Here is a 71,474-nt window from a genome sequence, read left to right on the forward strand (position 1 = left end):
ATCTGATAAATGGATTGCACAGGGATTTGAACTCGGGTCTTTCCAATCCAGCACAAAACCTCTCTCTGTTGGGCCACAGGGGCTCTTAGGCTGCTGTGTTTTTACCTGGGAGGAATCCTCATGGAACTCAGAGACTCAGTGCAATTTACTTCTGAGCAAATGTGCACAAGATTGCACTGAAAACTTATCACCACCATTGTGACTTGAGATTTCAAACAGTTGTGTGGGGTGTACTTTCTGTCAGAACCGGGGTGGGGGGTGGGGTGGGGGTGGAAAGCCAGCTGGCTCAGCCCCAGCCAGAGCGTATCCCCTCTCAGCCTTGCCACTGCGGAGAACCATCAGTCATCCTCCTCCGACGTGCAGCTGCAACTCAAGCTGCTGTGCATGCAAGAGCACACATTAGGCAGCAGAGTAATCACACAACAGATCAGGCTCGAGGCGTGGATACTGTACTATACTACGCATTTATTCTACGTAAATCAGGATAAAGAAAAACATGGCCTCTCTCCTTGTCGTTTGTTATGTATTGAGCTGAATCCTAGAACAATAGGATTCAGAATGCAGCAGTCTGGTTGGTCCTAGAACAATAGGATCCAGAATGCAGCAGTCTGATTGGTCCGCAGGAGCCACCCAATCCAGCTCCAGGTGGAAGTGAATCCGCGACCTGATTGGCCTACAGGAGTAGCCCGGAATTAGCCAATCACGTGGGGCACATTGTGTAAATAGTGTATATATAGCAGACGTTTTGGGGAAAGATTCATTCATTACTATTATGTGCTGAATAAAGAGCATGAAATGCACACTTGATCTTCTTGGAGAGAGAGAGAAAAAACAAAAGCAATACAGAGCGGAAGTTCCGCTCACTCCAGCAATCTGTGCTGGGATGTAAACAGACATGTGACATGCAACAATCCACATATCTGCAACAAAGGGTGGAATGGAATCCCCAACATTTCCCCCCTGCATTTATTTGTGCAGCTCCTCTGAAATAAAATTCCCGGGTCTTTATACAAGACGGCTTCACTTGTTGGCTATTAGTTAGTTCCTCCTCGCTATCAGGGCTGGATTAACTATTAAGCCAAATAAGCCCACAGAAAATTCCCATTGCCGGATTTTTAACATTCACGGCCGCAGATTGCTTGGCTGAGCATCCATTTTCTCAGTCGAAGTATATTTAAAAAATCCCAACGAAGCAGCTGTGCAAGAAGGCAGGCTGGGTGCCTCCTCTCTACTAAGTATAGAAGCAGAAGTGTTATGTAAATTTAGTGTTTAGGATCTGATCAAAGACTTGGCAATTAGAAAAAAAGTAGGAGAAAGCATTTTTCAAGTGGAAATATAGAAAAATAAACATTATTTTCCTTCTTACTTTTTTGTTTTTGTTTCATTTCGAAAAATAAAAGTTTATTCTACAGTTTATTGTTTATATTTTGAATTAGATATATATGGGGGCACCCAAAACTTTTAAGTGCACAGGGCCTGTAAAGGTCTTGATCCGTCCCTACTCACTATCTAGAATGCAAATTGGTGTTCGGTTCATGTTCCCCCTTTAATTAAATTTCATTTGCTTTGACCTGATTCCCTGCTTTTTTTTTTTTTTGCAGGTGCAAGACACCCCGCTGCAGATACCTTGTCCTTCCGAGCTCCATCACCTAGTACTCTCATATAATTTTCTCGCCCTCAATTTCCTCCGCAAGCACCGAAACCTGATTTCATTATTTACTGCTGTCTCTGTAGCCTAGGAGATAAATGAATGCCAATGTGATTTCTGAACTGGGCATTCGGGGTGCTTTTTTATTTTATTTTTTTGGTGAGGGTTGTCCAAGTTTGGCGTAAACAAACGGAAAGGAAATTTAGGAAACATAGGAAAATTCAGGAGCGGAAGTGGGAGGAATTAGATTGGGGGGCAGCTATTGTGTGGTTGGACCCAACTCCTACCAACCCCAGACTGTGTGTCCAAAGGTCAGCAATGACATACCCTCCAACATCTCTCAGATGAAAATAGGGACATCCCGTTCCATAATGATAATTTTACAATCTATACCCCACATATCTTACTGGGTTGCCCCAGCCACACTGGGCAGCTTCCAGCATATATGTTGTTGTTGTTGTTCAGTCGTTCAGTCGTGTCCGACTCTTCGTGACCCCATGGACCAGAGCACGCCAGGCACGCCTATCCTTCACTGCCTCCCACAGTTTGGCCAAACTCAAGCCAGTCGCTTCGAGAACACTGTCCAACCATCTCATCCTCTGTCGTCCCCCTCTCCTTGTGCCCTCCATCTTTCCCAACATCAGGGTCTTTTCTAGGGAGTCTTCTCTTCTCATGAGGTGGCCAAAGTACTGGAGCCTCAACTTCAGGATCTGTCCTTCTAGTGAGCACTCAGGGCTGATTTCTCCAGCATATATAAAAACATAATAAAACATTAAAATGTTTTTTTAAAAAACTTCCCTATACAGGATTGCCTTCAGATGGCTTGGGGTGTTGTTGTTTTTTTGCATAACTCCATCCCCTTCAACATTTCTCCAATGTCACGAAATTAGAAGATGCCTGCTTCTTGGGAGAAAAGCAATGAGAAACCTAGACAGCATCTTAAAAAGCAGAGACATCACCTTGCTGACAAAGGTCTGTATAGTTAAAGCTATGGTTTTCCCAGTAGTGATGTACGGAAGTGAGAGCTGGACCATAAACAAGGCTGATCGCAGAAGAATTGATGCTTTTGAATTATGGTGCTGGAGGAGACTCTTGAGAGTCCCATGGACTGCAAGAAGATCAAACCTATCCATTCTTCCATTCTGAAGGAACAGGTAGGTAGCCGTGTTGGTCTGCCATAGTCAAAGCAAAATAAAAAATAAAAAATTCCTTCCAGTAGCACCTTAGAGACCAACTAAGTTTGTTCTTGGTATGAGCTTTCGTGTGCATGCCTGAGTGCTCACTGGATGGACAGATCCTGAAGCTGAGGCTCCAATACTTTGACCACCTCATGAGAAGAGAAGACTCCCTGGAAAAGACCCTGATGTTGGCAAAGTCGGAGTGCACAAGGAGAAGGGGACAACAGAGGACAAGATGGTTGGACAGTGTTCTCGAAGCTCCCAACATGAGTCTGACCAAACTGCGGGAGGCAGTGGAAGACAGGAGGGCCTGGCGTGCTCTGGTCCATGGGGTCATGAAGAGTCGGACATGACTAAACGACTAAACAACAACAAATTCCATCCCCTCCAACATTTCTCCAGGGAAAATAGGGATGTCCTATCCTAAGGAAAAGTGGGACATTCCAGGATCAAATCAGAAACTGGGACGGCTTCTGTAAATCCGGGACTGTCCCTGGAAAATAGAGGCATTTGGAGGGCCTGCAGTTTGAGGACTTATTTTTGCCAGTCAAAAGTATCTGAGGAAGGTGCAGGCCTCAGTTCACAGTGTCTGGTTTAGATGATGATTCTTGTCTCTGAACCCATGTCTAAGAGTATGCTGGTGTGGCCGTAATCCTGTTTCTATATGGCTAATAATAATAATAATAATAATAATAATAATAATAATCCTTTTTCGCCTGATCTACTTTCATTCTCAGCACTCCCTTGCTCCAAACCCGTAAGCAGAGGAGAAATGAAGTTGCATTTTTTTACTTTTTGTGGAAGTGCCTATTTTTAATGTGACTGTCAGATTGAAAAGCTTGTCATGCAAATCGTCCGCAGAAGAGACTACGGCTAGATTAAAAGGACCAGAGCACACAGCGCATGCAGAGAGACACAGATGAAAGGAGGCACCGCAAAAAAAAGAGAGAGAGCTCCCATTCTGCTTTCTTCCCGTCTCTCGGAATTGTTCCCCCCCCCCCCCCCCGCTTTAAAAGCCTTCTGCATCGCGAGTCCTGCCCTTGAGATAGAAAAATACGTTTCAGTCTTGCCTGAAATAAAGCCTTGAACTTATGGTTGATCGCACTCGGGTGACAGTAACGGAGAGGGAAGGGAAGTTAAAAAGAAAAAGGGGGGGGAATTAAAGCAGAATTATTAGTTTGCAGGCACAGAAGATAAAGCACGGAATTGTGTTGTGACACTCTGGGCTTGTGTGCTGCTCAAAAAGATCACATTTACAGGGGGCGGAAAGGGTATTTTCAGTACAGTCCTAAAAGTGTCTACTCCGAAGTAAATCCCATTGAGTTATACTTATGCATTGGCCTACAGAGATAAACCATAGAAATAAATTTGGATTCACACACCTGTTCACAAAGGCTGCACTGGGGGTGGGGTCAAGCCATCGTCTCTCCCTACATTGGTACATTTCATATCTCTCCTGATAACTCGCAGGTGGTACTGAAATTGGTCACAGTCTTATTTTCGGAAAGCTAAGATACAATATGGAAGGACAGACCCTGAAGTTGAGGCTCCAGCACTTTGGCCACCTCAGGAGAAGAGAAGACTCCCTAGAAAAGACCTTGATGTTGGGAAAGATGGAGGGCATGAGGAGAAGGGGACGACAGAGGATGAGATGGTTGGACAGTGTTCTCGAAGCGACTAGCCGGAGTTTGGCCAAACTGCGGGAGGCAGTGAAAAATAGGTGTGCCTGGCGTGCTCTGGTCCATGGGGTCACGAAGAGTCGGACACGACTGAACGACTGAACAACAAGAAGAAGATACAATATTATGTGTTATATGTATAAAACAACTGACAGCTAGACCAAAACCATTTCAAAGGTGCCTGAGCCAAAAAACCATTAATGTGGGGTGGTGTTTTAAATTAGTTTTAATACGCTCTGCAAGGCATCCACTGGGGGCGCAGGGAATAAAGAAAGGACCTTCAGCATTGCCTCTTCGGATTTCCTGCATTAAAGAGGATTCAGATTTGAATTCATTGCCATGTGTGATAACTTGGAGGCCAGCCAGTCTTTCTATTAGGCTGCGCACCCACATCGTCAAAAAGACACCAGGAATGAGTAAAAGATTTACAGAGCAGAGTGCTCCTTCGAACCGAACCCTCGGAGGATTGCTGCTAGACTACACAGTTTATGGATTCCGGAGGTCCAACAAGACAAGGCTCCCCAGAGTTAGTTAATTATAGACTCTGGACTTCATACTTTTGAGGGAACTGCCATAACTCAGGGCAGAGCAGTTGCAGAAGGTCGCAGCTTCAACCCCCAGCATCTCTAGGTAGGTATGGGAGACAACCCTGCCTAAAATCCCGGAGAGACACTGCCAGTCAGAGAAGGCAATACTAAGCTAAATGGTTTGACTCAGCAGAAAGCAGCTTCTTGTGCAAAGGGTCCCTTTCTTTAGATGGCACTGTGCATTTCTATTTCGCTTCAAAACATGGTGAGCTGGGCGGAGCTGCTGTACAGATTATTTTTTTGGGGGGGCTGCCATGAGGCCTTGGAGGTGCTGGTCAGAGCAGGATGACAGGTGGGAGGGGCTTGAGGAGCTGCCAGCAAATGATCCAAAATGGTCAAAATGGGCAACCAAAATGGTCAAAGGCCTGGAAACAATGAGGAACGGCTTAGGGAGCTGGGTATGTTTAGCCTGGAGAAGAGAAGGTTAAGGGGTGATATGATAGCCATGTTCAAATATATAAAAGGATGTCATATAGAGGAGGGTGAAAGGTTGTTTTCTGCTGCTCCAGAGAAGCGGACACGGAGCAATGGATTCAAACTACAAGAAAGAAGATTCCACCTAAACATTAGGAAGAACTTCCTGACAGTGAGAGCTGTTCGGCAGTGGAATTTGCTACCAAGGAGTGTGGTGGAGTCTCCTTCTTTGGAGGTCTTTAAGCAGAGGCTTGACAGCCATCTGTCAGGAATGCTTTGATGGTGTTTCCTGCTTGGCAGGAGGTTGGACTGGATGGCCCTTGGGGTCTCTTCCAACTCTAGGATTCTATTATCCCAGGGTGGGTTCCAGCGGGTTGTCACTCTGCCCGTCTGCGCCGCCATCGCAGCAGTGAATAGTCCTGTGCCAGCCACAGACAGGCTCTGGCCTGCCCCCCCCCCATCATCTCCAGCTGCCCACAAAGGACACAGCAGATACCCAGTTGAATTCTGAGCTGGTGTTGTCACCTCCTCCACCAACTTGGACACAAAGATTCCAGCACTGGCTCAACCATAGAGTCATAGACTTGAAGAGTTGGAAGGGAGTCCAGCCCCCTGCAATCTCAGCTAGATCATCCATGACAGATGGCCACCCAACCTCTACTTGAAAGCCTCCAGTGAAGGAGAGTCTACCACCTCCCAAGGGAGACCGATCCACGGTTGAACAGCTCTTATCATCAAGAAGTTCTTCCTGATGTTTAGTCGGAATCTCCTTTCTTGTAAACTGAAGCCATCAGTTTGGGTCCTACCCTCTGGAGCAGGAGAAAAACTGCCCTTTAGATATTTGAAAATGGCTACCACATCACCTCCCAGTCTCCTCTTCTCCAGACTACACATACCCAGCTCCCTCAACTGTCCCTCCTAAGGCTTGGTTTCCAGGCCCTTGGTCATTTGGGTTGACCCCCTCAGCACATGTTCCAGCACAGACCCAGCCCACCAGGAGTTCCCGTTTGTTTCCACACATTTTTGGCCTCTGGCTCCACCTAGCAGGGCATGTGACCCTCAGCCAGAAAAAAAAAAACATTCTCCAGCTCTGTTCTCAATGGACAACTAAAGTACAGTGGTACCTCGGTTTAAGAACAGTCTGGTTTAAGAACGATTTGGTTTACCAACTCCGCAAAACTGGAAACAGTGTCTTGGTTTGAGAACTTTACCTTGGTCTAAGAACGGAATCCAAATGGTGGAAGGGCACCGGCGGCAGGAAGCCTCATTAGGGAAAGCGTGCCTTGGTTTAAGAATGGTTTTGGTTTAAGAACGGACTTCCAGAACAGGTTAAGTTCGTAAACCGAGGTACCACTGTATAGGGGAATGGCCAGAGGGACTTTAGACTTTATTCATGCCCTGAACACCACAGATTTCACAGAAGCAATTTTGGTGTTGCTATGCAAACATGGAAGTGGTTGGAGAGTGTATAGGAGCACTGAGAGCCACCAACTGGAACTGTAGAGGTTGTCTGGTTGGGCTGGGATTCATGCCATTAGGGTTGCAATTGAGTTGGAGGAATGTGGGTTCAGATCCGCTGCTGGTGACATCATTTGGGGGGGAAGTCTAGCTCACAGCAGAAGCCGAATCTGGATTTCATTTGGAAAATGGATTTGAGTTTTGATCTTCAGCGGACCAAAGCATTAGAACATAAATTACCAAGTTTTCATCAGATGTCCAGAACTTCTCACCGGGAGCTCGTTCTTACCATTAAAAGCAGCTGGTCGAGATTCAAAGCTTTAAGGTAGAGGCTGAACATTCCTCTGTTCCATAAGGCGAATGACCTTGGCGAAAAGCCCGGGGAGTCTGTTTGTGAGCCAACCCCTCCATTCTTGGCAAAGGCCTTCATTTCAGCGCAGGATAGTCCACTGCTGTGTGTAAGCATAACAGTTCGATTATGATTCTGCAGCCTGCCCTGTGGTTAGGCTTGATGGAAGTTGTAGTCTCATACATCTGGAGAGATGCAGTAGTCAAGACAGTGCAAGTATGATCTGGTCGGTCACAGGCAACTGTCAAGAGTAAATCCAGGAGTGATGCCAGATCTGATTATCTGATAATCAGAATGGGGAGAGTCAGAAGCAGAAGAAGAGCCTACTGCATGAGGCCAGTGGCCCATCCAGTCCAGCATCATGTTCTGAGAGAGGCCAAACCAGGAGTCAACACTGAGTGGCATGTGAGTCAGGAAGAGGATTGTCCCCAGTGTTCCAGCTCAAACAGGAAGCCAGTCTTAGTGGATGGAGCAAGGCTGAAGCCTAAGGAAACTACTCAAGGAACTGCACCCAACTACAGCCCTGGTGGGCAACCATGAGAAGAAGAAGAAGAAGAAGAAGAAGAAGAAGAAGAAGAAGAAGAAGAAGAAGAAGAAGAAGAGTTTGGATTTGATAGCCCACTTTATCACTACCCGAAGGAGTCTCAAAGCGGCTAACATTCTCCTTTCCCTTCCTCCCCCACAACAAACACTCTGTGAGGTGAGTGGGGCTGAGAGACTTCAAAGAAGTGTGACTAGCCCAAGGTCACCCAGCAGCTGCATGTGGAGGAGCGGAGATGCGAACCCAGTTCACCAGATTACAAGTCTACCACTCTTAAACACTACACCACACTGAGGGTTAGAGGATCCCCACATCTCTGGGCCCAATGACTCCTGACGTATGCTACAAGATAAAGAGAGTCAGTAAGACAACCCTCCTTCCCATAGTCACTCCCCCTGCGTGCTCTTGGCTTACTGCCTGACCCTGACTCCCGCACAAAATCATTTGATATCCAAAGGCAAGGCTTGACACCAAACAAATGACACATAGGGTGAGTATCTGCACGCCCAGAGGAAAACTGGAGAATTCTCATCCTCAAAACTGAGCGAGGGCATCCTGGGGTCAAATCAGTTCCTTCTTCCGGTCTACTGATTTCCTTCTCTTCGCCATACTTCGCCTTTCTTACTCTTAAAGCCATGGCCTGCCCAAGACATTTTGCTGCCCGAGGCAATAGTCAAGGTGGTGACTTCGCCAATGTACGCAGAAAAGCCAAGCAGACTGGCAACCGAATCGTACATCCTCCACTGCATTTGGCAGAGAGCTCTGTCTGCTCCCCACCCCCCTGAATCTGCCGCCTAAGGCAGCACCCTCACTCTCCCTAATGGCAGAGCCGGCCTTGTTGAAAGCTCTTCGACATCATGCTCCTTCCTGTCACTCCTCTTGTATTTTTCGCTCAAGTGCCCTCTTGTCCCCTTCTCTATGCTCCATCTAATATTCGGTTAGGCCTCCCATTTCTGCGTCTTTGACCTCTCCCTGCGAACGCTGCTCTCTGCCTCTTAATAAAAATCTTACCTCTACTTTTCGAAAGCTCCTTCAAGCCCTCTTCTTTGGTTCTGAGTTTCCTTCTACAAACCCTTAAGCAGTACAGAACATATTCTTCCCTTTGGTTCCTGCCTCCTCCCACTCCCTTACTTCCCCTATTGTGTTGTTGGTTGGCGACAAATCGCTGGCCTACAAGGAGGAAATAATCTTTTCCAAAAACCCGCATTGCCTGAAAATTCCAGCAAGATCCATTAATAGTGTTGGGCGCCTGAAATACCAACACATTCATTATGACATAAGCCGGGGGTTATATGGGGCTGATGACCCCACACAGCCCCCATCAGCAATGAAGCTCACTATGTGTTCTTGGGCTGGTCACTGCCTCTCAGCCTAACCTACCTTACAGGGTTCTTGTGAGGGGCTGAGTGAGGACGGGGGGAACCATGTGTGCTGCCTTGAGCGCCTTAAAGAAAGAAAGAAAAGGTGGGAGATAAATGCAATAGCTGAATAAAATTAAACGTTGCTGAGAGTTGCTAGGGGGACCCCATTCCCCACCGAGAGCTACAGTTCCCAGCATGGTTAAACAATCAAATCTCTCATCGCAGGGAACTCTGGGAATTGTAGCTCTGGGAGGAGGAATAACAAACCCATCAGCCGCCCCGGGAAAAACGGGGCATCCCATTTTTTTCCTGTGAGGGGACAGTGGCCAAAATGGCTGCAGCAATCTTGTGCAATTTCGGGTTGCACTTTTTTTCAGGCACAGCGCCCACAAAACACACGTTTTGGGGCACCGTGCAAAATCACTGTCCTGAAAAAAGCAATTGGGTGTGTGTGTGCTGTAATCTTGCATGGGTTACGTGTCTCACGCGGAAATGCAGCCCTGGAAGATGGTGTTGTGGTTTGGGGCTACTTCATATTAGAATAGGGGTCTCCTAGCAGCTCCAAGTACGCTTAGCAAACTACGGTTCCCAGAATCCTTGCAGGAGGGGGGAGCCATGACGGTTTAAAGTGGTATCGTAGTGCTTTTAAATGTATGGTGTTAGCATGGTCCCAATGCTATGTGTGTGCCAAACCACATGAATTCCCCACCCTTCCAAAAAGAGAAGAAGTGGAAATAGGGGGCGGTGAGGCATCCGAAGTACTTTCCAAGAACTGCTGCAATCCATTTTTGGATGCATATGGGGTGTTTTCTGTTGCAAGGGCCACTCCTGTGAGGCACCCCAGCATGGAAACTTTGGTATGTGCTGTAGATTCTGTGCAAAGTGGGGTGGGGAACAAAACCAAGCCAGCTGAAATTTCAAAACCCAAAGAGGCCTCGTTAAAGGGAGAGCGGAGTTTGTGTGTGTGGTTTGTTGGGGTGGTGGTGGAGAGGGGGAAGAATACATCCGAAAAAGAAAGAGGGAAGGAGGAGGCCTGCCATCTAGCGGCCTCGACTAGCCACTTCACATCAACAGTTACATAACCCCTCTTCGGCAAGGGATTATTTTTCATGCAAATCAAGCGAGGGAGTTGAAACACAAAGGAATTTTCCTACATTGTGCGGAACGACAAGTTCTTTCCATTTTTAATTTCCCCCCTCCCAGCTGTTTTAATGGTTAGGAAGCAGCACTCGCACAAGTGCTTCGAAGCAGGCCAAGCTGTGGTCTCGAAACCCTTAGAAAACAAACAGACTTCAGAGTTGCACAGTGTGGGAGAGTTATTTGGACAGGACGGCGGGGTGGGGGCTGGGGGCAGGTGCTGGTCCACAGGAAATTCAGGACTTCAGCATTGTTTTGGGATTCTCCTTACGGCGACAGTTTGTTGTGGACTGGGGACTCTGCCCATTGTGGAATGTGACCCTGTTATTGTCTACCATAGCAGTCAGCAACTAGGGGCCATGTGGCCAAATCCATCCCACCTGAAGTGTACCAGCTGGCCAACCAGTATCTCATGATCCAGTTCTCATGAACCTGGACATCGAAGGGGGAGATATTGGGGACTTCTAGAGGGTCCCAATATGGAGCAGGACTCCATAACTAGAACAGGGATGGACCTCCTGCAGACTACAATTCCCATCATCCCCGACCATCGGGCCATGCTGGCTGGGGATGATGGGAGTTGGGAGTCCAATGAGTTCTGGATGTCTGCAAGTCACCCATTCCTGAGCTAGGATTTGTTGTGCGGGCCCCAGACCAGGCTTCCTCATCCAGATCTTTTGAGACTACAATTCCCATCATCCCTGACCACTGGTCCTGCTAGCTAGGGACCATGGGAGTTGTAGGCCCAAAACATCTGGAGGGCTGAGGTTGAGGAAGCCTGCCCTAGACCTTCCCAAACCAGAAACCCTTGAGGAACTAACTGTGCGGTTCAGGCACACTTCGTAAAACAGGGGCGACATTCATGTCTCTGGAAAGAGCATTGCTGCTTTGCTGTGTAATAGTTGGTGTGTCTGATCTACAGGTGAAACTCAAAAAATTAGAATATCGTGGGAAAGTCCATTTATGTAAGAAATTGTTTACATTAGCTACTGGAGTTTAATATATGAGATAGACTCATGACATGCAAAGCGACATATGTCAAGCCTTTGCTTGTTATAATTGTGATGATTATGGCGCACAGCTGATGAAAACCCCAAAGTTGAAATTGTTAATTTGGGGTTCTCATCAGCTGTACGCCACGATCATCACAATTATAACAAATAAAGGCTTGACATATCTCGCTTTGCATGTCATGAGTCTATCTCATATATTAGTTTCACCTTTTAAGTTGAATTACTGAAAGAAATGAACCTTTCCACGATATTCTAATTTTTCAAGTTTCACCTGTAAACACTGTGCCAGGTAACCCGTGGGGGTAGCCCTAAAAGAGCACACCCTCCAACATTTCACAGGTGAAACACAGATCTTGTTGTATACAGAAACGGGGGGGGGGGGGAGGGAGGGGCATCACAAAAAAGTCCCTGCCATGGCTCAACACCAGCTGGGCAGCCACCAGTGGCAGCATTACCATTTATTTATTTGTTTATATAAATTGTAAATCTCAGGTTGTAAATTACAATATAAAAAACACAAAATACCTAATAATAATAATAATAATAATAATAATAATAATACCCCCTCCCGCAACACATTTAAAAGGGCAACCCAAAGCCTGGTTGGAGATGAATGCTTTTGTCTGGTGCCTAAAGTTGTATAATGAAGGCGCCAGGTGAACTTCCCTGGGGAGAGCATTTCACAGATGGGGAGCCACTGCAGAAAAGGCCCGTTCTCGTGTTGCCACCCTCCAGACCTCTCATGGAGGAGGCATATGAAGAAGGACCTCAGAGGATGATCTCAGGGTCCAGGTAGGTTCATATGTAGAGAGGCAGTCCTTGATGCTTCACCTGCCAATCATAGTTTCCAAGACGGTTGATTTTAGGAAAGACACTTTTAGGAGAAAAGCACCTCTTCAAATTGCAAAACAGGGACAGTGATTTATCAGGGCCGGGACCCAAAAAACAGACTGTGTCAGGTAAAATATAGGATGCAGCAAAGAGCAACAGCAAGTGTGATGGAGATTCCTGCTTTGCAACTAGCCGTGGGACTAAAGGCCACCATTTCCTGGAACAGCCTCCCCCACCCTGGTGCACTCTAGTTTTTGCACTTCAAATCCCATCAGCCCCAGCCAGCATAGCCAATGATAGGGGATGATGGGGGTTGGATTCCAGCACCATCTAGGATGCAGCAGATTGGAGGATGCCGTCCTGGAAAGACACTTAAAAGCCAAGAGTAGCCTAACCTCACCAAGATCATAATATCTGCTTGTTTCCTTTGCCACTTCAGGTTTGTAACGTACAGTGGGGATGATTTATGGCTTTGCAGCAAGGTGCCCTCAGGTCTTGCTGTGATGGATATGACAGATTGATCCTGCACCACAAAGTGGCATTCGCAATCAGGGATGCTGGAGAATATGCCAGCATTGCTGCTTGCATTAAGACAGCTGGTTTGTTTAACGCCACCTCTCTCTCCTGAACATCTCCCTAACAGCATGTGTCGATCAGTAGTATGTTTCCAGTCTGCAATGAGCAGATGGAGACAACAGTGTTCGCTTACAATGCAACACACCCTCTTCTTGTGTGTTTGTGAGGATTCAAAAAAACACCTGGTGGTGATTATGTATGTATGTTCCTCTTTCTCACAATTCATAGGGAGACTTTCCAGTGTGGACTCCAGCCCCACAGCGAAATTTTCCTTCAAATACATCTGTGGTTAAATATTGTACTCTTCAATTTTGCACAACAAATGTTGACGCTGCCTTAAATTTTGCATTTCCCAAAGAGCACTTATCTCTACTGTTGTACAAGCCAAGTAATCCATACCCTGTGGTTGCATATCCCAAATGAGGAAAACTCTACCTTGGGTAAATGCACCCCCCCCCCAATAAACGATATGTTCTCTACTGACTTTCTCAAACTGTTCTTACTTTTTGTTTTGGTCACTTATCTGTACATTGTCAGGGAAAGTGGGTCCCAGTGTTGAATTGCTTGAGCTACCATAGCAATATGCCAAAAGAGGAAAGTTACTTTTGAACCTCAGGAAGAGGCTGGATAGAAGCTTATAAAACTCTTTGTGATCAGAATGAAATTTATCTCTATCTCTCATAATTCAAGAACCCACTGGCAGCACAGTCAGGGGAGAAAAAAGGAAAGTACTTCTTTGTACAATGCATAATTTACTTATGTAATTTGCTGCAAGGCACAGCAAGTTTTGACAGCTCCTTGCTTAGAGGTATTCAAAAGAAGATTAGACAAATTCAAGGATAGTAAGTCTACCAGCTAGATTTGATTGTAACCAGGCAATCAGCACTGAACTGTATTCGTGTCACATGGAGATACCACATGGATGACTCCCTGGTGGCAAGCATGGTCCAACTCAGGCTAAGGAGGGCCCATAGCACAAAGGAGAAAGAGAGACCTCAAATCAACAGTGCCATCAACTCTCAGGCATGTGGGAAGGACCCAGGACAGGCCAAAATCCCAAGAGAAGTGCAGAAAGCTGGCTTCAATTCCTCCCTCGTGCCACACCTCCATGGCCTCCTCTTACGGCATTGAGAACAAGGATCTGTGCAACTATTTTTGGATTGGTTTGCCTAGGATCCAGGAAAAAGTGCTGCCTTTCAGAAATCCCCCCTGGACGTTAATTCTGCCTTTGAAATCCCACGAATGTCCGGGAGAATCCAGACGTATGACAGCCCTAGTACATCACTTTCATAGTCCTTTTGAAGGCCTTTGACCTTGTCAGCCGAAAAGGACTCTTCACACTGCTCAACAAGATAGGATGCCCACCTAAACCTCACAAGATGATTGTGTTCCTCCACAAGAACGTGCCCGGCACTCTCCAGTATAATGGCTCATCTTCAGACGCCTTTCCTACAAAGAGCTGTGTGAAACAGGGCTGTGTTCTTGCCCCAACTCTCTTTGGCACATTCTTCTTGATGGTGCTTTCAGATGCCTTCAGCTTGAAAGGTGGTCCATACTTCCATTCAAGGAGTGATGGGGGTCTGTTCAACCTGGCACGTCTCCACACCAAGACAAAAGTGTGGTGGGTCCTTACCCGAAAGATACTGTTTGCAAGATGACGCAGCTTTGACAACACACTCTGAGGAAGCTCTAGTCTACAGAGACTCATCAACTGTTTTGCTCAAGCCTGCAGTGGCACTCGGCCATGCCACCAGCCTCATGAAGACCAACAACCTGGGTCAGGATGGTGCTGGCACTCCACACATCAGCACTGGTGACCTCTCTGAAAGGATATGAGAGAATGAGATGTCCAAAAACAAGATGAAGGTCTTCCACTTTTGTGTGATGAGCACGCTGCTTTATGGAAGTGAGTCACGGGCAACTTAAAACTGCCAGGATTTGTGCCACCACATGGATCGGATGGTGGTTAAGAACGAGGGCAAACTTGTTGCATTGGGCAAAAGGCCCTTCTTCTGAGCTACGCCAATAAAACTCAGAGACTAGAGGAGCTAGGAGTCCATTTTGTACAGAGCCTAAGATAGAGTTGTAGGGTCGGCAGAGATCCAGTCCCATTAACTGATCCCCCACAGACCCCCACCACAGGTCCACTGCTACAAACTGAACCGTTTGTTGAGTACACACATTTGATTGCCTTTGCCCTGCAACATGGACTTTGTAGTGTTTAAGGAAACCAGCGGTGTTGGTAGCAGCCAGTGGCCATGCGCCAGACCTCCCAGGAGTGGAGTCTCTGCAGCTTTCCGAGAGGGAGACGGGGAGCGACGAAGCACCAAAGACTTCAGCATTGTGCGGCTGCCAGTTTTGCATAATCGTTTATTAACAAAGAATATTGGAGTGAGGCTGCACTGCAGCATGGGATCTGTAGTCTTCAAAATGTGTTTGATGAATTCTTAAATCTGGGACTCATTCAGACTAGAGTTTCTTGCATTGGGTGAACATATGCGGTACAAGGTCATGTATCTCCTCTGTGGTGTTTACTCCTGCAGTGTTTTTCACCAGTCATCAGTGTTTCTCAAACTTGGCTCCCCTGCTGTTCTTAAGACTACAACTCCCATCGTCCCTAGCTACCAGGGCCCGTGGTCAGGGATGCTGGGAGTTGTAGTCCAACAACCTCTGGGGACCCAAGTTTGAGAAAGGCTGAACGAGGCCTGGCTTAAAAAACAACAACAACAAAAAAACACCACCCCATAATATTTCCCTCTCCTCCCCAACATTTCCAGGTAGCAAATGATAATGCTTCCCCGCCACACCACCCGTTTATTTTTATTCTATTTTGTTTGCTCGGCCTCGCAGCGCCCCGATGCGGCCTCTCAAGAGGCGGCGGGAGGCCTGGCCGTTGCCTTAGCAACCAGCGCGGCCTACTCCGGCCCAGGGGAAAGGCGAGGCCTGCGTGGATTAGATCCCGCCCGCCCGTCCTCCTCCTCCTCCCCGCTGGCCCGTGTCGAATCTGCGCCTGCCGGGGCGGGGCAGAGAAGGAGCGAAAGTGCCGCCGCGGAGCGGGAGCCGCGTTCGCGTGGTTCGAGGCGGGGCGGGGCAAGCGGAGAGGGCGGCCTCGCCGGCCGGGGATTTCATCATGCTGGGGGCCGGGCCTCGCCGCCTCCGCCGCCGCCCTCCTGCGCTCCATGCCGTGGCCCCTTAGCGTCCTCCGCGCCGCCTCGCTCGGCCGCCTCAGAAGCAGCAGCAGCAGCATCCGCAGCCTCCTCCTCAGCCCCCTCGCCTCCCTCGGCCTCCAGCCCAGCCCCGCCGGCCGGACCCTGCTCACCAGGCGCCCCGCGTCCCCCTCCGCCGTCCCTTCCTCCTCCTCCTCCTCGCCCTCCCAGTGGACCAGCAACCCCGGCGCCGGCATGGACGGGCCCGCCGCCGAGGCGCTGCTCGCTCCCCTCAGGCAGGCGGTGCGGCAGCAGGTGAGGCTGGACCGGGGGCGGAGAGAGAGGGGCTTGTTTGGAGGTGGGGGGTCCTTTGTCCATCAGTGGGGGGGGGGTGTCTGCCTGTGTTAGAAAGAGGAGGGGGGCTTCCTTCTTTTTCATTCCAGGATGTTGCCCCCCCCCCAATTTGGATGAGGGCCTCTAGAATCTGCATTTCTCTGGATGTGTGTTTGTGTGTGTATGTATAGATATACCGTATATATGTATGTATATATGTGTATGTGTATGTATGTGAACGAACACACATATACACATAGTACACACACATATCCCTATGTGTTAGGGATATGTGTGTGTATTATGTATGCATGTACACACACATATATGTGCATATAGATAGATACAGATATATATATATATATATACACACACACACACACACACACACACATATATATATATAACACATAGGGATAGATAGATGCACATATAAATGAGGGATGCACACATATATCTGAATACACACACACAGAGAGAGACATATATAGTTACAGACACACAGGGATATGCCTACAGAGGATTTATCTTTCTCCCCTTTCAATAGGCTTCCCCTCTGTGTAGTCTGGATCGGTGTAGTGAGAAAGAGGTGAATAATCGCACCTGACAGCAATACTGTCAGGCTGCAAAGATGCTTTACACAGGTGTAAGTCCCCTCTGGGTGCATTGGGGCTCGATTCCGAACAACCACGCATATAGGATTGTCCTGGGAGCCTTCTATCTGAGGATAACCAGTGACAAGGTGCAGCTGCCCCTGGTTGTCCTTTATGCTTGGAACTCTGGGTGGGATTTGCTTGGGATCCTGGATCCTGGGTGTTTTCGGGGCATCCTAACCAACCCTTGATTTGCGTGTAGTGCTGTGGTGTCCTTTCAAAACTTGATTTAGGACAGGTGCTTCCTCTGGATCCTTCCTTTGTTTGAAGCTTTCTCATCCTAGTCATCTTTCTCTGTTCCGACTTGCATGTCACTCTGCCCGCATTCATGGTGTAGCTGTAGAATTAAGAGATACATACAAATGCTTTATTCCTGGTTATTCTCCAAGGCTTTCCACTGTAGCTTTGAGGTGTGTGGGACGTCACCATAACCCCCCCCCCCTTAGTTACAGATCTGTATCTATCTAAAGTTGGATTCATATAGACATTCCATAATTCTGTTTGAGGAAAGTCCTCATGTACATTTGAATTGAAGTGCTGTGTCTTTTTGCAGCATTCCTATTCTCATAGAGAGCCAGTTGTGTGTATGTATGGCAGTGGTTCCTTTCCCCAGGCTCCTGAGATTTGTCTGTGTTACAGCTAATTTTTCTGATGTACTTTCTTTCATATAACTAGGTTCCTGCATTCCATTTGGGTGGGTGAAATTTCCCTGAACGTAGATCTGGGTCTTTTGTGAGATGCCTGCCTTGCTCTTTATAAACTCTCATGCTTTGGGGGCTGCTTCTCTGCAGTTCCTCTCCCGCTGTGATAAACTGAGCTGAGAACAAGATAGGGTATGAACTCTTTCCCCCTGCTGTCCACATACCATGGATGGTCTTTCCTCTCATTTTCTTCAGCTGGATTGCTCCAGCTGTTTACTCTGTCGAGGGATGTGTTTAAGGCCCCCTTTCGCCCCTACAGTGTGAAATGATGATTCATTTTTTTGCAGCGTGGAGTCCATCCACATGGAGCATCATTTTCTTCTCCTGCATATCTTACACAGCACATTGCTCTATACCTGTCTATTGAGAAGTAAGCCCTATTGGGTTCAGTGGTCCTAGGTTAGTGGGAGATTGCAGCCTTAGCTTTCTACAGAGTTGTTTCACTTGGAATGCATTATTCCTAATGAAACTTTACTCTGCCCCTTACGACACTCCTTTCGTAGACAGATGTGATACCTTGCAGTAAAGAATTGAATCTCTGCGCTTTCTGATTTGAAGATTTGTAGCCACTTTTGTTCATTTGAAAAGAAGCAAATTAAGCATTTTCTCATGACCTTTTGGGTAAGATCAAGCATAACATATGTTCTTATCAGTATAATACACTGTTTGCTGCTTTGGGGGCCTTTGGGCTGAAAAGCAGATTGTATAAATAAATTGTAGTCGTAACAATACAATGCCTGTAAGGATTTGAGGATATATTTAGACTCCCACTAGGGATGAATGCCTATTGATATACAGTGCTGCTTTGAAGCATTGTACTGTTAAATTTCCTTAACTTTTTTTGTGGGGGATTTCACATGGTGGAGATGAGCTTTACACATACCATCTGACTCTCGGATCTGCTAGGTTCCTGCAATACTCTTTTATATCTTTGTATCCTGGAGGGTGTATGTCTGTATATTCCAATCTAATGCAAAATTGGATCTGTTTGGTTGTTTCACAACTGAGCAAAAAACCCTGCATACCCAGATTATTTATATACCCAATCTTTGATACAAGGTTCTTTCTGTGTAAATTCCCCATTATGCCACTAAGTTCACAGTGTATTCTTGCTTAGCTAGTCAAGTAAAATGGACTCAGATGGGTGTCTTTACATAACTGGATGGGTAGCATCTTAATTAGTGTATGCTTCAGCTTTGTTTTTCTTGTGAATCATCATACATCATCCCAAATTACCTGGTTATAAGGAGATCTTGCTGAATCAGGTTTGGGTGGCTCGATGCGAGAGTCGGAGGTTATCCTTTTAAAAGAAATCTCAATAGCTGATACACAAACACAGTACGTTTTCTTAAACAGGAATCTTCCTGCTTTCTCATTTTTGCAATAAGGAAATGCTAAAAGTAAAGCTTGGTGTGAGAAGGGACTTTTTCGAGGCACAGAGAGTGTGCTGTGTGCTGTGAAATTAGAGATTAAGATCTGGTGAATGAAGAGGAGGTTGTATGGACTGTTGGCTTGTCCCCGTCATTAGGGAAGGAAGAAACACTTTAATTACACCTCTGGATAGATCTCCTTGAGTGAGAAATCAGTCCTGGGCTGGGTTAATGTTTTGCTCCTGCAGCAGTGCCTGATGCAATAGACTTCTGTGTTAGAGGGGTGGATCCCTTTCCCTGCCATAAGGGACAAAGCTGCAGTGAAATCTGCCACATCAGTCTAGCTCTGTTGCACTTTCTTTGGGTTGGGCAGGTTCTCTCAAGTAAATTGTATCCTGTCGGCATTTCCTTCCTCCCCCCCCCCCCACCTCACTTTCTAACCTTTTCCCTGTGTGCTCCGGACTTTCTCTTTCTTGACATGTGAAACTGCAAATGCTGCTGGCTTTTTAAAAATGCATGCTCCCCCCCCCTTTTCACACCTGGTGACTGCAGATTTCAGATGTCTTTTTAATACTGCTTTCCTGAGGTTTTATCTCTCAGACGACCCCCTCTTAATCCCTTCTTCTCCCTCCCTTCATTTCTAGCTTAAAAAAAACAACAACCTTCAGTTCCCTCCCTTCTGCCACGTTAGCCTGCAACTGCAGTGACTTTGAGTCAAACTTTCACATTCAGAATCAAGCTCGTTGTTAGTCTGGCTGCAGCCATGGACGCTGTCGGGTTTCTCTTTCTTTTCTTCCCTGATGAGTTTGTGGTCTGTCATGCTTGGCGTGCCTGCTTCTTCTTTGATTAATCTCATAAGGATGGAGATTTCTTTCCACATCTGAAGCTCTCTCTCTCCTGCTCATATTTTCCTTTGCCCTCAACTTCTGCTCTTCCTGCCAGCTGCTTGTCGGTGGAGCAAATGGTTACCAGTGTAGAAATAACTTATTATTAAAAAATGCAGTCCCATTTGAGTCCTTCAATAAGGGAAATCTATTTAGGGGGAAGATTGATGCTAAACCGTGATGTGTGAAACTAGGAAGGTGATGGGAGTTTATAGCCTTTTTTATAATGAATCTAATCCTTAAGGCATTCTGCTAGTCCGGTGCCCTCCAGATGTTTTGGACAACAACTGCCACCATCTGGCTGGGGCTGATGGGAGTTATAGTCCAAAACATCTGGAGGGCACCAGGTTGGCAAAGAATGTCGTGGGATATATCCAGCTAAGCCCTTGTATTGGTTTGTCCAGCTCCATATAATCAAGACAGTGGACTTATTGAGTGTGGACTTTTGTGTATGCACCTCCCCATATATGCACTTGCTCACACCCCAAATAACTATGATTGTGACTCACCAGGGTTTGTAGCCTTTGTGTATATATTCACTGCAAGACTCCATGTGCATAATTTGTGACAAACTACTTGGGAATTCTGTGTAGGTGTTCCAAGGTTCTATGGATGGAACCTGGGACTTTTGGAATTGTATCCACCTAAGTTTCACAGTTATGTTGCCGTGCCCTGTTTTCCACTTAAGGAAAAACTAATACTGAATTTTGTGTGGAAATTGAAGTGTGGGGTATAAGACCTATGGTGTTTCTTAGCCATGGGACCCAGTAGATACAGTGTGGAAGGGAAATTCGTCATAGCCTATCCTCCCAGGACTGTTGTGAACGTGAGATAAGAAATCCTGGTAAGAATGACTTTTCTAACCTACATTCTTATCGGCCCACGGTGAAACCATCCTTAAGCCTTTATCAAGATGTCTGCAGTCAGTTCCATTGCTGTCTTTCAAAATCGTATGGCTTTTGTTGAAATGCCATAATAACTTGCTTCTGTCAATTTTTTGTTTTTGTTTTTGTTTACTGTCACATCTTTCAGAAAATCAATGAGACTGCAATGCTGGACACACTTCCTAGAAAGTAAATTGCATTCACACAGTGGGACTTGACTTCTTGGTAAACGTACATAGACTGTACGTAAACGTACATAGACTGTACGGTATCTGAAGAAGTGTGCATGCACACGAAAGCTCATACCAAGAACAAACTCAGTTGGTCTCTAAGGTGCTACTGGAAAGAATTTTCTATTTTGTTTCGACTATGGCAGACCAACACGGCTACCCACCTGTAACTGGTACATAGACTGTGACGCACCACACTCTGTGCATTTCTTTGTGAGAGTTCACCTCTCCCCCCCCCTTCAAAAGGCAATTGTACTGGTTTAAACATCATTGTGGGTCAGGTATTGCTTGTCCCTCAAATCCATGTGTACGTTGTGAGTTTAAGTGGCGGGAAAGTGCTGTCTCTGCTGGCAGTTGCTCCCCCCACCCCCGCTGTGTCCTTGGGATTTCTTCCAGAACTGAACCCTTATTGACTGTTTGCAATTCTTTTTCTAGGGCGAACTTGTTCGAAAGTTGAAGGAAGAGAAGGCTCCCCAGGTGGATGTAGACAAAGCAGTAGCTGAACTCAAGGCTCGCAAGAGAATCCTCGAAGCAAAGGTGAGCCTTGGGAGTCAATTTTTTTGTTGACTTTTGGTCCCCCCCCCCTTATGCCAGAGTAAATGACCAAGGTTTAGGGTTGCACTGACAAGTTACAATGAACTTCAGACTTCCGCGCTTCCCCTCCTCCTTTCTTCTCTCATTGTGGCTGCAAGGAGGTGGCTGGAAGTTTCAGTTTCCATTTCCAGATTAACCATAGTTCAGCATTGCCTGTCAACACCAAACTGTGCTTCTTCTTGATTATGGTTAGTGATAGCATGCCAGATTCAAAGTGTTGGTGCTGACCTTTAAAGTCCTAAATGGCCTCGGTCCAGTATACCTGAAGGAGCGTCTCCACCCCCATCGTTCAGCCCAGACACTGAGGTCCAGCTCCGAGGGCCTTCTGTCGGTTCCCTCCCTGTGAGAGAACCAGGGAACCAGGCAGAGGGCCTTCTCAGTAGTGGCGCCCGTCACATGGAACACCCTCCCATCAGATGTCAAGGGAATAAACAACTATTTGATTTTTAGAAGGCATCTGAAGGCAGCCATGTTTAGGGAATTTTTTAATGTTTGATGTTTTATTGTGTTTTTAATATTTTGTTGGAAGCCACCCGGATGGGCGGGGTATAAATAATAAATTGTTATTATTATTATTATTATTAAACTTAAAAGTTGTAAGTGGGGTTGCTTTCCTTATCTGTCGTCAAGGCTAACTTCATGCTTCTAAACTGCTCGCGGCTGCACTGGGTGGGGGCCCATCTTTGTAATGTTCAACCACGGTTTAGACCAGCCTTTGCCAATTCGCATCAGTCCAACTTGGATGTATAAACCTTGTATTTAGGCCAGGCATAGGCAAACTTGACCCTCCAGATGTTTTGGGACTACAGCTCCCATCATCCCTGACCACTGGTCCTGTTAGCTAGGGATGATGGGAGTTGTAGTCCCAAAACATCTGGAGGGCTGAGTTTGCCTATGCCTGATTTAGGCACTTGCTGGGTGGCCACTGGCAACAAGGAATTGCATGCCGATGAGTGAGCAGGTGGGCCAAGTGGGAAATGAGTTCTCTTCTGGGTCCAGCATAGAAAGCAAATGGGCTGCTGGAGAAGCCAGGAAATACCCCTTCCCTCCTTGGTTAGCCCCCAGAAGACTAGCAGAAATTTTGGCAGACTGGTAACTTCTATGGATTTATTCTGGGTCACATATAGCAAAAAGCATTGCCAACACTGCTGCTTCTCCTCTCTAGTTTATTTCAAAGTCTCATGGGCAGAGACTGTCATGTCTTGGGGGCCATATAAACGTTTATTTTCTTTTCAAACATTAAGTTTTTGAAGTTTGGCATCCCAGCTATGTTGGGCTTATTAAAACTTTGCATCATTTCCCAGTGTGCAACCACAGTAAAGTACAGAAATATAACCACACGGACATTATTAAAAACATATTTAGCAATGTTGCTGGTGCTATATTATCTTTTAGGAAAGCCTGAGCTGGTCAGTTTCCTTCTGGTGCTAAATAAATGCATGTTAGCAATAGGACTTAAATGGAGGTCCCTTTTTTCCAGTAGCACCCGTGTTATCAGGAAATTTCTTGAAGGGTGTCTATTGATTGCACCATGTCTATAGGCTGCTTTCTAAGCCACCTGTTTTTTTTTAAGCTATCCTCCCCCAAGCTGGTGCCCTCCAGATGTTTTGATCTGTAATTCTCACCAGTCCTGAGTAGTGCACCTGTGTTGGGTGGGACTGATGGTCTTGTAGTCCAAAACATCTGGGGGGCACCAGGTTGTAAGAAGCTTCCCTAAACACTTAACTGAGGACTTTAGCTACTTTTCTGGAGGTTTTTCCATCACTGGCTCCTTGTCATGTGCGCTTCAGAGTCCTGGATCCATTGCAGCTGAAAGCAGCATGCCTTAGACTGTGTTTAAAAATAGCTTTTACAGATGTTGGGCAGCTTCAGATACAAGCAGAAGACATCCAGCACTATTCCGCTTTATGCAGGGTAATGTATGCAGGTGTGTGTGCTACAGAGAGAGAGAGAGAGAGAGAATAATCAGTTCAGGGAAGATCTATTTTAGTTGAAATCTATCATTATTATTTTTTTACAGGAGTTGGCTTTGCAGCCAAAGGATGATATTGTGGACAGAGCTAAAATGGAAGACACTCTGAAGCGAAGGTTTTTCTATGACCAGGCTTTTTCTATTTATGGAGGTACACAATTTATAATAGTAATTGTCGACTCTTCAGAACATGATTTCCTGTGTTCTTCACCATTTATTTATTTTTGCAGTCTTGGGCCTTGATAAAAAAGCACGATACAGGATGTAATGGTCAGTTTTAAACATAAGGCGACCAGTAACATAGAAATCAGAATTAACAATAAAAATAATGAAGAATGCCGGAGATCTAGCTTATCATCTGCATTAAGCTGAATGGTGCTAAAAAATTTAGGTGGGTGTATGATACTGTCATTCAGTGCAATTTGTTGCTTGGGTCTAATTCTAACACTGCTCCATAGTACATCATGAGCAAATTATTTTTATAGGTTTAAATTTTATAGGAATTTTATAAAGGTAAAGGTAAAGGACCCCTGACAGTTAAGTCCAGCCGCGAACGACTCTAGGGTTGCGGTGCTCATCTCGCTTTCTGGCTGAGGGAGCTGATGTTTTTCCGGGTCATGTGGTGCTTGCCTCCTAGTAAAAATTGACAGGAGATGCTTCTCTCAACGTCAAAAGGAAGTTTCTTAACGGTTATTGGTAGGATGAGTGAATTGCCTTAATCTGCAAAAAATGGATTGTTTAATTGCCAGCAGTAGTAAGGAGATAACAGTTAATTATGTTCTATTTTATGGCACCAATAAAATGTTGCAAAACTTTTTATAATACGTTGTAGATTGCAGGCTGGAATTCTGTTGTTGTTGTTGTTTTACTTATTTATTTATTTGGAATGGTGTTTGTGTGTGTGTTCACAACTTGTCTCTCTTGCAGGTGTGAGTGGCCTGTATGATTTTGGTCCTGTGGGTTGTGCTTTGAAGAACAATGTAGTTCATGCCTGGAGGCAGCACTTCATCCAGGAAGAGCAGATTCTTGAGATAGACTGCACCATGCTCACGCCGGAGCCTGTTCTGAAGTAAGTGGCATGTCACCCTACTGTTTTATTATGGTATTATTGATATTTTATTTGAAGTTTTTTCAGTTCCACAAAATAAAGTGAAAAAAGAAAAAGAGAGTGCTATATATGGTACTTTGGTTTACAAACTTAATCCGTTCCTGAAGTCCGTTCTTAAACCGAATCTGTTCTTAAACCGAGGCGCGCTTTCCCTAATGAGGCCTCCTGCCGCCGGTGCCCTTCCACCATTCGGTTTCCGTTTGTAGACCGAGGTAAAGTTTGCAAACCGGAACACTACTTCCGGTTTTGCAGAGTTCATAAACAGAATTGTTCGTAAACAGGACTGTTAAACTGAGGTACCAGAGTGTGTTTGTGTTTGTTTGTGTGTATGCAAGCACTTGCGCTTCTATAGGTACCGCTGTGGCGAGAAGGTAGATGGCTGCTCAGGATGTTTCCTGAAGTATAACCCTGTCATTTTGTGGAATGTGAATTCTACCACAGTAGTATTGCTTTTGTTTTACTGAATAATAATAATAATCTGGCTAGGTTTCCCCAGCCACTCTGGGCGGCTTCCAAAAGAATATTAAAATACAGTAGTCTCTTAAACATTAAAAGCTTCCCTAAACAGGGCTGGCTTCAGATGTCTTCTAAAAATTAAGTCCGTGATCTATATATATATTTAATCACACACTGTTTGGGTAGCTTTGCATTGTGAATCTGTTTATAAATCCGCCAATGAATAAAATAAATCATGACACCATGCGCAGTGACGCTGCTCTTGACCATTGCAGGACCTCCGGCCACGTAGACAAATTTGCAGACTTCATGGTGAAGGATGTGAAAAACGGGGAGTGTTTCCGAGCTGATCATCTCCTGAAAGGTAGGCTGCGTTGCGAGAGCAGGACTGGTTTCGTGTGTTTTCCTCCCTTGCCTCAGCATTGATCTAACAAATGTTTTTAGATTAAAAGTTATAATCTCTCTCCTCTCCCAATCGAAAGCCAAGTTAGCATAAACCATGTATTATGCTGGGCTGGCATATCTTCAGCTAGAGATGTAAAATTTCCGGAAATTTTGAAGCTCGGAAAAAACCCCGGGTTTTTTTCGGGGGGGAAACGAAAATTTTCGGGAAAATTGAAAAAAATGCTACATTAGCACTTCTTTTTTCTTTTCCAGATTGAAAGTCATTCTGTTACTTTAGAAACATAAAATATAACTATGGACAATTTTAATGGGCATAAAATTATCACAACTAGCATATTAAAAATATTACAAACAATTTACTTTTTAAATAATATTTATTTATATTTGTAACAAATGGAGCAACAGTCTCCTGAAGAAGTGTGCATGCACACTAAAGCTCATACCAAGAACAAACTTAGTTGGTCTCTAAGGTGCTACTGGAAGGAATTTCTTATTTTATTTTGTTTTGACTATGGCAGACCAACACAGCTACCTATCTGTAATCTCCTGAACTGTTTACTAGTTTATGTGGAACAAAAAAAAACTCCACAAAACAATTTTTAAAAATCCAGAAATAACAATTATTCATATTTCCTCTCCACAGTATTTTTTTTAAAAAAAACATTCTCATAAAAAGAACTGAAGAAGGAAGTGGGACTAAATTTCAATGAATGGGCATGAAATTCAATCAGAATCATTTTCTGAGCTGTAATGATCAGTATCAGTTTCAGTCTCTGCTTCTGCATCTACTCTGTTGCGCCTGTCATTATCACAGTTATTCTGGACTTCTAAAAACTGAATGTTTGCTCGGATTGAAACAATTTTTCCAATTTTTCGGGATAAAACCAAAAAAAGGCTTCAGGAAAAAAACCCGTTTTTTTCCGATTTTTTCCGGTTTCCCCCCGGGCCTTCACATCTCTTATCTTCAGCACCCGTATTTTCAATATCCTCCCTCCTTTCTCTGCAGCTGTCAGGACTAGAAATTTGCCTGGAAACAGAATGCCGCCTTAAGAGTGACTCAGACAGTTTCTAATCCTTTTTTAAGCCACCCAGGTTGGTTGCCATCCCTGCCTCTTGTGGGAGTGAATGTCACAGTTTTAACTATGTGCTGTGAAAAGACGGTACTTCTTCACCCAGCACGTAAACTCTAGAATTCACTCCCACAAGAAAGAGTGACGGTCACCTTGATGGTCACCAACTTGGATGGCTATCAAAGAGGATTAGAGAAATTCACGGAGGAAGGCAGTCAGTGGCTACTATCCATGACAGCTACGCTCGTATGTTCACTGTATTCCTCACAATACCAGCTGCTGGGAACTGTGTGGTTTGGTGAATTTCTGTTGCATCTGGTTGGCTGGTGTGAGAACAGGATTCTGGACTACATGGGCCTTTGGCCCCAACTCAGAAGCTTCTATTTTTTTGTTCTTACTCTGTGAAAATGATACCAGAAACATTAAATTGTGCCAGCTCTGGGAGGGGCTGAGGATCTTCTCTCCCTGAACATGTTGAGAGCCAAATTGGTTTCCCTGATTCGGTTGCTTTCAGACATTTATCTTCAAGAACTCTTTTCTACATTGACACTCGAGTTGAGGAACCATTTATGCACTATAGAGAAGTCTGGAGGGTATTTGAGCACAAGTCAGACCAGTTGGGCCTCAGGCTCACCTTCTTGAACTGGGAACATGGCCCAGATGGAACTCTCTCCTACAGCTGTGCTTTGCAGAAGGAGGTCACTAATGATGGACACGATAGACATGTTTCTCTGAGAAACCTGTCATTACTGATCTCCGCTTTGGGGATCTTGGGGGCTCCTCGGAGACCTATTTTTGGAAACTGCCCATCTAGTTCTTAGAATCTGCATTCTGGTGGGCTTTGTGGTAGGCCACGAACGCTTCTTTCTGCCTTCTCTTGCAGCTCACTTACAGAAGCTGATGTCTGACAAGAAATGTACAGCTGAGAAGAAGGCTGAAATGGAGAATGTTCTGACGCAGGTCAGTATGTGGCTGTGCAAACGGAAACGGAGGCGCAAGCTTTCAATTATTTACTTTGGGTTCCCTGGGAAGAATTAAGACACCGGACGAACTCGGAAGTTAACATCTCACAAATGAGTTTTCTACAGGTGGCGAATTCGTTTGGTGGGGTGGCTGTTTGCTTTGCGTTGTGGAGTGTAGATTGTAAAGGTTTGTTCCACATACCTGCTGGGAATCTATTACAATTGCACAGTGGTGGGCAATTGGTTCCCTGGTTCCGTTACAGGCAAATTCAGAGCTCCACATGTAGCTTGAAGCCTATCAAGTAAGAAACTTCCTCCTCCCCTGTTTCTGGCCTTTGAATAATTTCTAGTCCTGCTTGTCCAAATCTGTGCAGCAAGAGGGGCTTGCTGACATTTGTGAAACTTGCTTCCCTGTAGATTGAACAAAGCTGGAAGGGAGCTCTTGGCTGATCCGTGGCTATATATCTGTTTTCTTTTGCTTTGGATAAAACAAGGTGGATGCTGGGATAGTAATAACCTGGTGGGGGAACTGAGATTTGGCAAGCTGTAGCTGTGACACCTGCCTGTGCTGAGGGTGGCCCAAGATGCAATTGGCTTATGGCACTTGGCCCTGGCTCACTTGGCGGGAGTTGGCCCAATGTGAGTAAGAAGGGGTAGCAGTGGAATTAAGCAGTTGGAGATCCCTGAAGAGAACTCCCCATTTGTCAAAGCAGATGCAAGAGGGGTGTGTGGTGGAAGCACACAGCGGGACTTGATAGCTGCAGTGTATAGGCAGTCGACGTTTGCACTGCTGTCGCCCATCCTCTCCCGACTGGGTCCTCCTGTAGAAGTAGCTGTTGGCCAGAGGAAGGGGAAGACAGACCACCCTCCTGCCTAGGAGGCATTTGCAGCAGTTCATAACCTCGCAAGGGAAGGAAAAGGGGTTGTTCCTTCTTGTACCCATTGTGCACTTATCACAGCGTCCTTTAACTTGCAGATTTGGTTTCCTGATCCTCACAAACAGCTGACATTGCGTTGGGGCATGAAAATATAGAAGTATTGTGGGCTTTTTAATTTACTTTCTGAGGCAGGGAGAGGGGGGAACCTGTGGTCCTCAAGATCTGGTTGGCTTTCACTCCCATCAGGCAACATGGTCAGCAGTGAAGGATGATGGGAGTTGTAGTCTGGCAGCATCAGAAGGGCCATCGGTTCCCCAGTCCTGCACTTTGCCTGCCAGCCCTCTTCATAGCACGCTTTGGGAAATGTGTGACAGTGTTTCTGTTCGGCTGTGTTGCTCTGGCCCCTTATCTCATCGCCAGAATGCCCTTGTAAGAGGCTGCACTGGCAAATCCATGCTTGTTGCTTCCCCCAATGAAATGCTAGGGTTAATCCTTTGCAGTTTCTCATAAGGGCCTGGTGTCTCTTTAAAGAGGAGACGGGGTGGATAGAGTTAAGTCTTTGCTGCAGTTTCCTGTGTTAAATGGATCTGCCTTTCATGTCTTACTCCTAGTTGGACAACTACGGCCAAGAAGAGCTTGCGGATCTGTTTGTGAACTATAACGTGAAGTCTCCCATTACTGGAAATGACCTCAGTCCTCCGGTGTCCTTCAATCTTATGTTCAAGACCTCTATCGGGCCTGGAGGAAACATGCCAGGGTATATTAAGCATGGGCGTTGACATATTTCTTGTGACCCACTGGGCTTGGCGAGGGTGACTGACTCGTACTACAGTTGAATACATTCCATTGTGTTCTGCTTGTAGTCAACTAACCCACACCGGGAAGGAGGTCTTGGGGAATCTTCAGTTTGTTTGGGGCGGTGTGTGTATGTATCATAGAATCATAGAATTGGAAGAGACCACAAGGGCCATCCAGTCCAACCCCCTGCCAAGCAGGAAACACCATCAAAGCATCCCTGACAGATGGCTGTCAAGCCTCCGCTTAAAGACCTCCAAAGAAGGAGACTCCACCACACTCCTTGGTAGTAAATTCCACTGCCGAACAGCTCTCACTGTCAGGAAGTTCTTCCTAATGTTTAGGTGGAATCTTCTTTCTTGTGGTTTGAATCCATTGCCCCGTGTCCGCTTCTCTGGAGCAGCAGAAAACAACCTTTCACCCTCCTCTATATGACATCCTTTGATATATTTGAACATGGCTATCATATCACCCCTTAACCTTCTCTTCTCCAGGCTAAACATACCCAGCTCCCTAAGCCGTTCCTCATGTGTTGCTGAACCTACCAGTGATGGAGGAGGGACTGGGGTAGTGATGTATAAAACAATTAAGACTGCTCCCCGCACCCCAAATCCGCAAATTCTCAAGAGTAGTGGTGTTTTCCCACATGTAATTTGATTATTGAGGCTCAGAACTTTCCCCCCTCACCCCAGCCAAGCAAGCCAGCAAAGGGAGTCTGAGCAGCCAGGAGGAGAGATGCTGGTTGTACTTTTTGATTGCAAGACAATTTTCTCCAGATAAAAAGTTGGGGGACCAGGCCCGTCTGCTCTCAGGAGAGTTATTTTCCTGCTTCTCAGTGCTTTCATTGTTGGATTTTATTTGTGTGCTTTTTTAAAAGTTACCTGAGACCGGAAACTGCGCAGGGGATCTTCCTGAACTTTAAACGCCTCTTGGAATTTAACCAAGGCAAACTTCCTTTTGCTGCTGCTCAGATTGGGAATTCCTTCAGGAATGAGATCTCTCCTCGCTCAGGCCTCATTAGAGTCAGGTACTGTAAGCATTCTTTTGTGACAGAGTTTGTGAACACCACACACAGACTTTCTCTTTCTCTCTCTCTCAACTTGTAAGGGAATCGAACCACGGGCGTGTCTTCCTAAATGATCTCCATGCATTCACCTCTCTACATGTTGATTTCTAAAAAGGCCCTGTTGCATAACCTTTGGAAGTATTGTCTGCGCTGTCTGTGTCATATCATATATTTGTGAATATTTGCCATTTTTACTTTGCTTTACCGCATTGACTTTAACTGGATCCCCAGAAATTCCACAATGCAGATATTTGGTGTGGGTTTTTTTGTGGGGAGGGGGGAATGGTTTTAGGTAGACTGGTTACTGTTTCAGTTGTCTTGAGATTTTTACCGTGCCTATTTGTTCTTTGGGTGGCTAAAAAGTGGCGGACCTTTTATATATTCTCTGTTCATTCTCTTTACAATTGAAATAAATATTATATACATATAAGGTGCCAAATGCTCGCAGCTTTAGCATGAACTTTGCCCTTGTGTTCCCTATCCCAGTGTCCACTGGGTGATTCCAGCTCTCTGAGTCTGGGATGCCATGAGACATTGAGATGGCTTGACCTGTGTACGTGGTGTTGTGCAGAGCTTGTGGGTTATCTCACCTTAATGGGAGGTGCTGTAGTGGCTCTCAAACAGAATAGCTACTAAACCAAGGGCGTGCCTTTGTCTTTTAGAGAATTCACAATGGCAGAAATTGAGCATTTTGTGGATCCCAGTGAGAAGCATCACCCTAAGTTCCAGAATGTAGCAGACCTTCACATCCTCTTGTACTCCTCCAAAGCCCAGACCAGTGGGCAGTCGGCTCATTCCATGCGCCTGGGGGATGCTGTTGAGCAGGTACTGAAAGTGTGTTTTGCAAGTAGAAGCATGTGAAAGAAACGTGGAAGAGAACATGAATTCTGCTAGTTACACACCTTTGTAGAGACCTAAGTGAGGTCTGAATATTGCAATTTCTGAACAAGAAGCAACACAGAGATTAATTCTGTATTCACTCTACAAGTTTAGCCTTAACTATGATGGAAAGTCTCCGTCCCTTTCCAGAGCTAAAATCCTCTGATTTTCCAGGGCATGCTGGGTTTGCTGTTGCTACACATAGGAATCTTCACCATGTTGACAAAAAAAATTGTGCTTCTGATAACCATTGTTGAGATTTGGTTGTGGGCCCTGCTGCCCAGCTGTGAACAAGCCCTTAAACACCTCCGCATTAAAATCCTGTGGAATTGATAAAAAGATTTGTCCTAACTTAACTTTCCTTATTTAATACATGGAGGATGCTGTTGAAATTTCATGGAAAAGGGCCCGGTATTTTGTACCACAACTCAAGCAGTGTTCGAAATTCCCCAGGCACCAGGCACAATTTGCGACTGGCGCAGGTCCAGTTGCGACCATGTGGAGATCTCTGGTTGGTGACTGTGGAAAGCAAAATGCCACTCAGAGGAGGATCAGAAATATTGTCCTTGAAGCTTGAATTTGTTTTATTCTGGATTGTTTAAAGTTTGAATGTGTTGTATACAGCTTTGAGACTTTTTAAAAAAATATAAAGCGGTATAGAAATGAAATGAATAACAGCAACAATAACAACAGCAATAGAAAAAAAAACTATTGTAAAAAAAGAGGCACCTAGACATTCCATTGTGGCAACCACAACCTAGGTTTAAGGTGCCATTTGGTGATTAGCTGTCAGGGGGTAATGGTGCTTCCCACGAGTAACGGCTCTCGACTCCAGATCTGTATATTTACATTGCTTTATTATACAAATTTGTACAAGTCAGAGCTAAGTGTGGTGTAGTGGTTAAGAGCGGTAGACTCGTAATCTGGAGAATCGGGTTCGCGTCTCCACTCCTCCACATGCAGCTGCTGGGTGACCTTGGGCTAGTCACACTTCTCTGAAGTCTCTCAGCCCCACTCACCTCACAGAGTGTTTGTTGTAGGGAAGGAAGGGAAAGGAGAATGTTAGCCGCTTTGAGACTCCTTCGGGTAGTGAAAAGTGGGATATCAAATCCAAACTCTTCTTCTCTTCTTCTTCTTCTAAAGCTCTAGCGTCCATTCAGTCACTTTCACATTCCGGAAGTGGCGCTCGGCGGGAACGCCTCCAACACAGTAGTTTGGGAACCCCAAATCTCCTCTCTTACTTCCGTTTAATTCCCCTACGTTGTTGAGGCGACGGGGCTGCCACCTTTCCCTATGTTCCCGAGCTGCTCAGTTGGCTGCTCAGGTCGCGTTCGGGCTCTCTGGAGTCTGACAGCCCCTCCACCATGCCGCCCTGTTCCTGCTCTCCGCTGTTGCATGAGGTGCTCGGACTCTCCAGCCGTTGCTCGGAAACCTCAGCATCCGAGACCCCTCTCACCCCCTCATCATGCTCTCTGCTGACCCCTGGTGGTCCCCTGACATTAGCTTATATATCTGAGCTTCTAACACTGAACCCAAGGCATGCAGCATAGTCTGCATATTTACTTGAGGAAGCAGTTTTTCGCTTTTGACACCCCGTCTCTTTCTCTCTCCTTCCAGGGTGTAATCAATAACTCTGTGCTCGGTTACTTCATTGGCCGCATCTACCTCTACCTTGTCAAAGTCGGCATCTCTCCAAACAAGCTGCGCTTCCGACAACACATGGAGAACGAAATGGCTCACTATGCCTGCGACTGCTGGGATGCGGAGTCCAAAACATCCTATGTAAGTGCTTTGGTAGCTGCAGAGGTTTCTGTATTAATCGAGGGGAGAGGAGAGAGTTTGGCTAACTCACCCGGTGGTGTGCTGAACAGAGGTGAATCCTCCCCCCCTTTTTTTGGTCTTCTTTCAGGGGTGGATTGAAATTGTTGGCTGTGCTGACCGCTCTTGCTACGACCTCTCTTGCCACGCCAGAGCCACCAAAGTTCCTCTTGTAGCTGAAAAGCCTCTGAAGGAACCCATATCCTTTCAAAAATACAACAGTTCTAACTGGCAGGGAATCGGGCTGGAAGGATGTGCAGGTTCACCTGATGGGTTTCCATTTGAGGCTGCTGGGAGTAAATTCAGGAAGCTCTCTTGAAGCCAGGGTGGGTAAAAATTGAATGATATTTTACACACACACACACACACACACACACACACGATTCTTTTTATTTAAAACAGATTTTTAAAATAAAATGCTTTTGGGGGAAACATCTTTGTAAAGATAGTTTTCTATTTCAGTTACATTAGAGTCCAAAGCCTATTCATCTGGAAATAAGGATTTGTTTTAAGTTTTTCATGTGGGCTAAAACTCAGTTGTTGTTGTTTTTTAATTGTTTAACCACATCAATTAACTATCATGGATACATATGCTATAATGTTACTGTTTTAGTTAAATAAATTGTTTAATTTTTTATTAAGGAAATGATTTTTCTCCTTCCAATAAAGTACAGCAGAAAAGTTGTTCAAATATAAACCGTTAACTTACTAAACCTCACAATAATTTCATAATCATTGGTCTATGCATTTCTAATAGTGTAACCAAATCAGTAATTTTTGATATAACTAAAAACTACTCTGAAAACTTGTTATTCCAAAAACGAATCTGGTTGTAAATATTAAGATTATACCAGCAAGAATGAGTCTTCCTGTAAAAAAATGATTTAAATCACATCTTATTGACTAGTGATTTAAATCGTGATTTAAATTGATTTGATTTAAACCAAATTCACCCTGCTTGAAGCCGACAACCGTGCGCCTCCAGGTATGCCAGTATAAACTTGGAACTTAGATAGCATATTGACCCTGTCCCAAGATAGCTTGTGAAGTACTTCCTGGTATTACAGTTTTTTACACCTGGAGCCATTTTTCTGAAGTACAGTTGTACCTTGGAAGTCGAACAAAATCCGTTCCAGAAGTCCGTTCGACTTCCAAAACATTCGAAAACCAAAACGAGGCTTCTGATGGACTGCAGGAAGCTGCTGCGGCCAATCGGAAGCCACGGAAGCCCCGTTTGATGTTCGGCTTCCAAAACAACATTCAAAAACCGGAACATTCACTTCCGGGTTTTGATCGTTCGGGAGCCAAAACATCTGAGAACTATGCTGTTCGAAAACCAACGTACGGCTGTAGTGAAATTATGCAAGGAAACTTTAGCAATTGTCCCCTGAAATATGGATTCAAACTGACCTGTGCATATAATGTTTGCTGGTGAGAAGTTTTGCTCGATCAGCTACTGCCCCTGATGCCATACTACCAAGAACTGCAGTTTTGGTTTCTTAGGGCAGCTGCATACACCAAAGTGACTCCCCCCCCCCCCCCGGTGCTATGTGTGGAATATGCTGTGCATGCCACTACGGCGCTAAAGAAACAATAAATAGCATCAGGGTAGCAAATGTGGTGTGAGCCTCCTGTTCCCTTGGGATTCCTTAACGTAACCTGCACAAAACAGCCAACGTCGTTCAGTTCGAAGCGAATAAGGGAGCCATTGGCAAAGCTTACAAGAAGGACGCCAAACTGGTGCTGGAATACCTTTCCATCTGCGATGAGTGCTACATCAATGAGATGGAGAAACTGTTGAACGAAAAAGGGTAAGCATTTGAGCCTGAGGGAAGTGAATCTGGCAGTTTCTGCCCACCAGCTTGTGCCGCGATGCTCAGATTGCAGCACAAATAACTTGCGAATAAAATGTCACCTAGAGAGGGCTTTGGTTCTGGGGCTTCGCTTTCTGATCTCAGACTATCTCGGGTTTTGTTGACGATGCGGCTGGCAAACTGTCATTTGTGTCAACTCTGTAGTATGTCTGCAGACATCTTTCTGTTTTTCATAGATGAAATTTGCTCTTTGATCACAAGAACCAGTAGTACATATGTTCTCTTCCAGCTAGGGGTCAGCAACCCTTTTCAGCCGTGGGCCGGTCCACCGTCCCTCAGACCATGTGGTGGGCCGGACTACATCTTGAAAAGAAAAAAAAGGAATGAATTCCTATGCCCCACAAATAACCTAGAGATGCATTTTAAATAGAAGCACACATTCTACTCATGTAGAAACATGCTGATTCCCGGACCGTTCGCGGGCCGGATTGGGAAGGCGATTGGGCCACATCTGGCCCATGGGCCTTAGGTTGCCTACCCCTGCAAGTTCCAGCACTCTCAAGAGCCTTTGGCAAGGGCGAAAGAGCATATGAAAGATCTGAAAAAGCCTGAGCAATTTTTACTTAAAAATTTGGATTAGAAGATGAAAGGAGACTGAATCAGCTGCCAATCAGTAAAGGCTCCCAGTTGACCCTCCTTTTCCTTCATTTTTTTAAAAAATCCACAGAAGTATCAGGAAACGCTCATTTGCCTAAATCCACATTAGAGCAATACCTTTATTAGGACAATCAGAATGTTGCAAAATTCATTTGACTGGGTCTTTCCCCCTCTATGTTCTCCATCTGCAATTTGTTGTTGTTTAGTCTTTTAGTTGTGTCCGACTCTTTGTGGCCCCATGGACCAGAGCACACCAGGCACTCCTGTCTTCCACTGCCTCCCGCAGTTTGGTCAGACTCATGTTGGTAGCTTCGAGAACACTGCCCAACCATCTTGTCCTCTGCCGTCCCCTTCTCCTTGTGCCCTCCATCTTTCCCAACATCAGGGTCTTTTCCAGGGACTCTTCTCTTCTCATGAGGTAGCCAAAGTATTGGAGCCTCAGCTTCAGGATCTGTCCTTCCAGTGAGCACTCGGGGCTGATTTCCTTCAGAATGGATAGGTTTGATCTTCTTGCAGTCCATGGGACTCTCAAGAGTCTCCTCCAGCACCATAATTCAAAAGCATCAATTCTTTGGCGATCCTCCAATTTCCATTTCATGGATTGCATTTCCCTGCTAGTGCCTTAAAAAGAAGAAGAAGAAAACAACAAATTTCTCCCCAAACACTCTCAAAACAGAAAGGGGGAATAAATAGATTTGGTGTTGGTTCTGTATTTTATGTGATGTTGATGATTTTATTGTACACCACCGTAATAATTTGAGTTGGAGGTTTATAATAATTCTTATAAATACATAACCACCATTTTTATTAGTGTTTGCTATATTTACCTAATTTCTATAATTGCTAATCTCAAGATGCAGTATTCTAAACTTCCTGAGCATAGTGATCGTATAGGTTAGGAGTTGGCAACCAAGCCTGAGGAGGTGATTTTGGACTGTCTAAATCCATTGAAAGAAGCTTGCAGAGAAGGATCACCTGCTTTTCCTCAGCTGTTTACTTTCAGGAAGTATATACGTAGTCAGGATGTTGTCGGGGATCCTTGAGCTGACCTGGTTGTTCATTCATAACTATTTTTTGGAGTGCTTTTGATGACCTTCCAACTTCTCCTGGCATCTGCTGGACCTGCTTTTTGGACTGGAATGTCACTGCTGCTGCTGTTTTCCTTTAACCCCACAGCATCCTCTGGAAGGAAAAGAGCCTAGTATTGATTCTGAGTCCCCTTTTCTTCTTTTCAGGGAATTTACCTTTGAGACAGAAGGGAAAACTTTTCAATTAACAAAGGACATGGTCGGCGTGAAGAGGTTCCAGAAAACCTTACATGGTAGGTCTCCCTGTACTTGCTGCTATAAAATACTGTAGTAAAGATCACAGCCAGAAGACTGTCCCCTGACCCAAGTCAGTGGGAGACTTCCTTTCCATTCATTGTAGCACAGGCATGTCCAACAGGTAGATCGTGATCTACTAGTAGATCACTGGCTCCTCCCAAAGAAGCTCAGCAACTTCGGCTCCCCTAAAAAAAGCTCTGCATCTTTGCCCTGAAGCCCCCCAAACAGGGCTTTCCTTCCTAAAAAAAAACCTCAACTTTGACCCGAACCCCCCAAAACATGGATGGCTTTCCTTTAAAAACAAACAAACTCAAAAACCTCTACCTGAACCCCACAAAAGGGGGTAGATCACTGCCAGTTTTTAACTCTGTGAGTAGATTGCAGTCTCTTGGAAGTTGGCCACCCTTGCTGTAGCACATCTAATTGCAGCCTTATCAGCATTGTTGTTGGACTACAACTCCCATCTTCCCTAGGTACCAGGACCCCAGTGGTCAGGGATGATGGGAGTTGTAGTCCAACAACAGCTGCGGACCCAAGTTTAAGAAACACTGCATAAGGCTGACAAGCACTGAAATGGCTTCCCTATGGTCAGGGGTAAAAACCACCATTATGAATGTGTTCAGATGCCGTTCACTTGGTTTGACTGAGATGCACGGTTCCCATGGTAGTGCCTTACCTCCGCTGGGGCCACTAGCATTGATGTAATTCAGGCTTCCTCAATCTCGGCCCTCCAGATGTTTTGAGACTACAGTTCCCATCATCCCTGACTACTGGTCCTGCTAGCGAGGGATCATGGGAGTTGTAGGCCAAAAACATCTGGAGGGCCAAGGTTGAGGAAGCCTGATATAATTGCTCCGTACAGTCAAACTGAGAGAGAGTGGTGTTTGTGGGCATTACAGTGGCAACCTTGGAGCCCTGTCACTGTTGGGCAGAACTGTTAGGAACGCGAAAAGCTTCCACGCCTTCCAACCTGAGTTGGCCTAGCAAAACATACCCTTTTTTTTCTTGCCTATCTGTTTTCTAGTGGAAGAGATTGTCCCCAATGTGATTGAGCCTTCGTTTGGTATCGGAAGAATCATGTACACGATATTTGAGCACACGTTCCGCATCCGGGAGGGAGATGAACAACGGACGGTAGGATTTCCCCCCCAGTGAATTTGGTTTGGTTTCAGAGTTGATGTACGTCGGTGGCTTCCTATGGGAGGCTCTGCGGATTTTGTAGCCGCAGCATTGTATGCTGGATTTGGGCATCGCAGACTTGGTTTAGAGCCCTGCTGAGCCCCCAGCGGCCTTGAGTCATAGCTCTTTCTCTCCGCTCCCTTTCTCCGCCTGTAAAATGGGAGTAATAATAACCTCATAGACAAGCAGCAATTGTGTCAGGCTACCTGCACGCAACTCATTTCCAGGTATGCAATTCATGTTTCTTGTAGTGTGTGGAGTGTGCAAACAAGTGTGACAACTGCAAGCACATGGGCAGCTGATGTATACACTGACTTACTTGATCATTTTACTTGGGGCACATGAAACACTTGCACCCCCAGTATAAAGAAGTGACAGATGAAATCTGGGAGGAGGACAAGTGGAAGTCGCGAGGGAGAAGGAGAGAATAGAAATTGAATGGAAGAATGGACAGAAGGAATAAAGAAAGATATATGTAAAAGGTTAGATAAAAAGTGATCGATATGATTAAGGTATACTGAACAGGATGTCATTAGGTGAGAGGTATATTATTATTATTTTTTGTAATGATGTAAAGGATTAGGTCATGGCATGTATAATGAGGTTTTTATTTAAGCAAAGAGCCATATGTTGGCTTTTTAATTCAAATTTTCTTTTTCTGTATATGTGTTTTTTTCTCTTATGAGTTGATGTTTTTATTTGAATTCATTCTTTCTGTATTAAATAATAAAGTTAATAATAATAAAAAAAGAAACACTTGCACCCCCACTCCACACGTCATGATAAGCATTTGCCTACTCAGAATATTTCTCTGTAGGAAATCTGAAATGTATGAAATAGCTCTGTAACTCCGGAGTGTGTTTGTGTGTGTGTTGTGAAAAAAATGATGTTAGGCTTCCAGCCTTGTTTTTGAAGGTAGAAAACATAATTCGTTTTCTGTTAAATGGTCATATGTTTCTATGCACATATCCAATATTTGTACAGGTGAAACTCGAAAAATTAGAATATTGTGGAAGAGTCCATTTATGTAAGCAATTGTTTTCATTAGCTACTGAAGTTTAATATATGAGATAGACTCATGACATTCACAAAGCGAGATATGTCAAGCCTTTATTTGTTATAATTGTGATGATTATAGCTCACAGCTGATGAAAACCCCAAAGTTAATTTGGGGTTCTCATCAGCTGCACGCCATAATCGTCACAATTATAACAAATAAAGGCTTGACATATCTCGCTTTGAATGTCATGAGTCTATCTCATATATTAGTTTCACCTTTTAAGTTGAATTACTGAAAGAAATGAACCTTTCCACAATACTCTTAATTTTTCGAGTTTCACCTGTATATATGGAAAGAACAATTTGGTCACCTGGAGTAGATCGTATGAACACAAACATAGGTTCTAGCTTTCTGTATTTAATCCGTCCCGATCCCCAGTAGCTTCCATTCTGCCTATTCTTCTGTGCCCTTTGCCCCTCTTAAGATTGAGGTTCAGCTTTTCCTTTCCCATTAATTTGAGTGGGTGGAGGAATCTGGACTTGGCAAGAAAAGAAAGAAAAGAAAAGCACCCGCAGCCGAAGGTCCAAATTGCAAGATCAAAATGAATGTTCTTTTCACAACTTAATCAGAGCACAAAATCAGAGTCTTCTAGTCACATAATTCATAGCAGACTTAGAGCAGAATTGATTTTTTTTGGGGGGGGCCTTCCAGTTTACCCCTCATTCCCATCACATTCAGATGAAGACTCTTCCACTCTGGATCTGTCAGTTTTCCCTGCCTGATCACCTGTGTCGCTTTTCTCTCTCCACCAGTACTTCAGTTTCCCTGCTGTGGTGGCGCCGTTCAAGTGCTCTGTCCTTCCCCTGAGCCAAAACCAGGAATTCATTCCGTTTGTGAAGGAACTATGTGAGTAGCTCCCGATGCTTCCGGGCTGCCTTGTGTTAACAAAGCTGCGATTGCATCGATGAATTGGGGGGTGTTCAGCAGGAAAGGGGATTGACCAGGGTTTTTTTTTTTTACACAATTTGTTTCACTGATGCGACTTCATTGTGCTAGAGCAGCGGTGGGGAACCTCAGGGGCGGGGTCTGAATGCAACCCTTTGGGACTCTTATCTGGCTCTCGGGACTCTTCATCCCAGACCTTGCCCCCCATTGGCCTTGCCTTGCCTTGCCCTATCCTGGAGTGCTTTCAGCTGACTAGCACGCATGCTTGAACTGTGATCATGCCTCTCGCTCGCTGGATGGAGAGATGTGTGGATGCAGATGTTGGCATATTTAAGCTGAGTAACTGCACAACAAAAGGCTGAGGAGACTGTAAAGCATAACTAGGAGTGGATTTAATTAAAGGAAAAATAACAGAAATTACATTAGCTATAAGAACATTACAGAAACATGACCCATCCAGTGACCCACCACCTAGGGTACTGAGAGAGGTACGCAGACCTCCTTATATACTATGTCTGGTTACTGATACGCCTTAAATCAATACAAACTTAACATCACTTGCTGTACTGCCCCACAGCTACAAAACTAGGTCAGTTCATTTCCTTCTTTCTTTTAAAGAGATATTTCTGTGGAACAGTAATGAACCTTAAACTGTAACATTCAACAGCAGAAACCACTGGCACATGTGTGGAATGTGGCCTGCAGTTGCACCTGTTGCTCTGCTTGCTTTTGCCTCTGGCTACACCCATCTGCTGGCATGTGGCCCTCAGGAGGTTAACCCAGAGGGAATGTGGCCCTCGGGCTGGAAAGGGTTCCCCACCCCTGTGGTCGAGCATTTCCCGACAGGAAAAAAAAAACCACAACTGGCCGTGGAAACTGGTTCATATTTAGGATACATGCTTCCCTTTTGGCTGCAGGTGCCCTTTGCTCAGTTATTAGAGCACGAGACGCCTAATCTCAGGGGTTGTGGGTTCGGGTCCCACATTGGGCAAACGATTCCTGCATTGCAGGACTAGATGAGCCTCGGAGTCCCTTGCAGCTCTACAATTCTATGATTTTTTCTCTTGGCATTAGGGAAGGCATAATGTATCCGGAGGGCTGCGTGGTCTCATATATTGTACGCTGCAGTACAGTGGTACCTTGGTTTGCAAACAGTATGGCTTGCATACGTTTTGGATAACAAACACGTCAAACCCGGAAGTGCGTGTTCCGGTTTGCAAACTTTTTTTGGATTACAACCCATTTTGGGGGGATTACGAACAAAAAAGTTTTGGAGGCCCCATTGGCAAAAGCGTGCCTTGGGTTACAACCTATTTTGGTTTACAAATGGACCTCCGGAACTGATTATGATTGTAAACCAAGGTACCACTGTATTCTAGTTCATGGCAACGTTGCTGAATTTAGTTTCCAGTTGCAGCTCTCTCTCTTTGTGTGTGTATATGTGGTTAAAATTAGGCATTCCACCTCATTCTCAAGGGCTGCACAAATATCCAACCCTTTAAATAAACCAAACTTGGGCTTGACTTTCATCAGCTGAGGTTGGGATGCCCATTTCTTCTCTGCTCCCATTTAAATTCTCTGTAAAGCCGGCCGACTCAATAAAACGATGTACACCTGTTTCCTCCTACCCCCTCGCAGCTGAAGCCCTGACAAGAAACGGGGTCTCCCACAAGGTGGACGACTCCTCCGGATCCATCGGCCGGCGCTACGCCAGGACGGATGAGATCGGCGTGGCTTTTGGGATCACGATTGACTTTGACACAGTCAACCGGTCGCCGCACACGGCCACCTTGCGAGACCGCGACTCCATGCGCCAGATACGAGCTGAGGTAGGCTGTGCCCTTTGCGTGGGGGGGGGGGAGTCAGAGGTTTGAGACAAGCAACTGTAGGAGAAAGATGCGGAAAGTCCTGCTTGTTTTGAACTGTGGCCTGATTGGAGCCAGGATGTATGTGGGTGCAGGTAGAAGCAGAAGGACCTAAAAACACGCCACATTGAATGAAAGGGAGAATGAGACAATTCCCCCCCCCCCTTACAACCAGTGGTAGTGGGGAGACAGTATAAGGCAGCTATCATGTATTCTCATCCTAAGTCAGGTCATTAGTCCATCTAGCCCAGTATTGCTTACACTGGCTGGCAGCAGCTCTCTAGGGTTTCTGGCTACATCCATTTCTGGGCCTGCCTGACAAGACAGAAGTACTGTTTTTGGGGGACAGGGAGCAGGCAGGTATGGGGGACTCCCTGGTCCTGAATGGAGTAACTGTGCCCCTGAAGGACCAGGTACGCAGCCTGGGAGTCATTTTGGACTCACAGCTGTCCATGGAGGCGCAGGTCAATTCTGTGCCCATTGCAGCTGTCTACCAGCTCCACCTGGTACGCAGGCTGAGACCCTCCCTGCCCGCGGACTGTCTCGCCAGAGTGGTGCATGCATGCTCTAGTTATCTCCCGCTTGGACTACTGCAATGCACTCTACATGGGGCTGCCTTTGAAGGTGACCCAGAAACTACAACAAATCCAGAATGCGACAGCTAGACTGGTGACTGGGAGTGGCCGCCGAGACCACATAACACTGGTCTTGAAAGACCTACATTGGCTCCCAGTACGTTTCCAAGCACAATTCAATGTGTTGGTGCTGACCTTTAAAGCCCTAAAGAGCCTCTGCCCTGCATACCCGAAAGAACATCTCCACCGCCATCATTCAGCCCTGACACTGAGATCCAGCTCCGAGGGCCTTCTGGCGGTTCCCTCCCTGTGAGAAGCGAGGTTACAGGGAACCAGGCAGAGGGCCTTCTCAGTGGTGGCGCCCTCCCTGTGGAACACCCTCCCATCAGATGTTAAGGAAATAAACAACTATCTGACTTTTAGAAGACATCTGAAGGCAGTCCTGTTTAGGGAAGTGTTTTATGTTTGATGTTTTATTGTATTTTTAATTTTTTGCTGGAAGCCGCCCAGAGTGGCTGGGGAAACCCAGCCAGATGGGCAGGGTATAAATAGTAGTACCGGTAGTAGTAGTAGTAGTAGTAGTAGTAGTAGTAGTAGTAATTATCATTATTATACCCCTGAACCATGACCCTTCTCTGTGTTCATGGGGGAGTGAACACCAGCTGCAGCATGCCTGTAACTTGAGCCTCAACAGATACCTTTATTTCAAGGGTAAGGATAGGATTTTCCTGGGCTCCTTATTATAATCCAGAAATATGCTGAGAAAAAGGAAGCAGTGCCCACACAGTGAGGCTGATGGGAGTTTTGCCCAGTGAAGTAGAGAATGCACACAAGAATCTTAACTTGGCTCTGGTGTGTGTTTATCCTGTCCAATGCGCCTTTGAAGGCATAGCTCAGTCGGTAGAGCACGAGACTCTTAATCTCAGGGTGGTGGGTTCAAGCCCCACGTTGGGCAAAAGATTCCTGCATTGCAGGGGGTTGGACTAGATGACCCCCGTGGTCCCTTCCAACTCTGCAGTTCTAAGAAGGAGCCCACCCATTGCTGGGTGCGACTGGCTGCCTATGTTCTGCAACGGTGCAGTCTCAAGGGGACTGAGCCCCGTGGTTCTTCTGAGAACGATGATTAGCTCTGTGTTGATCCTGGAGTGTGAAAGCCACTTTCTTCTTCCTGCTTCCAGATCTCTGAGCTTCCCACCATAGTTCGGGACCTTGCAAATGGCAACATAACCTGGGCTGACGTGGAGGCCAAGTATCCACTCTTCGAGGGACAAGAGACTGGCAAAAAGGAGACAATAGAGGAATGAAACAAACTCCCCGGAAACTTAACAAGAAGTCGACTTTTTACTGTTCATGTTAATATGAAATTTATCATGTGTATTATTCAAAACAGGGACTGTCTGGTTACTCCCCTTTCACTTCCAATTGCTGCCTAATTTTAACTCCCAGCTCCAATAAACACAATTAAAAGACTAAAAATGCTTCCACATTAAGCTTGCTTTTTCCGTCTCCTTTCTCTTTGGTGCTGTCACCATCAAATATTCAGTGGCCTGGTTTGCAGATAACATGGTTTATATTACTTTATGGTTCATTAAACCATGGCTTACCATGATGAATGAGCCCTGGTTAGCAGCTCTGGTATGGTTTGTTTACTGCCAACAATCCATGGTCTGAAGCTGTGGTTTGTTACTGGCTCGCAAAACCTTGGTTTGTTGTAACAAAGGCTTGACATGATGTGTGAACCCATGGTTTGTTTGGTCATCCCACCCCAGAAGCTGACCAAGCTACAAAGGCAGAAGGTAAGAGCAGATGGAGGGGGGGGGGAACCAAGCTTTGCAGAAGCCATACTTTGTTCATCTGTGGCAGAACTCCATGGTTAACTTGTGACTTGTTAAACCAACCCTAGCCGTGGAAAAAACCCAGTGGCATAGTGCTATGTGTTAACCAGACCAGTCTGGTTTTGGACTCTTTTCTCTGAACTATAAAGAATTGGGACCGATAATGTGTGCTCTTTTGCTCAACCATCCCTTTACCCAGTCTTATGGAAACATCCATTTAATTATTTTACAGATAGGATACCCAAAATAGAGCTTATCTCATTACCTCACAGGGTCACTGATTGAACTGATGCTTAAATCTAGGGTTTGTTGTGTTTATGCTGTGTACTGGGGTCAGTGAATTTATCATTTCTCCTGTCCCAAACTCTTTTAACACACTTTCTGAAGCTGGTGTCATGGTTACTGTGGATTTTATTCATAGTTTCTGAGTCCTTTTATCTCCTTTCCTTTCTAAACGCATCACACCTTCCACTGTGATTCTCTTAGACTCTTTCTGCTCAGGAAGCCGAAATGACTATTTCAGATGTGCAGATGTAGCAGATAATAGAGGGCTATATTCTTCAGTTTCCAGTGGTTCACTGAAACTGGAATGGATCTTAACACATATGGACTTAAATTGAGTTTTGAGCATGTCAAACTTTGGAAAAAAAACCAGTTTCAATGCAAATATCCTTCAAATTCAAACTCACACTAGAGCTTTGATAGGTCTTGAGTTTGCATCTCGAGATTTTGAGATGGGTTTCAAGCAGGTAAATGTCATAATTTGGGGGAGATTTTTCTTCCCTCTTGGGAGTGACACCAGCTACAGCTTAAAACATGGGTCTCACTCCACCTGCAAGGGGATTGACTAGATGGTGCAAACCTCCCAATAGCTTAGTCCTCATTCTTGGCGATTTCACACTTAGGTTTGTTCTTGTCCTAGTCCATTAATGGGGAAAATACTACATTGTGTGCAGTTCTGAGTTGCAATTGGATAACAAGATGCTTTTGGGAAAAGTTCTGGATGTAATCATGCAATTTAACTTGATTACTTAACAGTACATTCTTCAACAACAGTTTCTCATTTATCCCAGTAATCAGCCCAATGGCTATGCTATTTATTTATTATCTATTTTATTCATTTCATAAAATTTATACACTGCTTGACTGTAAAAACAGGCAATCAGGCTCATAAAAAATGATAAAATGATCAATAAGTATCAAAGAGAAAAATTAACAATCTTAAGACTTTCAGAAATAACCATGGACTAAAAGCAGATAAAATCCTTCATTGACTTTCTAAATACCTGGATAGGCTGATCTAATCAAAAATGTTTTAGGTGCCCCCAAAAAGTACAGCAAAGGTGCCTGCCCGGTAGCAATAGGCAGGGTGTTATCAGTAATAACTAGTAATATAAACTACTTGATTTTAAAAGGTGCCCCTGGATTTTTTTTAATAAAAAAATGACTCAAAATGTTCAATTGACAAAGCAAGCAAATTAATTGTCTTTAAAGTTTCAGTTCTACTTGACAAAAGGATGCCTTGTGACTGAAGTCGAGAAGTGTATTAAATCGATATTCCCAGCAGAGGGAGCTGCAGACCTAAATGTATAAAACTAAGAAATTTAAAAAAAATTACGGGAGTCCTGAATATTGAATTTGAGAACATATACCTGAAGGCTGGAATTCCTATGGGGATTAAATCCTTAGGTTTTGGGTCCTTTCCCTGCCCACCCCCCCGCCTGCCCTGCACAAGCCTGTCAAAGCAAATGCTCGACATTAAACATGAACCAGTAACAAACAGACAACCCATGCAAGTTTCTGAGCAGAGATAGCACATGCTGAGAAGGTCTCACTCCTGTCAGGAACCATAGATGGAGGGCACAAGGAGAAGGGGACGACAGAGGATGACATGGTTGGGCAGTGTTGTCGAAGCTACCAACATGAGTCTGACCAAACTGCAGGAGGCAGTGGAAGACGAGTGCCTGGCGTGCTCTGGTCCATGGGGTCACGAAGAGTCGGACACAACTAAACAACATTCTTGTAAATCAAAAATTTATTTCAAAAGAAGAAACGCCCCTCCAGAAAGGCAGGGGATTCCCCGCCCCCCACGGGTAGCATCTGATGCACTCCCCAGGCCATTGCAGAAGGAAATGAGCACCAACGATGTCCTGATGTGCTTGGCAGCGCGTAAGGAGCATGCATTCCCGGGAAAGCGATAAGAGGCGAAGGCGGTGGCAGGGATGTACGGCATTTCTTGGTCCGCGGAGTATGGTTGGAGCCAGGGGATCAAGTGCTACCTATCTCAAAGGGGAACATCGCCAAACAGGCAGCTGTACCTTGGAAATCTAGGTTTGCTGAACCGTAATCCCTTTTTGATTCCTATATTTGCTCAGCCTGTTCCTTTCCCCGCTCAGGGGAGGGAGGAACTCTTCCATATGCATAGGAGGCTCAAGACGGTGCGCTGCGCTCTTGCCAATGCAGCCCTGCTCGCTTCCCTATTCATGCGCTGGGCGACGGTGTAGCATGCTGCTGTCTGCTTTAATGCGCACCTGGCTTCCCCTCGGAGTGCGTGCGACTACGTCTGTTCAGTCCTCACCTCCTTCCTTTCGGAGAAAGCCACAGAAGGATTAAATGTATCAACGGCCAAAAAGGACCGGCGCTCCTCCGAAAACAGGGGTGTGCTGCTGACAGGTGTGGGGGAAGCCTCCTCGCTACCTGGGGTGGCAGACGGAGGCACCCCCTGGGGGCGGGGCGTCCTGACATTGTGCCGTGATGTCACGACACAACGTCAGGACGGAGTGAGCACGCGCCAAATCTGGTGCATGCTCACTTCGCCACCGGGCTGCTGCCACTGCTCCCACAGCGACCATGCAAGCTGCTGAGCAATCGGCGGCTCGTGGGGCTGCCGCACGCGAAAAGCAGCACGGCCTTATACCTGCTGCTCACGCTCAGCAGCCCCACGAGCCGCCAATCGCTCAGTGGCTCACAAGGTTGCTGCGGGAGCAGCCCACAAGCCCCCCATAGCGGTGCTGACGGGTGGGCCAGGGGTGGCGCAGCCTCGCTCGGGGCCTGCCGGTGGGGTGGGGTGGGGCCGGCCCAAGTGTCACCCCCTCCCCTGGAACCCGGGGCGCCCTGCCCCCTACGCCCTGCCCTCGCTACGCCACTGGCTGCTGAGGAGATGGCTGTCACCAGCACTGGCATCCACTCAAGTTTCCCTCACCACAAGGTGGCATTTTATGGAAGCAAAGGGGAATAAAAGAGCCACAGAGGCACAAGCTTGGGGGGGGGGGGCATGTCACTTGCGTGACGTGCTGTCCTGTTGTTGCGTGCATGACATCAAGATGTCGGGAGGTTGGGGGGAGCTGAATGCGGTGGTCACATGCAGGGCCTGATTTAGGTTTGATGAGGCCCTAAACTTCTGAAGGTAATGGGGCCCTTTATATGTCCAGCTGTCCTTTGTCAACAACAAATTGTAGCAGTTTTTTGTGTTGAATATATGCTATATGGTAATTTATCGACCTAAGAGGTATCTAAAGCCATTTGCATATAACAAAATATGTATTTTATCAAAGTAATTGTTGAACTGAAATACAATTAAGAAGTATATTAATAGTGAAAAACAACTAAGAAGAAGTATATTAATAGTGAGAAGAAGAAGAAGAAGAAGAGTTTGGATTTGATATTCCGCTTTTCACTACCCGAAGGAGTCTTAAAGCGGCAAACACTCTCCTTTCCCTTCCTCCCCCACAACAAACACTCTGTGAGGTGAGTGGGGCTGAGAGACTTCAGAGAAGTGTGACTAGCCCAAGGTCACCCAGCAGCTGCATGTGGAGGAGTGGAGACGCGAACCCGGTTCCCCAGATAACGAGTCTACCGCTCTTAACCACTACACCACACTGGCTCTCTAGTGAGGTCATTATTAAGCTCTAACTTAGAATATAGGCACCCTATATATAGAAATGAGCAAACCAGTGATATTTTAGGGAGCAGGCTAGCAGGCGGAGCCCATTACTTCCATCATAGGAGCCTACACAACACAAAACCCTGTTGCTGTGTGTAGATTCTATTTTATTTGTTTTTTATCTTATATTTTGGAAATGTACATCCAGTTTTTTCCCCTTTTACATTTTTGGGGGGGCTCCCAAGAGAGTGGGACCCTAAGCTATCACTTGTTTAGCTTATATGTAAATCTGGCACTAGCCACGTGTCACTGCTGCTACCGGCAGGCGGTTGCTTCCACCCTTCTTCTCCTCTGGGGCAGGAGAAGGAGAAGAAAAAGCCAACCACTGGAGCTGCTCAGCCTCCTCCACCCCCTCAACTTTGGAAGGGCATGGCCCCCTCTCAAAAGATATCGAGGGGGCCCAAAACACTTCAGCCCCCAGGAGCTGGTACCCCTGGAGAGCCATAATTTGCTTGGTCTGTTTAGTTGCAAGAGACCAGGTGCTTCCTGAGGGAGAGGGAATGGAAGGATTCAGGCTCTGTTAAGAGAGACAGAAGAGGAGCCTCTATGAACAGCATAGATTGTGTGAACAATTGTGTGAACAATTGTTCACCGATTTCTGCGTGACCAGCTCTAAAATGTGGTGCCTATCACAGAAATTTGGATGCACAGCCACCTTGTCTTCCATTTTCTTTTTTCAAAAGAGGTCAACCTGAGCTGCTTTCTGTTTCCTCGGCCTTATGGACGTGCAATCTCTCCCACTCTGGTGGCCACTGGACGCCGTGAACTATGACACCCAACAGTCAATTACAATTGTCTGCATGCTACTCAAATGCAGACTGCCAACATGGATTTATTCCACTTCATCTGCACAATGACCTCCTTTCCAGACGTTGTTGGGACTCCCAGCTCCCATCAGCCTCAGGGCCAACGATGAGGAATTATGGGAACTGTAGTTGTCCAACCTCTGGAGGACAGCAAACTCTCCATCCTTGATTTCATCAAACACCCTAGTTAATATGTGAAAGTCTGTAGTCCTACTGAAACAGTAAAGCGACTGTGGTTCTAGAAAACTTGCGGGGAAAGCAAGCAAGATGTATTTGCTGTAGTAAAATATGACTAAATTCCAAACTGACAAGCGCCAAGGAAATAGAGTTTTCTCTCTTCCAAGAGGATGGATTATGGCGTTCCCAGCGTTAATCTAATGTTAATCTTGTCCAACGTTCATACTCAGAGGACAAAATGTTTCCGAACAGTTTAGTCCTCTGCGTTATCTATAATAACATGATTGAAGTTGCATAAAGGCAACCTTTATTTTCAAACATGAGACTGTTTCCGTAAGCAAAGGAGCCAGAATGGGACGGAGCACATCGCTCATCGAATATTCTCGGTTAGGAGGGATTACACAACCGATCTGGCGGCATTAGAGACCCGGGTTTTTCACCCTCTTGATGAGCTCCATATTTATTTGCTTGATATCCGACTGCTTGCACCGCTCGGAACAACCTGTTTGCGGAGCCGATTTATTTTGCAAATCAGATGGGGGAATTAGCAAACGAGATTCTCTCGACCCACTTTGATTGAACAAGTCATCCATTTGCTGTGTTTTGGATGCTAATTAGTTCTCCCTGGGCCTTTTGCTAAACTCTGCACAATCTTTACTATTCACAAACTGAACGCGTCCTTGAGGGATGAGTCAAACTTTTGCATAAGAACATTTTGGAAAGTGAAAAATGAAGTGCTTTTTTGTGTGTGTTGGGGGGGGGGAGGAATTATATTTACATTTTTTGCACACCAGGGTGTGCACACCAGGGACAAGGCTACCATTCAGTGGATTTGTAACTGGCTGACTGACCGAACCCAAAGGGTACTCATTAATGGATCCTCTTCATCCAGGAGAGAAGTGACTAGTGGGGTGCCACAGGGTTCTGTCTTGGGCCCAGTCTTATTCAACATCTTCATCAATGACTTGGATGATGGGCTTGAGGGTAACCTGATCAAGTTTGCAGATGACACCAAATTAGGAGGGGTGGCTAATACCCCAGAGGACAGGATCACACTTCAAAATGACCTTAACAGACTAGAGAACTGGGCCAAAGCAAACAAGATGAATTTTAACAGGGAGAAATGTAAAGTACTACACTTGGGCAAAAAAAATGAAAGACACAAATACAGGATGGGTGACACCTGGCTTGAGAGCAGTACATGTGAAAAGGATCTAGGAGTCTTGGTAGACCACAAACTTGACATGAGTCAACAGTGTGATGCAGCAGCTAAAAAAGCCAATGCAATTCTGGGCTGCATCAATAGGAGTATAGCATCTAGATCAAGGGAAGTAATAGTACCACTATATTCTGCTCTGGTCAGACCTCACCTGGAATACTGTGTCCAGTTCTGGGCACCACAGTTCAAGAAGGATACTGACAAGCTGGAACGTGTCCAGAGGAGGGCAACCAAAATGTTCAAAGGCCTGGAAACAATGCCTTATGAGGAACGGCTTAGGGAGCTGGGTATGTTTAGCCTGGAGAAGAGAAGGTTAAGGGGTGATCTGATAGCCATATTCAAATATATAAAAGGATGTCATATAGAGGAGGGTGAAAGGTTGTTTTCTGCTGCTCCAGAGAAGCGGACACGGGGCAATGGATTCAAACTACAAGAAAGAAGATTCCACCTAAACATTAGGAAGAACTTCCTGACAGTAAGAGCTGTTGGACAGTGGAATTTGCTGCCAAGGAGTGTGGTGGAGTCTCCTTCTTTGGAGGTCTTTAAGCAGAGGCTTGACAGCCATCTGTCAGGAATGCTTTGATGGTGTTTCCTGCTTGGCAGGGGGTTGGACTGGATGGCCCTTGTGGTCTCTTCCAACTCTATGATTCTATGATTCTATGATTTACGCTGGGATTTATTTAGAGTTGGTTTGTTTCTTCTTCTTCTTAAATAACGGCTGTAGCTCAGTGGAAGAGCATCCCCTTCGCGTGCAGAAGATTTCAGCTTGGATCTCAAGGTAGGCCTGCAAGAGCCTTTGCCAATCAGTGTAAAAAGGTAAAGGACCCCTGGATGGTTAAGTCCAGTCAGGGGCGACTATGGAGTTTTGGTGAGGGGAGAGACTTTGTCAGGCAAGACCTCCTTCCACCTGCCTTGCCCCCACCCTCTAGTCCAGGGGTCAGCAAACTTTTTCAGCAAGGGGGTCGGTCCACTGTCCCTCAGACCTTGTGGGGGGCCGGACTACATTTTGAAAAAATAATATGAACGAATTCCTATGCCCCACAAATAACCCAGAGATGCATTTTAAATAAAAGCACACATTCTGCTCGTGTAAAAACACCAGGCAGGCCCCACAAATAACCCAGAGGTGCATTTTAAATAAAAGCACACATTCTACTCATGTCAAAACACCAGGCAGGCCCCACAAATAACCCAGAGATGCAATTTAAATAAAAGCACACATTCTACTCATGTAAAAATGCCAGGCAGGCCGCACAAATAACCCAGACATGCATTTTAAATAAAAACACACATTCTACTCATGTCAAAACGCCAGGCAGGCCACACAAATAACCCAGACATGCATTTTAAATAAAAACACACATTCTACCCATGTAAAAACACCAGGCAGGCCACACAAATAACCCAGAGATGCATTTTAAATAAAAGGACACAATCTACTCATGTAAAAACACCAGGCAGGCCACACAAATAACCCAGAGATGCATTTTAAATAAAAGCACACATTCCACTCATGTCAAAGCACCAGGCAGGCCCCACAAATAACCCAGAGATGCATTTTAAATAAAAGGACACATTCCACTCATGTAAAAACACCAGGCAGGCCCCACAAATAACCCAGAGATGCATTTTAAATAAAAGCACACATTCTACTCATGTAAAAACACGCTGATTCCCGGACCGTCCACGGGCTGGATTTAGAAGGCGATTGGGCCGCATCTGGCCCCCAGGCCTTAGTTTGCCTAACCATGCTCTAGGGCCTCCTTTGCACATTACAGTGGTACCTCGGTTTTCGAACTTAATCCGTTCTGGAAGACCATTCGAAAACCGAAAACTCAACAGCTAAGCCTAAGCCTCATCTAAGCCTCAGGATCTTGCACCAGCAGAAGCCGCACGGCATGTTCGACTTCCGAGGCGTGTTCCAAAACCGAAGCGTTTACTTCCGGGTTTGGAGCATTTGAAAACGGAAATGTTCGTCAATGGAGATGTTCGAAAACCGAGGTACCGCTGTACATTTAAAGCACCACGATATCACTTTAGACAGTCATGGTGTTACCCTGGGAGGTAAAGCTTGTTAATGGTCCTGAGAGTTGTTTAGGAGACCCCCGTTTCCCTCACAAAGATGATGATGACAAGAATAATAATTTTATTATTTATATGCTGCCCCCTGGGCGGCTCCCAACAAAATATTAAAAAACACAATAAAACACCAAACTTTAAAAACTTGCCTATACTGGGCTGCCTTCGGATGTCTTCTAAAAGTCATTGAGTTATTTATCTGTTTGACATCTGGTCCTTTAGGGGCACAATTACCCCATTCAGGCTAGTGTGGTGTAGTGGTTAAGAGCAGTAGACTCGTAATCTGGTGAACCGGGTTCGCGTCTCCGCTCCTCCACATGCAGCTGCTGAGTGACCTTGGGCTAGTCACACTTCTCTGAAGTCTCTCAGCCCCACTCACCTCACAGAGTGTTTGTTTTGGGGCAGGGAGGGAAAGGAGATGGTTAGCTGTTTTGAGACTCCTTAGGGTAGTGATAAAGCGGGACATCAAATCCAAACTCTTCTTCAGGGAGTCCCCCCCTGTCCCCCAACAGTAATTCTGTATTGTTGGGATTCAACCTCAATCCATTAAGCTAAAATTCCAAGTTTGCTGGGAAGTGCAATTGACGGTTAAACCACTATGGGAATTGTTGCTCTGGGAGCGGAATGGTTATTTTTATTTTATTTTTAGACTCCTGGCTTTCTTCCTCGGCTCTGACTCTCTGGCCTAGCTCCTGGCTCACCCAGACAGCTACCTGCAGCTCAGCCTTGGCACTGAATCTTGCTGTCAATGGTCAAGGGCCATTTTGCATTGAGGCAAACGAAATCTCTCTTTGCCCCTTTAGCAGGACAGCGCAGGCAATCAGCTTCCCATGCGGTTAGCACCATAGATGCCACTTGGCAAATGGGCAGCAATGTTTGTGTATGCAGTAGTTCATCTATTATTATTTTTTAAAAAATGTAAATGTTGCATCTGTGCTATCCAAAGTGCGTGCCAAGAAAAATCAAATTCTGGCCAATCCTGTATAAATTATGCAGACGGAGCAAATTTGTATAAAACAACAACAGCTTTGCATAATCTATTCAGTCCTTGCTAGCCATGGGGGGGAACAGTTAAGGAGTTATGCAAGGGAGTGAAGACACAGGGGTCCCCTAGCTGATGAAAGTCTAATACAGTAGGACTAGCCAACTGTTTTGGACTCCAACTCCCATCCTCCCTGGCCACTGGCAAAGCTGGCTGAGGCTCATGGGAACTGTAGTCCAACATCTGGAAACCACTGTTTCGGCTACCCCTGTAGTATTGCAATAACCCCGCTTTGGCAAATTCATGTTCTGAAGTATCTCTTCGCGATTAGAAAAAAGGCAGGAAATTATAGCTAGAATCTGTGCCCAAGGCGAATTTCTGCATCCCTGCAGCAAACACTCAAAGCTGGGAGAATTTGCCCAACTGAAGATTTCGGCAACCTGGTTGGGTCTGATGGAAACTGTAGTCTGGAGGGCACCAGGTTGGGGAAGGCTGGCGTACTATCCAGCACACCCAACCCAAACCCACTCTTTCCCAACTCCCAACACATTTTTCAACAGCAGATGTGAGCGATTTGGGAGGGGAACCTATGTCCCTCTAGTCAGTGTTTCCCAAACTTGGGTCACCATCTGTTTTGGGACTGCACTTCCCATCATCCCTAACCCACTGATCTTGGGAGTTAGGGATGATGGGACTTGTAGTCCAAAAAGAGATGGAGACACTGCTCTAGATGTTGCGGAAATACAACTCCCATCATCCACAGCCCAAAAGGCCAACGGTCAGAGATGATCCACTGTTGGGGGTGCTATGCTTCTGAAAGTATGTGCTCCTGGTAACAGGAAGAGGGGAGAGTGCTCTTGTGCTCAAGTCCAACTTGCGGGTTTCCCATAGTCATCTGGTTGGCCACCGTGAGAAGATGCTGGACTAGATGGGCCATTGTGCTGCTCTTAAAGTTCTTATGATGGGAGCTAGAGAACCACAGGTTCCTGATCCTTGATTCCGAATCAGAAAATTTGGTCCACTGGGAATTCACATGTCTAGACATCTCCATAACAGTCTCAAGCTTCCTCGCTGTCCACAGACGGAAATGCCCTCTGCTCTTTGTTAACTACGTGGAGACCTCCAGCGCTTCTCCCAAGACCAAAGCCATCCCCGCGCCATTTACGGCTAAACGGCGCTTCCCGGCTGTGGATCTTCTGGTGTCGCCGGAGGTATTTTCTCAGCCGGAACCGCTTCCCGCACTCGCGGCACTTGTGGGCCCCGTCGCTCATGTGGAGTTTCTGGTGTTTGATGAGGTTCCTCCTCTGGGAGAACGGCTTCCCGCATTTGGTGCAGTTGCACGGCCCCATCCGGACGTGGATTGTCCGGTGTCGGAAAAGGTTGCCCTTCTGGTTGAAGGTTTTCTCGCATTCCGGACACTGGTAAGGGGCCTCCCGAGTGTGGATCCTCTGGTGTCTCACCAGGTTGGACCTCTGGTTGAAGCTTCTCCCGCATTCTGTGCACTTGAAAGGCTCGCTCACGTGTGTCCTCTGGTGCCTGAGAAGCTTCCGGTTCATCCTGAAGCTTTCTCCGCACTCGCCGCATTTATAAGGCCCTTCCGTGGTGTGGATTTTATGGTGCCTGGTAAGATTGGATTTCTGATTAAACCCTTTCCCACACACAGGGCACGAGAATATCCTCTCGCTCTTCCTTACGGAGATACCTTTCTCGCCTCTTGCAAGGTCGTTGGCGAACTCAAGAACAGATGCGTCTTTACTGCTGAGAAATGGGGTTGGCGGTGGGCTAACGTTTTCCTCCTGTTGAGTTTCCAAAGAATATTCACTCCCTGGACCCATCTCTTCCTTGACCGAGGCTCTCTGGGCTTTCATCAGAGTGGGATGTGGGTTGCACATGCTTTCGTATCCAGAACCCTCCAGAGCTTCTGATTTGACGCACATTTCCCGAACTCCCCCAAAATGATCTGCAGAAGCCACTGTACCTTCCAGTCTGCGCCCCGTCTGAGTTTCCAGAGGTGTGGGAGACATCTTTGGACTTTGGTGGTGGCCTTGATAGGCAGGTTCTGGTGGTCCATCTTCACAAGGGGACTCAAAGTCCTCTGCCGTTGCCACCCTCCATTTATTAGTCTCCTCAAGTTCCTCTTCCACCTGATTTCCCCAAGATGAATGGACAACCCTGTTTGGACCACAAACAAACCTCTTCTGTGACCTTGTTTGGACAGGACTTCTCTGCACCTTACGTACCTTCAGGAAGGTTGCACCCACTTCCAGAGTCAAGCCTGCTTCTCTTATCTGAGCCATTTGAACCAGACGCGGCCGGCTAGTCCCGTTTACATGGCTTCCTGTCTCACGTTGCCCGTTTTTCACGCGGTTCCTCCGACGAGCGCCCAAACGCCTCTTGGTGTCCAGCCTCTCCCCTCGCTCGCCACATACAGGTGACCCCTCTTCCACCACAGATTTTCCAGTGAGTCATTGGGGGTCCCCTTGTCAACAAAGCTCTCCCCTCGATCTCTGCGCGCATCCAACCTTTTCACAACACGGATGCTGTGAGCCAGTCTCTTCCCACAGCAGGAGAAGGTGCAAAGCTCCATCTTTCACGAACATCTTAAAGTGAGCTGCCCGGCAGATTTCTGGCTAGAAATGCCTGCCTCATCCACTTCACTGGAAGGAACCTTTCACCTTCCCTGAGCAGGTGGATCTTGTGCAGAAACCTATCCTATATTTCTTGCAAACACGCAGATACTGTGACCGATGTCTGGTGCCTTTGGAGATCACCCTTTCCTGCTGAACCACTTCCCACGTTTGGGACACAAATACAAACTTCAGCGCTATGTTCCAGGGAAGAGGAAGACATTATTCACTATGCCTGCTCCATTATCAATATCCTCCTCCCATCTCCTTCCATATAACAGGCTATTTTCTGCGTTTTTCCTCTGGAAGATCGCCTGGTGGGTTTTGCTCCCCTACTTCCCAGTGGTTTGAATTCTCCATCTGAACTTGTTTGCTTTCAACAGCAAAAGCACGGTACCCTTTTATAATACGGGTGGTGATATTCTAGTCCTCATGATGCTTCTTTATAGATGATTATCACAGCAGTGGGGCCTTGGTCTGTTTGATAAAAAGAAGGGGGGAGTTATATTGGGGTTCCTTAAAACGGGAAAAAACATATTTAAGCTGCTGGTTATGGGCTGTCTCCTCTCTTCCTCCGCTCCGCCAATACCCCACATTTTAATACACTGGACCATGGGGCGCACCTTGTTTTTAGAGGAGGAAACAAGAAAAATTTAATATTCTTTTTTTAAATGGTCGCATTGAGATCTTTACCCACACACCCCACCGCAAGCTACAGGAAGAATAACAATGGATTACTGGTTATAACATATTATATTTGTCCTAATATGTTATCCCAGGGTCAAGCGTTTAAAATACTTGAGATGCATGATACAGATACCCGCCCTGTGGAACGCCCTCCCATCAGATGTCAAGGAAATAAACAACTATCTGACATTTAGAAGACACCTGAAGGCAGCCCTGTTTAGGGAAGTTTGTAATGTTTGACACTGTTTTGTTGTTGTTGTTGTTGTTGTTGTTGTTGTTGTTGTTGTTATTGGTGTTCTGTTGGGAGCAGCCCAGAGTGGAACTCTACAACCCTACCTGCCCGCAGACGAAAGCTCATACCAAGAACAAACACAGTTGGTCTCTAAGGTGCTACTGAAAAGAATTTTCTATTTTGTTTTGACTATGGCAGACCAACACGGCTACCCACCTGCCTGCAGACTGTCTCTCCAGAGTGGTGCATGCTCTGGTTATCTCCCGCTTGGCCTACTGCAATGTGCTCTATGTGGGGCTACCTTTGAAGGTGACCCGGAAACTACAATTAATCCAGAATGCGACAGCTAGACTGGTGACTGGGAGTGGCTGCCGAGACCACATAACACCGGTCTTGAAAGACCTACATTGGCTCCCAGTACGTTTCTGAGCACAATTCAAAGTGTTGGTGCTGACCTTTAAAGCCCTAAACGGCCTCTGCCCAGTATACCCGAAGGAGCATCTCCACCCCCATCGTCCAACCCGGGCACTGAGGTCCAGCTCTGAGGGCCTTCTGGCGGTTCCCTCCCTGTGAGAAGTGAGGTTACAGGGAACCAGGCAGAGGGCCTTCTCGGTGGTGGCGCCCGCCCTGTAGAACGCCCTCCCTTCAGATGTCAAGGAAATAAACAACTACCTGTATCTGACTTTTAGAAGACATCTGAAGGCAGCCGTGTTTAGGGAACTTTACATGTTTGAAGTTTTATTGTGTTTTAATATCCTGTTTGAAGCCGCCCAGAGTGGCTGGGGAAACCCAGCCAGATGGGCGGGGTATAAATAATAAAAACAAAAACTATCATTATTATTATTATTACTATGATGGCGATAAGAAGAAACATTCATAATGACGTATCATTAAATGTTGCTGATTTTGTGAATCGATATTAAACGTCTTCTAATTTCATTAAAATGATTAAGAGTGTAATGATTATTAAAAGAAGAGCCCTGCAGAGTCAGGCCAAACCCACCCCCCACCCACTAGTCTAGCCCAGCATACTGTTCCCACCATGGCCAACATCCAATGGGAAGCCCTGGGATAGCTCAGTGGGTAGAAAATGAGGCTCTTAATCTCAGGGTCGTGGGTTCGAATTCCACGTTGGCCAAAAGCTTCCTGCATTGCAGGGGGGTCAGACTAGATGACCCTGGGCTCCCTTCCAACCGGACATTCTAAGAAAGCGGGACTCTCTTCATTGGGGATACCCAGCCACCGATACAGGGAGGTGAAACCGCTAGCAGATGCTGGTATCATGTGGTTGCCAGGAGCCCCTTTGAGAAAACAACAACTGGGGAGTTTTGGACTCTCTTTCCGAAGAGCCACGAAGCGATGGCCGGCGAAGCAGCAATTGCGCCCCAATCCGGATGCGCACAGAGCAATGGCTGCAATTCTGGGATGCTCTGCACCGTTGGGGTCGTGCTGCAGGATGAATGCGCGACCCGACGGGTCTGCTTTTTAAAAAATAATTAAAAAATGCCTTACCTTTCCTGCCCTGGTGACCAGCTGGAAAGAGATCTTGCTTTAGGGGTTTTTTTGGGGGGTGGGGGTGGGGGAGATGTTGTGACGATGGTGGTGAACTTACTCTCTGCAAAGGTCCAAAGGAAGTCTGCGGCCAGATCAGGGAAAGCTACCGGAGGAAGGAATTTCTCGTCTACTTAATTTAAGGGATGGGGGTGGGGTGGGAATCTGGGCTTAGAGCAACGCCTGGGAATGTGTTTTTTTTAAATTAATTTTCCTCCTCTAGCTTGGAAATCCACCCATGCAAACGCAGGCAGATAAGGGAGCCTCTACCCCGGAAAACAGTATTTCTTTCTTAATTTGATAGAGTTGCATGCATTTAGCATTGGAATGGTCTCTGTTCGCAAGGCTTTCTGGGAGTTGTAGTTCACCGACGCAATGATCCCCTCTCCCTAAAGCGGGGGGGGGGGGGGGAGAGGGTCTTTGAAGCAGAAAATCGTCTTTGAGATCCGGAGCCCGTTTCAGAATTTTGTTTTATTAGGCGAGGATAGAAGTGGCGACTCTCCTTGCTGATCAAAATTAAAAAGATTAAGAGTCAAAACCCTTAATCCAATAAGAGTCTGATAACCTTAATTCGTACATTTGTAGGGGTTGTTTTTATTTTATTTTAAAAATGAATTTAATGCCCCCCCCCTTAATCAAATAAGAAACTAACCAAGTATATTGCGGGTTTTATTGGATTTTGAAAATAAACTTAATCCGTTTAGAAACAAAACAAAACATGCAAGTCAGTTATTGTTGTCTTTTTAATTTGTTTCTGTTGGCGATTAATGATCCAGGTTACAGTGATGTGCTCTTTGATCGTGTATTACCTCATTTTTGATTAAAAATGGTTCGCAGAGGTGATGGGAAGAGTTTGCGAGAGGGGGAAATTGTATCAATAAGTTTGGTATTGAAAGCGTGTAGTGTTGTTGTTCAGTCGTTCAGTCGTGTCCGACTCTTCGTGACCCCATGGACCAGAGCACACCAGGCACGCCTATCCTTCACTGCCTCTCGCAGTTTGGCCAAACTCATGTTAGTAGCTTCGAGAACACTGTCCAACCATCTCATCCTCTGTCGTCCCCTTCTCCTTGTGCCCTCCATCTTTCCCAACATCAGGGTCTTTTCTAGGGAGTCTTCTCTTCTCATGAGGTGACCAAAGTACTGGAGCCTCAACTTCAGGATCTGTCCTTCTAGTGAGCACTCAGGGCTGATTTCTTTGAGAATGGATAGGTTTGATCTTCTTGCAGTCCATGGGACTCTCAAGAGTCTCCTCCAGCACCATAATTTGAAAGCATCAATTCTTCGGCGATCAGCCTTCTTGATGGTCCAGCTCTCACTTCCGTACATTACTACTGGGAAAACCATAGCTTTAACTATACGGACCTTTGTCGGCAAGGTGATGTCTTTGCTTTTTAAGATGCTGTCTATGTTTGTCATTGCTTTTCTCCCAAGAAGCAGGCGTGTTCTAATTTCGTGACTGCTGTCACCATCTGCAGTGATCATGGAACCCAAGAAAGTGAAATCTCTCACTGCCTCCATTTCTTCCCCTTCTATTTGCCAGGATGTGATGGGACCAGTGGCCATGATCTTAGTTTTTTTGATGTTGAGCTTCAGACCATATTTTGCGTTCTCCTCTTTCACCCTCATTAAAAGGTTCTTTAATTCCTCCTCACTTTCTGCCATCAAGGTAGTATCATCAGCATATCTGAGGTTGTTGATATTTTTTCCGGCAATCTTAATTCCGGTTTGGGATTCATCCAGTCCAGCCTTTCGCATGATGAATTCTGCATATAAGTTAAATAAGCAGGGGGACAATATACAGCCTTGTCGTACTCCTTTCCCAATTTTGAACCAATCAGTTGTTCCATATCCAGTTCTAACTGTAGCTTCTTGTCCCACATAGAGATTTCTCAGGAGACAAATGAGGTGATCCGGCACTCCCATTTCTTATTTACAATAAATTGCTGTTAAAGCATTTGCCAACAAGATTGGTAATGGTAAAAGCAGAAATCTCTGATGCAGAGATTTCCCCTTCCCAAACTCCTGGACCATGAATATTACTATCCTGTGTAGGCTACATCTGCTCAGAAGTAAGTACCATTTATTCAGTAGAACTTACTCCAAGAAAAATGCATGTTGGATTGCCACCTAAGAGATGCGTGAACATAAAGCTATCGTTGTGCATGTAGGATGCTGTTAAAAGGTAGAAGAAAGAAAGGAACTCTATAGGACCAACAAGTGTTTCAAAGACTTTAGGTTGAATCCTGACAAGACAGAAGTATTGTTCATGGGGGACAGGGGGCGGGTGGGTGTGGAGGACTCCCTGGTCCTAAATGGGGCAACTGTGCCCCTGAAGGACCAGGTGCGCAGCCTGGGAGTCATTTTGGGCTCACAGCTATCCATGGAGGCGCAGGTCAATTCTGTGTCCAGGGCAGCTGTCTCCCAGCTCCATCTGGTACACAGGCTGATACCCTACCTGCACGCAAACTGTCTCGCCAGAGTGGTGCATGCTCTGGTTATCACCCACTTGAACTACTACACTGCGCTGTACGTGGGGCTACCTTTGAAGGTGACCCGGAAACTACAATTAATCCAGAACGCAGCAACTAGACTGGTGACTGGGAGCGGCCGCTGAGACCATATAACACCGGTCCTGAAAGACCTACATTGGCTCCCAGTATGTTTCCGAGCACAATTCAAAGTGTCGGTGCTCACCTTCAAAGCCCTAAACGGCCTCTGCCCTGCATACCCGAAAGAACATCTCCACCCCCATCATTCAGCCTGGACACTGAGATCCAGCTCCGAGGGCCTTCTGGCGGTTCCCTCCCTGTGAGATGTGAGGTTACAGGGAACCAGGCAGAGGGCCTTCTCGGTAGTGGTGCCCGTTCTGTGGAACACCCTCCCATCAGATGTTAAGGAAAGAAACAACTATCTGACTTTTAGATGACATCTGAAGGCAGCCCTATTTAGGGAAGTTTTTTAATGTTTGATGTTTTATTGTGTTCTTAATATTCTGTTGGGAGCCACCCAGAGTGGCTGGGAAACCCAGCCAGATGTGCGGGGTATGTATAAACAAACAAACAAATAAATATTATTTTATTAAAAGCAAGCTTTTGAATCATCCTGAATGCCTCCTTATGGCAGGTTCTCCGAAATCACAACACACATGGAGAAGAAGAGAGATGTTGCATTGCCAGGAGACTTTTCGGGGACCTGCGCTAGCAAAATTTCCCTGCTACAAAGTAACTGGCAAATCTTATTTTTTTAAAAAAACAAAATATATTATATAATTCAATATAAGGTGAGCGGGGGTGGTGGTGGTGGAGGGGAGTCATCCAATCTGAACAGGGAATTCATGGGACAAACAGCTAGCGAACACGCAAGCCTCCTTCTGAAAGAGAACTGCCTGAGTCAACCACCTATAACACAGCAGCCAGGAAGGACTTCCACAAGCTCGGTGCCACTCCTGAGAAGGCCCTGTCCCACAGTGCACAGCTCACCCGTGGAACTCGTTGTCACAGGATGCAACAATGGTCACGAGCTCAGAAGACATTAATAAAGGACCAATCCCATTCTGTGGAGAAAAGGCCCATCAAGTTGTTTTAAATTGTTTTTAATATTGTGTTGTAATGCTGTGACTCACCCTGGGACCTTAGGGCAGAGCTTGGCTAATAAAGAAATAAATTGCCATAATCCACGGCTGTTAGCAAAAAGTTAAAAAATGCAATATCGGAGCCGGCTCTACCATTTGGTAGAGCAGGGATGGGCAACGCTTGGGCATCCAGATGTGGTCCCCAACATCCATCTGTCCCAGCCAACAAGCATGGCCAAGGAGAGGCACAATGGGTGGAGGAGTCTAGTAACATCTGGATGGGGGCAAGCTCCCCTTTCTCCTGGTGCCACAGCCAGCTGTTTTTATGCGCCATTGAAAGGCAGCAAATTGTTAGCCACTGAAAATGTATTTTTACTACCAGGGAGCGGTAGGCACATTGGTAGGGTTTCCTTACAGAACGACAGGGCCTGCTTTGGCTTGCCATGCAAATGGGTCCTGTTTGCGGCTTCCTTTCAGGCAACGGAATGTCTGAGGTCCTGCTTTTCGGAGGCAGGGGCCATCGTCATTTGGAAGGTCATTTGCTGGCCACTGTCACCGGAGGGGCTGGAATTTTTGCTCTAATCCCACAAGGCCCATTTCTTCTATTTATATGTCCTTGGGTAAATATGAAAATAATATTTCTCCAGGGCAGCTTTGTGGTCACTGCATGGATTTGGGAGTACTTAAGACTTCAAAGCAGCTTTTGATCTCCCAGAAGATGGGGCATCGAGGAGCTTTCATCATCCTTAGGGGGACATCCTCAAAGCTCGGGAAAATGGTGCCCAAATCTGACTAATTTAAGGACATGAAAGGGTTGGTTCTTTCTCAAACTCCTGCTACATAAAAGTAATCTTTTGTCAGTCCCCAAGTGACAGCATTGCTGATATTCTGATATTTGCTCCCAGTATGAACCATATAGGGTCACGGGTGGCGCTGTGGATTAAACCAGTGTTTTTCAACCACTGTTCCGCGGCACACTAGTGTGCCGCGAGATGTTGCCTGGTGTGCCGTGGGAAAAATAGAAATCAGCTTTGTGTTCAGCCAAACAGACCCAGGTTGCGCACTGAATAAAGTATTTTATAATTTTTCATATTTCTGTTTACTTACTATTTCATAATAAAGTAATTATAAAATACTTTCTTTGTGTTTATTTGATTCCTATTCAAGAGAATTACTTTATATATAGTCAATATAGGCACAGAGTTAATTTTTTTAAACATTTTCTAATGGTGGTGTGCCTCGTGATTTTTTTCATGAAACAAGTGTGCCTTTGCCCAAAAAAGGTTGAAAAACCCTGGATTAAACCACAGAGCCTAGGGCTTCCTGATCAGAAGGTCGGCGGTTTGAATCCCTGCGACGGGGTGAGCTCCCGTTGCTCGGTCCCAGCTCCTGCCAACCGAGCAGTTCGAAAGCATGTCAAAGTGCAAGTAGATAAATAGGTACTGCTCCGGTGGGAAGGTAAATGGCATTTCCATGAGCTGCTCTGGTTCGGCAGAAGCGGCTTAGTCATGCTGGCCACATGACGCAGAAGCTGTCTGTGGACAAATGCCGGCTTCCTCGGCCAGTAAAGCGTGATGAGCGCCACAACCCCAGAGTCGTCCGTGACTGGACCTAACAGTCAGGGGTACCTTTACCTTTACCTTTATGAACTATATATGCAGACAGACTGCAAAGAGGCTATAATCTACTCCTCTGAGCCACCCATCCCAAATTCACTTTGTCAAGCTACTTAAAAAAAACCCAACCCACCATATTTTTTCCATGTATAAGATGACACCTACCGTATTTTTTTTGAACCCAAAATTAAGAAACCAACATTTTAAACATCAAACAGAAAAACTTTGAGCTTTTTTGGGGGGATGTCACCCAAAGTGAAGAATTGATTGTTTTGAATTATGGTGTTGGAGGAGACTCTTGAGAGTCCCATGAACTGCAAGAAGATCAAACCTTTCCATTCTGAAGGAAATCAGCCCTGGTAGGGCAGATCCTGAAGATGAGGCTCCAGTACTTTGGCCACGTCATGAGAAGAGAAGACTCCCTGGAAAAGACCCTGATGTTGGGAAAGATGGAGGGCACAAGGAGAAGGGGACGACAGAGGATGAGATGGTTGGACAGTGTTCTCGAAGCTACTAACATGAGTTTGGCCAAACTGCGAGAGGCAGTGGAAGACAGGAGTGCCTGGCGTGTTCTGGTCCATGGGGTAACAAAGAGTTGGACACGACTAAACGACTAAATGACAAAAACAACACCCAAAGTAGTTGAGCTTTATTGAGGGAAGTTGACCAAAGATGAGCCTTTATTTTTATTTTTTGCAGAGGTCGCCCAGTTAGGGTTACCATATCTAAAGAGCATTCACCATCCCTGTATAAGCCAACCACATTTTTTTTTTTTTACTTTTTTATATATAGCAAAAAGCATTGTCTTATAAACGGAAAAATATGGTAATTTTGGAGGTTGTTTCGGAAGGTGACAATGTGAATTTAATTACACTTGTTCTTGGCAGAAAAGACATGCCACACGTGCATGTATGTTTTATATCTGTTTTATTACATGTGGTTTACTCAGCTCTCACCTATGGCTCCGAGAGGCTGTCAGCATGTGACAGCAGCCACATCCTGGGAAACGGCTCTGAAAGGCCGGCTAAACCAGGTGAGGGTAGCTGATGGGTCTCAAACCCTCGGTGAGTTAGGGTCTTCCCCTGCATGCGAACACAGGTTCTGGTAGATTGAGTAAAGGTAAAGGTAAAGGGACCCCTGACCGTTAAGTCCAGTTGCAGACGACTCTGGGGTTGCGGCGCTCATCACACTCTATAGGCCGAGGGAGCCGGCGTTTATCCTCAGGCAGCTTCCGGGTCATGTGGCCAGCATGAATAAGCCGCTTTTGGCGAACCAGAGCAGCGCATCGAAACGCCGTTTACCTTCCCGCCGGTGTGGTACCTATTTATCTACTTTCACTTGACGTGCTTTCGAACTGCTAGGTTGGCAGGAGCAGGGACCGAACAACGGGAGCTCACCCCTTGCGGGGATTCGAACCGCCGACCTTCTGATCAGCAAGCCCTAAGCTCAGTGGTTTAGACCACAGCACCACCCGCTGTGGTAGATTGGGTGGATGAGACTAATAGTTGGTCCAACGGCCAAGAAGGAGCAGGTCTGCATGAGGGGAATTTAGGAAGAGCCCAGCTGGATAAGGACCCATCTAGTCCAGCTTCCTGTTCTCACTGGGGGCAACCAGATACCTGCTGGAGACCTGCAAGCAGGATTCGAATGCAAGAGCAACTGTCCCCTCCTGTAGTTTCCAGAAACCGATATTCAGAAGCTTGTGACAGCTGGCACAACTGGCATAGCCAGGAGCCAGGATCCAGGAGTTTGTGGCCCAGCACATGCATAAGTGTCTGGATTTGTGCCTGCGGGTATTGCAGACCTAGGCTAGACAAATCCTATCGCCCAACAATAGAAATCCTCTATAGACGGGGAACAAGTGTCCTGTTTTCTAATTATGACAGTTCTCTCTCTCCCCGCCCCCTCCCCGAATCACACAAAAGATATAATGGAGGAGCCCTTTTATAGCAGTGATTGCATTTTATAAGGACATGATTGTACTAAGGGAATGAAAAGGACGGAGGAGGGGGAAATGAGGTTGAATACGTAGGAAGAAAGCATTTTTCTCCTGTTTACTGAAGTGACGAGGTTTTTTTCTCCTTTTTTCTTTTTGGCGAGTGTTGCATTCAGTTCAACATGTATAACAAATTGAAAAGCTTAAATATATATATTTAAAAGCCCACACTTTGTGCACACTAAAAGTAGCTCTGCATTTCAGAGCTGGCCCTACCATTGGACGGAAAGAAGTTGACATCTCAGGCGGAAGATTCCGGAAATGGTGATTCTCTCAGCCATCCCCAGACTCCTGGGCCGGGATTCACGCGCCACTGATGTTTGCTTGCTGCTGGCTTGGACCACCTGGCTGTCTCACCTGGTCCCCTTCTCCGAAGGCATCACAGGCCGGCAGCATTGTTGGGAAAGGCCCCTGACCGAGCACGCAGGGAAAGAGGCAGCCAGCCAAAGACATAAGAGAAAACTTCATAAAATCATAAAATGATGCATGGAGATAGAGGGCGGACAAAAGTTGTTCTCCCTCTCTCACAACCCTAGAACTCAGTCGTGGGCGTCCAATGAAGCTGAAGGCTGGAAGATTTAGGCCAGTCAAAAGAAAGTTCTTCTGGACGCAGCACGTGGTTAAACTATGGAACTCACTTCCACAGGATGGCCGCCAACCAAGATGGCTTTGAAAGAGGATTAGACAAATAAACAGAAGACAAGGAACTGCTTAGGGAGCTGGGTATGTTTAGCCTGGAGAAGAGAAGGTTAAGGGGTGATATGATAGCCATGTTCAAATATATAAAAGGATGTCATATAGAGGAGGGTGAAAGGTTATTTTCTGCTGCTCCAGAGAAGCGGACACGGGGCAATGGATTCAAACTACAAGAAAGAAGATTCCACCTCAACATTAGGAAGAACTTCCTGACAGTAAGAGCTATTCGACAGTGGAATTTTCTGCCAAGGAGTGTGGTGGAGTCTCCTTCTTTGGAGGTCTTTAAGCGGAGGCTTGACAGCCATCTGTCAGGAATGCTTTGATGGTGTTTCCTGCTTGGCAGGGGGTTGGACTGGATGGCCCTTGGGGTCTCTTCCAACTCTATGGTGGCTACCAACCATGATGGCTCTGCTCTGATGCCACAGCTGGAGGCAGCAATGCTTCTGAAGACCAGTGGCAGGAAACTGCAGGAGCGGAGAGGGCTCTTGCCGTCAGGTGCTGCTTGCAGATTTCTCACAGGCGGCTGGTCAGCCAGTGTGATAACAGGAAGGAATAGAAGGACCATTGGCCTGATCCAAAACTCTCTTCTTATCTTATCTTAATACAGTGGTACCTTGGTTCTCAAACGCCTTGGTACCCAACTTGGAACCCAAACACTGCAAATCCGGAATTAAGTGTTCCGGTTTGTGAACTTTTTCCGGAAGCTGAACTTGCTCTGTTTTGAGTGCCACACTTCTGTTTTGAGTGTTATGCTGAGGCCTGTCTGTTTTTGCTATGTATTTTCTGTTTTTGTGGCTCTGTTTGTTTTGTTTTTGTGACTGTGTGGAACCCAGTTCAGCTACTGATTGATTGATTGATTGATTGATTGATTGATTGATTGATTGTGTGACTGTAGCACATTACTTTCAGTACCACCTTAGAGACCAACTAAGTTTGTTCTTGGTATGAGCTTTCGTGTGCATGCACACTTCTTCAGATACGCTGAAACAGAAGTCACCAGACCCTTATATATAGTGAGGGAGTGGGGAGGGGTATTATTCAGAAGGATGGTGGGAATGGGTGATTGGCTGATAGGTGTGGTAAACTTGTTGACAACTGTTAATGACTGCAATTGGTCTTACAGGAAAAAGCAAGGAGTGAGATGGCCTATCAGCCAATCCCCCATTCCCACCACCCTTCTGAGTAATACCCCTCCTCACTCTCTCACTATATATAAGGGTCTGGTTTTTTAATTAATTTTTTTAATTTTTAATTTTGTTTTGACTATGGCAGACCAACACGGCTACCTACCTGTAACTGCAGCACATTGTTTATTGTTTTCATTTTATGGAGCAATGGTCCCGTTAGATGGTAAAATTCATGATAAATTTCTCTTCTAGGGGTTGTTTTAAAAACTCTGGAACGGATTAATCCGTTTCGCATTACTTTCTATGGGAAAGCGCGCCTTGGTTTTGGAACGCTTTGGTTTTGGAACGGACTTCCGGAATGGATTAAGTTTGGGGACCAAGGTACCACTGCATGAACCCTCCGGGTTTCCTTTGCTTCCGGTTTCCTTTTCTCCAAGGGTCTTCGTCACGTTGCTGCATCCCAAGCTTTGCAAAGGTCTCTTCGGCTCGACTCTTAATTGATTCCGAAGTCAAGCGGTGTGTGGAAAACAAGAGACCTGATTAGATTGAACTGGGGCACTTGAGAGCTCTTGGGCTAGAAGAAGGCGTTCTGGCAATTTGTGAAATGGAAGAGAGAGAATTGGGGCTGGGTTTTTCTTTTTTGAATAAAGATCGTGTGGGGAATGTTCGTTAAAAGTGCAATTCCCTCAAGTGCTCCCGAAGGCCTTTCCCCCTTGCTCCACTCGCTCTGCCTGCCGTGCTGTGTAGGCAAAGTTCCTTGATTAGCAGGGAAAAAACACCGTTTCCCGGGAGAAGCGAAAGGCATCCCAAGATCCAAGAGTGATTCAGTGGCTGCAAGGCTGGTTTTGGGTGGGCAATAAGCAGAGACACCGTGAACCAAAGTGGCAATTATATTTCCATTACAGTCAAGGGCAGGCTCTTATGACGTGTGCCTAAAGGACCCCTCCTCCCCGCGTTTCTATTCCTCGTTCTATTAATTGGAAATCAGGGGAAGAAATGCAGAACGCTCATTAGCGCTCAAGAGCATTTGTTCCGCAGGTGCGTTTCCGTGCATTGAGATTTGAGCCACTGGAAAGATCGGGTGGTGGTTAAGAACGAGGGGAAACTGAACCATGATTGCACATGCCAATTTGTTGAGTACATGCATCTGATCGCCTTTGCCCTGCAACATGGACTTTGTAGTGTTTAAGGAGGAGACCAGCGGTGTCAGTGGCAACCAGTGGGAAGGGCTGCTGTCATGCGCCTGACCTCCCAGGAGTGGAGTCTCTGCAGCTTTCCCAGAGGGAGATGCGTGCTCCTTTATTGACAAAGAATATTTGAGCGAGGTTGCACTGCAGCATGGGATCTGTAGTCTTTGAAATGCATTTGATGGATTCTTAAACCTGGGACTCATTCAGACTAGGGTTTCATGCACTGGGTGAACATACATGGTACAAGGTCATGTATCCCCTCTCTGGTGTTTACTCCTGTCCTCCTGCAGTGCTTTTCACCAGTCATCAGTGTTTCTCAAACTTGGCTCCCCTGCTGTTCTTAAAGACTGCAAATCCCATCATTCCTAGCTAGCAGGGGCAGTGGTCAGGTCATTCTGGGAGTTGTAGTCCAACAACAGCTGGAGACCTACATTTGAGAAACACCGATAGTACTCTTCCCTCAAAAGTTAGTAGCTCCAGAGAGGGAAATATGTATAGGTGAAACTCGAAAAATTAGAATATTGTGGAAATGTCCATTAATGTAAGCAATTGTTTTCATTAGCTACTGGAGTTTAATATATGAGATAGACTCATGACATGCAAAGTGAGATATGTCAAGCCTTTATTTGTTATAATTGTGATGATTATGGCGTACAGCTGATGAAAACCCCAAAGTTGAAATTGTTAATTTGGGGTTCTCATCAGCTGTACGCCATAATCATCACAATTATAACAAATAAAGGCTTCGCATATCTCGTTTTGCGTGTCATGAGTCTATCTCGTATATTAGTTTCTATTATATTAGTTTCACCTTTTAAGTTGAATTATTGAAAGAAACGAACCTTTCCACGGTATTCTTATTTTTCGAGTTTCACCTGTAGGTACCTGATTCCCAGATCCCTCAGGATCAAGGTCTGTTGTTGCCCTGGAAACGTGAGGATTTCTGCGTTGACTTTCTGCCTGCAATTGTTACTCTTGGAAGAAGCTATCCAGCTTATCTTTGGTGTCTGAAGCGCCTGCAGCTGTCTTATACCTTGCCAGACAATCGGTCCATCTGTCTCAGTACATTGTCTTCATTGGCACTTCGTGGCTCCAGAAAGGAGTCTCTCCCAGCCCTACCAGGAGATGTCAGGATTCGAACCTGTGGCGCTCTACCACTGAGCTATGGCCCTCCCCTGTCAGGGACGCTGTCCTTCTCAGCTCTCTGCACTGAGCAGGATGTGTGAGGGGAATGGATTTCCTGTAGCAAGGGGACATTCTTGGTGGCTTTTTGCTGTCCTTGATAATTTGTGTAGGTGCAAGTTAACAGATGGCTCATCTCACTGACCTTGAAAATCTGCATAAAAGCTGAGAGAAACAGAAGAAGAAGAAGAAGATTGGGGGGGAAGCCAACTGCTATTCAGCTGATATTCACCGATTCAACTTCAGATAATTAAAGCCAAGCAAACAGAATAATTGCAGGAAACAAAAGATTTCCCTCCCCTTTCACTGCACTTTTATTGAACGGGAAATTAGAGCAATTATATATTTTAGGATCGGGGTTCTTCTGTTTCATTTTCTTTTTTCCCGAAAACGTTCTACAAAAGGCTAAGTGTGATTATGGAAATTCTTTTCAGCGGTCAGAAAGGGCCTGTCATACGAAATTGCTCCTTGCATTGCGTCGTGAAATAAATTAGCCCGAGTGATACCTCAGCGAAACAAAATGTCACTTTACTGAGATGAGATGCACCAAGGATGAACAGCAGTCACAAAGTAAACGTTACTTTTAAATAAAACACACACACACACGCACGCAAACACACAAGAGCTGTTGTTTCATTAAAAGAAAAGAAATGTAATCATATGATAATATAGTCTGCCTGCGATTATCTAACCAGCACCCAAAGGGACTGCGGTTGAGAAGATTGAACCTGAAAGAAATTCACAAGCGTATGGTAAACAGGGCTTCAGATACTCTGTATAAAGTAAGACACATGCCCCTTTCCAGAGGTTTTTAATTGCTGTTATGTTGCTGTTGCTGTTCGGTTGGGGGATGAGTGTTCAGACCCCTGGGCCCTCACTTGTGGGGTGCCTCAGGGCCCCGTCCTCTCCCCCATGCTTTTTATCATCTATATGCAGCCGCTGGGAGAGATCATCAGGGGGTTTGGGCTGGGTGTTCATCAATATGCCGATGATACCCAGCTCTACCTCTCTTTCAAATCGGAACCAGTGAAGGCGGCGAAGGTCCTGTTTGAGTGCCTGGAGGTGGTTGGAGGATGGATGGTGGCTAACAGATTGCAGTTGAATCCTGACAAGACAGAAGTACTGTTTTGGGGGGACAGGAGGCGGGCGGGTGTGGGGGACTCCCTGGTCCTGAATGGGGTAACTGTGCTCCTGAAGGACCAGGTGCACAGCCTGGGGGTCATTTTGGACTCACAGCTGTACATGGAGCCGCAGGTCAATTCTGTGTCCAGGTCTACCAGCTCCATCTGGTATGCAGGCTGAGATCTTACCTACCCATGGACTGTCTCACCAAAGTGGTGTATGCTCTGGTTATCTCCCGCTTGGACTACTGCCATGTGCTCTATGTGGGGCTACCTTTGAAGGTGACCTGGAAACTACAACTAATCCAGAATGAGGCAGCTAGACTGATGACTGGGAGCGGCCGCCGAGACCGGTCCTGAAAGACATTCATTGGCTCCCAGGATGTTTCCGAGCACAATTCAAAGTGTTGGTGCTGCCCTTTAAAGCCAAATGACCTTGGCCCAGTATACCTGAAGGAGCGTCTCCACCCCCATTGTTCAGCCTAGATACCGAGGTCCAGC

The 71,474-nt window shown here is 45.9% G+C and overlaps 2 protein-coding genes across 2 annotated transcripts; one reads left to right on the forward strand and one right to left on the reverse strand.

Annotated features, from left to right (window-relative positions):
• Window positions 1–15,866: 15,866 nt before the first annotated feature.
• On the forward strand, window positions 15,867–43,813 carry GARS1 (glycyl-tRNA synthetase 1). The gene is made up of 17 exons (XM_033165252.1): window positions 15,867–16,233; window positions 21,409–21,510; window positions 23,588–23,690; window positions 24,467–24,608; window positions 25,379–25,467; window positions 27,462–27,538; window positions 29,030–29,175; window positions 30,091–30,240; window positions 30,942–31,104; window positions 32,776–32,940; window positions 33,068–33,175; window positions 34,642–34,787; window positions 36,683–36,768; window positions 37,797–37,906; window positions 39,764–39,857; window positions 41,535–41,725; window positions 43,515–43,813. Exons 1-17 carry the CDS (start codon window positions 15,952–15,954, stop codon window positions 43,638–43,640), a joined length of 2,280 nt encoding a protein of 759 aa, XP_033021143.1. The 5' UTR covers window positions 15,867–15,951; the 3' UTR covers window positions 43,641–43,813.
• Window positions 43,814–54,435: 10,622 nt separating this feature from the next.
• LOC117056006 (zinc finger protein 543-like) lies at window positions 54,436–55,905 on the reverse strand. The gene has a single exon (XM_033165991.1). The coding sequence runs from the start codon at window positions 55,672–55,674 to the stop codon at window positions 54,436–54,438; it is 1,239 nt and encodes a 412-aa protein (XP_033021882.1). The 5' UTR covers window positions 55,675–55,905.
• Window positions 55,906–71,474: the final 15,569 nt, after the last annotated feature.

This window comes from Lacerta agilis, chromosome 12 (genome assembly GCF_009819535.1).
Source record: "Lacerta agilis isolate rLacAgi1 chromosome 12, rLacAgi1.pri, whole genome shotgun sequence".
NCBI classification, from domain to species: Eukaryota; Metazoa; Chordata; class Lepidosauria; order Squamata; family Lacertidae; genus Lacerta; species Lacerta agilis.

What these genes read in the sequence shown, in the direction of transcription:
- GARS1 (XM_033165252.1), top strand. Translation starts at nt 15,952, where the DNA reads ATGCCGTGGCCCCTTAGCGTCCTCCGCGCCGCCTCGCTCGGCCGCCTC. An exon ending in AGCTGATCATCTCCTGAAAG is followed by an intron (nt 25,468 to 27,461) that starts GTAGGCTGCGTT and finishes CTTCTCTTGCAG; the next exon opens with CTCACTTACAGAAGCTGATG. An exon ending in TCAGGCCTCATTAGAGTCAG is followed by an intron (nt 30,241 to 30,941) that starts GTACTGTAAGCA and finishes TTTGTCTTTTAG; the next exon opens with AGAATTCACAATGGCAGAAA.
- LOC117056006 (XM_033165991.1), bottom strand. Translation starts at nt 55,674, where the DNA reads ATGGCTCAGATAAGAGAAGCAGGCTTGACTCTGGAAGTGGGTGCAACC.